Source organism: Triticum dicoccoides, chromosome 1A, assembly GCF_002162155.2.
Source record: "Triticum dicoccoides isolate Atlit2015 ecotype Zavitan chromosome 1A, WEW_v2.0, whole genome shotgun sequence".
NCBI classification, from domain to species: Eukaryota; Viridiplantae; Streptophyta; class Magnoliopsida; order Poales; family Poaceae; genus Triticum; species Triticum dicoccoides.
In genome coordinates this window covers 553712815-553784903 of record NC_041380.1, presented here as the reverse complement: position 1 = coordinate 553784903, position 72089 = coordinate 553712815, and positions in this window count along the sequence as shown.

The window sequence follows — 72089 nt, the reverse complement described above, 5'->3', positions numbered from 1 at the left end:
ACTTCTGTGCCACTTAGTGATTTTCTTGATGAACAACTTGCTAGGGCTAGAGAAATTGAAAATATTGAATCTGATGATACTGATGAAAGTGATGATGAAGAATCACACGTTATTCCTAAGGGTTACGTTTTTTATCTAGAGGCTTCTTTAGCTATTCTAGCTTGCAAAAATAGAAATGAACTCAAAAGGTTATTAGCTAAATGTTGTAAGCAATCTCTAAATGCTAGAATGAAACTTGACCATGCTTTTGCTACTTCACCTATCTTTGTTACCGATAAGGATTACGAATTCTCTGTTGATCCTGATTGTAACATCCCAAATTTTCAATTTGGAATGTTATACATTAGATCATCATTGCATATCATATTTTATTTTGCATTTTGGTTGATCCTAGAAATTCTACGCAACTCAATGACCCACGGAGAGAGTTGGGGATTTCGTTATTTTCATATTTGAGTTTTCTTAAATTTTGAGAATAGGATCATTTGATTTTATTTTATCATCAATTATTTCTATTACAAAAATATGAGAGAGGGAATAAAATGACTTTCCCAAAATAAAGAAATATTGAGGATTTAATAATAAAATCAAATAACATTTTATTTTGGAGTTTTTCAGTGTTTTATTTGAATTTAGGAAAAATGTGTGTTTTTCAAAATTGCATTTAGGTCCCAAATAAATGTTCACCTTGTGCGGCTTGATTTTAGAAGCCCGTGAAAATTTATTTCGGAATTTTTGGAGTCCGTTTACTATTTCCTATTATTTTTCTTTTGCGCATAATTATTTAAAAAAAACATGCACCGACCTACGGGACGTGTCCGACCTAGACACCGGCCCAGTCAGGCTTTATAAGCCGGGGCAGCACACCCGGGCAAACCCTAGCCGCTCCAGCCCCAAGCCACCGCCGCCGCCGACGCCGCCGCCCCGCAGCGCCGCCCGCCGCCGTCGCGCCGCCTCGCCGCCCGCCGCCGCCGCCGGACGCTGCCGCCGCTGGACGCCGCCGCCGCCGCCGCACGCCGCCCGAGGTTCGCCGCCGCCTCGAAATCCGCATAGTTTTTTTTATTATTTTTTTCGAAAAACCGTTCGATTTCTCCATCAGTTTTTTTAATTCGGTTTTTTTAATAGATCGGTTTTCCGGTTTATTTAATTTTAGCGAGCGTTCGCCGTTGTTTTTTCTCGGATTAAATCCGCGATTTTTCTGATCGCGATTCCTGATCCGATTTAGTATAACTTTTCGCTCGTTTATCGGAATCAGGCAATTCAAGTGCCTAGAGTTTCGTCTCGAAACCTTCTATCCGTTTAACCAACTTAAACCAGTTTTTGCTACTGTAAAATTTTGCCCTAGATCCAGATTAGTAGAATGAAGTTGTTTTCTTTCGCCGTTTGACTTTAGTTGCTTCGTTCAATTTGATTCTTTTTGCCAACCAGAGTTCTTAAGTTGACTTTAGATCTCTTATTTGAGTTTTACCCGTGCATTAGATGAGTACTTGTTGTATGCTTGTTTGTTTGTCTGCGATAGAATACCCGGAGTGCGCCGCTTGTTACTTCAAATCGCTAGGTTTCCCGGATCATCAGCAAGGCAAGTAACACTTTGATCATACCTTTCCTACTACCCAGTTTTATTGCATTAGATCAATCCTCACACATTGCATGGTTAGGATCTAATTAAATTGTGGGATGGGAAGTAGATGAGGTAGAAACTATTACCTGTTTATTATCAAACCTTTGGGAGTTACTTCTACGTTTGCTTATTATGCCATGATATGCCAGTAGACGTGGATTGGGTGAGTGATATCCATGACAGATGTGAGTTTTGTTAATTAATGGTTTATCTAAGGTGGCAACTTAAACACACATCTGGGTGGATTGAGGCACCTGGGTATTCCAGGACTTGCCTGTTTTCTTTTGGATCGCCACCCAGGCTCAAAGGGATCATGAGACTATTCATACTAGAAACTTCCATGTGCAGCCACAAGCTATTATTGGCTCTAGCATATTTGACTAAGTCGTGCGAACTCTTACAGTGGTAGACTAGCAGATGTAGGGGATGTAGGTGGTACGGTCTACCCGATCGTAAGGTGCTAGCGCTTCTGAAAGACTATGTCTCGGTCATCCGTTTTCTTAAACACCCTGTGGTGCGAGAAACCCAACGGAGGCGATCGAGTCTTGTGGGGAAAAGTGCGCAAACCTCTGCAGAGTGTAACAAACTAATCATGATTAGCCGTGTCCCCGGTTATGGACATCTTGAGTATCTAGTACCTGGATTATCATGTGAATCTCAACATGTTACTCTAAATTAATTTTGTTGGGTTATGTTTAATGATGATGCTTAATTGGGATTGAGAATGCTGTCAACCATTCTCAATGTTTAACAACTACCATGATAGTTAAACAAATTTATTCCTTTGTAGTAGGGAAAAATTGGCTTTACGCTAAACTGTAACCATAGAGCTTTCCACCAGCCAAATATGCATATAGTATAGCTGTTTCATTCCATTACACTCTATGTGTTACCTTGCCAGCATATTCCATGTGCGGACCCGTTTCGGGCTGCAACGTTAATGTTGCAGACTTTTCAGACGACGATTAAGGAGTTTTAGGTCGTGGTTCTATACTCAGTGATGCCGTTGGAGTTGATGGACTCACTTATCTTCCAAGCCTTCCGATGTTATCGTTATTAGATGGCCATAAGCCATATTTATTGTAATAAGTTCTCTTATGAGACACTCGATGTAATAAGTGTGTGATTGCTACTCTGCTATAAATCCTCCGAGTACTGTGTGGTGTCAGCATTACTGATCCAGGGATGACACCGGAGCACAGAGATCAGACTGTTTGAGGTCTGGTCGCTACAGAGATGGTATCAGAGCACACGATGACTATAGGACACGACCACTAAGCTAAAAGACATAGATCACTATCCACTCTCTTCTCTTCTGACTTCTCATCTTTTCTACTCTTTTAGGATGGTGGATGCAAGGAACAAGTTCACCCAGCCGGATGAAGATACACCCTTTGGACGTCACTTGAAGGAAGTCACTAGATACCTGAATATATGAGTACCAAGCTTCACCGGAACCTACATCGCCACTTTACCTGAAGAAGAGCACTGGATGATTCAAGTTCAAGTTCCAGGAAGGACGTTCATGCCAGTCACTGAGCCCATTGAGTTTTCTTTTGATGCACCAACTTGGAGTCTAGGAAAGAGCATGGCAGCTCACATCGTCATGGGACGCATTGGAGAAGTCTAACGCAAGGATCTCAAGGATACTATCTACTAGATTTGCGGGCGCCGAGATGAACACTGGGAGATGATCAGCACCAGGAAGGATAGATCAATCGCAACTTTTATCCAGGAGCTAAACCAGCACATTCAACGACAGGAGAACCAGATGTGCGCCGACATGATAGATCTGAAGAAGGCTAAGACTAGAATCAAGGAACTAGAGGAAGAACTCAAGGCTACATGTGAAGATTATGAAGAGGAAATTGAAGTATTGGTGGAGAAGAATGACGACCTGATCAAGAAGATTGGAATATTTATGGGAGGCCCTACGCCAGTAGAGGAAGATGAAGAACCTAAGGAGATTAGCCCGGAAGACTACATCATTATCGACGACACCGATTCGGATCCAGATAGTAGCGATGATGACTATGTTGATGAAGCTGGAGCAGATATCATGGAGTCTGCAACCGAAGAATATTTCTAGTAGACCACCTCCTCGGTAGTAGTAGTCCACCATGTAAATATAGTAGTCCGAGCACTTTTGCGATAGATAGATTGATTGTATGCCCTTGTTTGATTGATTGAAGTGAATTGTTTGCTTTTGCCTCATGTGCATATGGGTGGTGTTTTCTCTTTAGACCCCCTCTATTCTTACATCTCATCTTTTCTAAACCCTCAGATGCTTCCGAGACATGACCCCGGATTTTCCTTTCCACCGGAGCTCACCCAGTTGATCCAGCAGCAGAACACATTGATGCGGTTGCTAGTCCAGAATCAGAATCAGGGGAACAACAACAACAACCCACCACCACCACCACCTGTTGATCACTTAGCCCGTTTTCTTAGGCTGAATCCGCCGGTGTTTTCCAGTAGCACCGAGCCGATAGTAGCAGATGATTGGCTCCGCAAGACAGCTAGGTAGTTAACCACAACAGGATGCACAGATGCGGAGAAGGTGAAGTTTGCCGCACATCAGTTAGAAGGACCCGCAGCATCATGGTGGGAGAATTTCACAGCCACTTTCCCTGTCGACACTGTCACATGGGACCAGTTTCAGCAGGCTTTTCGTACTACCCATGTTTCAGCAGGAGCTATGGCCATGAAGAAGCGTGAGTTTCGCAACTTGCGCCAAGGAGGACGGACTGTTGGCCAGTATGTGGAGGACTTTAGTAAGTTAGCACGTTATGCCCCAGATGACGTCGCTACGGATGCAGCTAAGCAGGAGAAGTTTCTGGAAGGACTGAATGATGAGTTAAGCATGCGGTTGATGGTAGCAACCTTCAACAACTACCAGGAGTTGGTAGATCGTGCTCTTATGATTGAAGGGAAGCAGCAGCAAATTGAGAATCGCAAGAGCAAGTATGGACAAGGGAAGTATAATTCAGGAGCTCAGCAAAAGCCACATTTTACCCCTAGACCGGGAGGACATTTTCAACATACCCATGGAGGAGGTAGCTCGCACAATCACAATGGCACCAAGAATGGTAATGGCAATGGAGGAAGCAACGGCCAGAACCGCACCAACCCATCAACCCCAGCCAAGAAGGACCTAAGCCAAGTCACTTGCTTTAAGTGTCAGAAGACCGGACATTATGCTAATGAATGTCCTGAAGGCCAAAATGGCAATGGAAGTTCTGGGAAGAAGCCAAACCCTTTCAACAGGGGACATGTGAACCACGTTAGCGTGGAGGAGGTTGAAGCTCAGCTCGATGCAGTAATAGGTAAGTTTTTGGTTAAGTCATTTACTGCACTCGTTCTTTTTGATACTGGTGCATCGCATTCATACATCTCAAGGGGATTTGTGGATAAGTATAACCTATCAACCCAAGCCCTTAGGTCACCCATGTTAGTAACCTCGCCTGGAGCAGAGTATGTGGTTAGTCTATGGTGTGATCGGTTACCATTAAGGATTGGTAACTATGTTTTTCCCTCAGACCTAATAGTTCTCAAGGATTGGATGTGATATTAGGCATGGATTGGTTATCAAAGTATGAAGGGAATATAGAATGTGCTAGTAAGTCAATTTTGCTTACCACCCTAGAAGGGAGAAGGATCAAGTATGTATCCCGGCATGTGCCAAAGAGGACTCAAGTAAATTTCCTAACAGGAGTTGTGCAGGAGGAAGTACCAGTGGTAAGGGATTTCCCTGAAGTATTTCCAGAGGAGTTGCCAGGCATGCCACCGGATAGAGATATTGAGTTTTTGATTGAGCTATTGCCAGGCACAGGGCCAATATCAAAGAGACCATATAGGATGCCAGCAAAGGATTTGGTGGAAATTAAGAAGCAAATTAAGGAGTTACTGGATAAGGGATATATCCGCCCAAGTTCTTCGCCTTGGGGATCGCCAGTACTACTAGTGGAGAAGAAAGATTGATCGTTAAGGATGGTTGTTGATTATCGAGGATTGAATGAAGTAACGATCAAGAACAAGTACCCACTACCAATGATCAATGATCTGTTTGATCGATTGCAAGGAGCTAAGGTATTTTCCAAGATCGATCTGCGATCAGGGTACCACCAGTTGAAGATTCGAGAACAGGATATACCGAAGAAGCTTTTACCACCAGGTATTTATGAGTATACCGTTATGTCATTTGGTCTGACTAACGCACCTGCCTATTTTATGGACATGATGAACAAAGTATTCATGGAGTTTTTGGATAAGTTCGTCGTGGTGTTCATTGATGATATCCTGGTTTACTCGAAGAATGAAGAGGAGCATAAGGAACATTTGCGACTAGTACTTGGAAAGCTCAGAGAACATCAATTATATGCCAAGTTCAGCAAATGTGAGTTTTGGTTGAAGGAAGTAGGATTCCTCGGACACGTTATATCTGGCGAAGGTATAGCAGTTGATCCCACTAAAGTTGATACCGTGACCAAGTGGTAAGCCCCAACAACAGTTGGAGAGATACGGAGTTTTCTTGGACTCGCAGGATACTACCGGAGATTTATTGAGAATTTCTCAAAGATTGCGAAGCCTATGACTGAGTTGTTGCAGAAATATACCAAGTTCATATGGACGGAGGAATGTGAGGCTAGTTTCCAGGAGTTGAAGAAACGCTTGGTTACCTCACCAGTGTTGATTTTGCCAGACCAGACCAAAGATTATGAGGTGTATTGCGACGCTTCACGTCGAGGACTTGGAGCAGTGCTTATGCAGGAAGGGAGAGTTGTCTCATATGCCTCAACACAACTGAAACCTCATGAGTTGAATTATGCCACACATGATTTGGAGTTAGCAGCCATAGTGCATGCTTTGAAAACATGGAGGCATTTCCTCATTGGAAATCATTGTGAGGTGTACACGGATCATAAGAGTTTGAAGTACATTTTCACACAGAAGGAGTTGAATCTCAGACAAAGGAGATGGTTGGAGCTCATCAAGGATTATGATATGAGATTGCATTATCACCCCAGAAAAGCTAATGTAGTAGCTGGCGCATTAAGCCGTAAGAGCCATGTCAATACATTAATGACGGGAGAAATACCCAAGGCGTTAGCAGAAAATCTTCGAGAGTTATGTTTAGAAATAGTTCCGAGAGGCTATGTAGCCGCATTGGAGATTCAGTCAACTTTGATGGATAGAATCAGAGAAGCTCAAAGGACTGACAAAGAGATTGCCGCTATAAAGGAGAAACTGAGCAAAGGAAAAGCTAAAGGATTCCGTGAGGATCAGCACGACACCCTATGGTTTGAAGACCGCGTTTACGTACCCAATGACCCGGAGATCAGGAAGTTGATTTTGCAAGAGGCACACGATTCACCGTATTCAATTCACCCAGGAAATACCAAGATGTATTTGGATTTGAAGGATATTTTCTGGTGGAGCGGAATGAAGAAGGATATTGCGGAGTATGTAGTAGTTTGTGATGTATGTCAGAGAGTAAAGGCAGAGCATCAGAAGCCAGCCGGATTGTTACAACCATTGCCGATACCCGAATGGAAGTGGGATAAGCTAGGCATGGATTTTATCACGGGATTGCCCAGGACTCGTTCAGGCTATGACTCGATTTGGGTTGTAGTCGATCGATTGACGAAAGTAGCTCATTTCATCCCAGTAAAGACCACTTACACCAGTGCTAAGTTGGCAAAGATATACATGACCAGGATCGTATGTCTGCATGGAGTTCCAAGGAGTATTGTATTAGATAGAGGAACCCAATTTACCTCAAAGTTCTGGAAGCAGTTGCACAAAACTTTGGGTACCAGGCTAGAATTCAGTACAGCTTTTCATCCACAGATAGATGGACAGACCAAGAGAGGTAATCAGTTTTTGGAGGATATGCTGAGAGCTTGTGCGCTAGATTACGGATCTAGTTGGGACGACAATTTGCCATATGCAGAGTTCTCTTATAACAACAGTTACCAAACCAGTTTAAAGATGGCCCCTTTCGAAGCTTTGTACGGAAGGAGATGTAGGACACCGTTGTCGTGGGACAAAGTTGGAGACCGCCAGTTGTTTGGACCTGACTTGATTAAAGAGTCTGAACAGAAGGTGAAATTGATTCGCGATGGGCTCAAGCTAGCCCAGTCCAGAGAGAAAAGTTATGCAGATTCTAAACGTAAGGAGACTGTTTACGAAGTCGGAGATAGAGCTTATCTTCGAGTATCTCCACTTCGGGGAACAAAAGGGAAGTTAGCGCCACGATTTGTAGGACCATATCGAGTTTTGGAGCGTATGGGAGAAGTGGCCTACAAGTTGGAATTGCCCGAAGGATTGTCAGGAGTTCATGATGTGTTCCACGTTTCTCAGTTAAAGAAATGTCACACGGAGATGGCTGACATACCGTTGAGAGACACAGTGCACTTGGAAACTATTCAGTTGGATAACGATTTGACGTACGAGGAGAAACCAATTAAGATTCTTGAGTTTGCCAGTCGAGTCACTCGCAGCAAGGTTATCAAGTTTTGCAAAGTTCAGTGGAGCCACCACACGGAGGATGAAGCCACCTGGGAGCGAGAGGAAGATTTGCTCAAGGACCACCCTCACCTATTTTCTAACCAACCCGAATCTCGAGGGCGAGATTTATCTTAAGGGGGTAGGTTTGTAACATCCCAAATTTTCAATTTGGAATGTTATACATTAGATCATCATTGTATATCATATTTTATTTTGCATTTTGGTTGATCCTAGAAATTCTACGCAACTCAATGACCCACAGAGAGAGTTGGGGATTTCGTTATTTTCATATTTGAGTTTTCTCAAATTTTGAGAATAGGATCATTTGATTTTATTTTATCATCAATTATTTCTATTACAAAAATATGAGAGAGGGAATAAAATGACTTTCCCAAAATGAAGAAATATTGAGGATTTAATAATAAAATCAAATAAGATTTTATTTCGGAGTTTTTCGGTGTTTTATTTGAATTTAGGAAAAATGTGCGTTTTTCAAAATTGCATTTAGGTCCCAAATAAATGTTCACCTTGTGCGGCTTGATTTTAGAAGCCCGTGAAAATTTATTTCAGAATTTTTGGAGTCCATTTAGTATTTCTTTTTATTTTTCTTCTCTACGTAATTATTTAAAAAAAACGCGCACCGACCTACGGGCCGTGTCCGACCTGGACACCGGCCCGGGCAGGCTTTATAAGCCGGGGCAGCCCACCCGGGCAAACCCTAGCCGCCCCAGCCCCAAGCCGCCGCCGCCGACGCGGCCACCCCGCCGCGCCGCCGCCGCCGCCGGACGCCGCCGCACGCCGCACGAGGTTCACCGCCGCCTCGAAATCCGCACAGTTTTTTTATTTTTTTTTGAAAAATCGTTCGGTTTTTCCGTCGTTTTTTTAGATTCGGTTTTTTAAAATAGATCGGTTTTCCGGTTTATTTAATTTTAGCGAGCGTTCGTCATTTTTTTTCCTCGGATTAAATCCGCGATTTTTCTGATCGCGATTCCTGATCCGATTTAGTATAACTTTTCGCTCGTTTATCGGAATCAGGCGATTCAAGCGCCTAGAGTTTCGTCTCGAAACCCTCTATCCGTTTAACCAACTTGAACCAGTTTTTGCTACTGTAAAATTTTGCCCTAGATCCAGATTAGTAGAACGAAGTTGTTTTCTTTCGCCGTTTGACTTTAGTTGCTTCGCTCGATTTAATTCTTTTTGCCAACCGGAGTTCTTAAGTTGAACCTTCTGGTTAGATCTCTTATTTGAGTTTTACCCGTGCATTAGATGAGTACTTATTGTATGCTTGTTTGTTTGTCTGCGATAGAATACCTAGAGTGCGCCGCTTGTTACTTCGAATCGCTAGGTTTCCCGGATCATCAGCAAGGCAAGTAACACTTTGATCATACCTTTCCTACTACCCAGTTTTATTGCATTAGATCAATCCTCACACATTGCATGGTTAGGATCTAATTAAATTGTGGGATGGGAAGTAGATGAGGTAGAACCTATTACCTGTTTATTATCAAACCTTTGGGAGCTACTTCTACGTTTGCTTATTATGCCATGCTATGCTAGTAGACGTGGATTGGGTGAGTGATATCCATGACATATGTGAGTTTTGTTAATTAATGGTTTATCTAAGGTGGCAACTTAAACACACATCTGGGTGGATTGAGGCACCTGGGTATTCCAGGACTTGCCTGTTTTCTTTTGGACCGCCACCCAGGCTCAAAGGGATCATGAGACTATTCATACTAGAAACTTCCGTGTGCAGCCACAAGCTATTATGGGCTCTAGCATAGTTGACTAAGTCATGCGAACTCTTACAGTGGTAGACTAGCTGATGTAGGGGATGTAGGTGGTACGGTCTACCCGATCGTAAGGTGCTAGTGCTTCTGAAAGACTATGTCTCGGTCATCCGTTTTCTCAAACACCCTGTAGTGCGAGAAACCCAACGGAGGCGATCGAGTCTGGTGGGGAAAAGTGCGCAAACCTCTGCAGAGTGTAACAAACTAATCATGATTAGCCGTGTCCCCGGTTATGGACATCTTGAGTATCTAGTACCTGGATTATCATGTGAATCTCAACATGTTACTCTAAATTAATTTTGTTGGGTTATGTTTAATGATGATGCTTAATTGGGATTGAGAATGCTGTCAACCATTCTCAATGTTTAACAACTACCATGATAGTTAAACAAATTTATTCCTTTGTAGTAGGGAAAAATTGGCTTTACGCAAAACTGTAACCATAGAACTTTCCACCAGGCAAATATGCATATAGTATAGCTGTTTCATTCCATTACTCTCTATGTGTTACCTTACCAGCATATTCCATGTGCTAACCCGTTTCGGGCTGCAACGTTAATGTTGCAGACTTTTTAGACGATGATTAAGGAGTTTTAGGTCGTGGTTCTATACTTAGTGATGCCGTTGGAGTTGATGGACTCACTTATCTTCCAAGCCTTCCGCTGTTATCATTATTAGATGGCCTTAAGCCATATTTATTGTAATAGGTTCTCTTATGAGACACTCGATGTAATAAGTGTGTGATTGCTACTCTGCTATAAATCCTCCGAGTACTATGTGGTGTCAGCATTACTGATCCAGGGATGACACTGGAGCACAGAGATCAGACTGTTTGAGGTCTGGTCGCTACACTGATATAATTACTTTGGTTGAATATGATCCTTTTCATGGTTATGAATCTGAAACTGTTGTGGCACATCTTATTAAATTAAATGATATAGCTACCCTGTTTACTAAAGATGAGAGAACTCGCTACTTTTATATTCTTAAAATATTTCTGTTCTCATTAAAGGGTGATGCTAAGATATGGTTTAATTCTCTTGATCCTGGTTGTGTGCGTAGTCCCCAAGATATGATTTATTACTTCTCTGCTAAATATTTTCCTGCTCATAAGAAACAAGCTGCTTTAAGGGATATATATATATATAATTTTGTGCAAATTGAAGAAGAGAGTCTCCCACAAGCTTGGGGGAGGCTTCTCCAATTACTTAATGCTTTGCCTGATCATCCTCTTAAGAAAAATGAAATACTTGGTATCCTTTATAATGGACTAACAGATGCCTCCAGAGATTACCTGGATAGTTGTGCTGGTTCTGTTTTCAGGGAAAGAACACCAGATAAAGCTGAAATTCTCTTGAATAATATGTTGACAAATGAAAATAATTGGACACCTCCGTAGCCAATTCCTGAGCCTATTCCTAAACCAACTCCGAAGAAGAGAGGTATTCTATTTCTCAGTCCTGAAGATATGCAAGAGGCAAAGAAATCTATGAAAGAAAAAGGTATTGAAGCTGAAGATGTTAAGAATTTACCTCCTATTGAAGAAATACATGGTCTTAATTTACCGCCTGTTCAAGAAACATATGATCTTAATCCTTTACATATTGAAGAAACTCATGGTCTTGATAACCCGACATAGGTAGTAAAGGTAAATTCTCTCTATAGATATGATAAAGTTGTAATCCCATTTACTAAATTTGCTAGCCCATGCTTAGATGAGTTTGATAAATTTATGGCTAAGCAAGAAGACTTTAATGCTTATTTTGGTAGACAATTGAAATACAATTCAAATATGCTTGAACACTTGGGTGATTATATGGCTAATGTCAAAGGTGAACTTAAACTTATTAGTAAACATGCTTCTATGGTTGCCACTCAAGTAGAACAAGTACTTAAAGCTCAAAATGATTTGCTCAATGAATTGAATAGTAAAGATAATGATAATGCTGTTAGAGTGGCTACTAGAACTGGTAGAATGACTCAGGAACCTTTGTATCCTGAAGGCCACCCTAAGAGAATTGAGCAAGATTCTCAGAGAAATAATATAGATGTACCTAGTTCTTCTAAACAGAAGAAAAAGAAAAATGATAGGACTTTGCATGCTTCTAGTGATCCTATTGTTGAAACGTCTAAGAATCCAAATGATATTTCTATTTCTAATGCTGAAACTCAATCTGGTAATGAACCTGAAACTAGTGATAATGTAAATAATAATGTTTATGATGATGCTCCACCTAGTAATGATAATGATATAGAAATTGAACCTGTTGTTGATCTTGATAACCCACAATCAAAGAATCAATGTTATGATAAGAAAGATTTTGTTGCTAGGAAACATGGTAAAGAAAGAGAACCTTGGGTTCAGAAACCCATGCCTTTTCCTCCCAAACAATCCAAGAAAAAGGATGATGAGGATTTTGAGCGCTTTGCTGAAATGATTAGACCTATCTTTTTCCGTATGCGATTAACTGATATGCTCAAAACCAACCCTTATGCTAAGTATATGAAAGATATTATTACAAACAAAAGAAAGATACCGGAAGCTGAAATTTCCACCATGCCTGCTAATTATACTTTTAAGGGTGGAATACCAAAGAAACTTGGAGATCCAGGAGTACCCACTATACCATGCTCCATTAAAAGAAACTATGTTAAAACTGCTTTATGTGATGTTGGAGCCGGTGTTAGTGTTATGCCTCTCTCTTTATATCGTAGACTTGATTTGAATAAGTTGACACCTACTGAAATATCTTTGCAAATGGCTGATAAATCAACTGCTATACCTGTCAGTATTTGTGAGGATGTGCCTGTTGTAGTTGCAAACGTTACTATTTTAACGGACTTTGTTATTCTTGATATTGCCGAGGACGATAGTATGTCTATTATTCTTGGAAGACCCTTTTTGAATACTGTAGGGGTTGTTATTGATTGCACTAAAGGCAATGTCACTTTTCATCTTAATGGTAATGAGTATACGGTACACTTTTCGAGGAAACAACCTCAAGTTCACAGTATCAATTCTATTGGAAATATTCCATCGATTATATTTGGAGGTTTTGAATTTCCTCTTCCTACTGTTAAGAAGAAATATGATATTCTTATCATTGGGGATGTGCATATCCCCGTTGAGGTAGCATACTGTTATTTGAAATTTCTCCGGTTCCATGTTATTCGGAATGAGTTCGTTAACAAGACTTGATCAACCTTGTTAGTGGATTCCTTTTGATGATCATGAGATGGATGAAACTAGAAGGCACAACCTTCTGTACCCTCCTTTTACTTTCTCTTATTTATATTAAATAAAATAAAATAAATATTTTTCTGTCTGTTATCTGATTATCCGTGCAATATACAAATACCTCGAAAATAAAAGTTTTCCAAATGCCCTGAAATTTGAATATGATTTTTTTTCTAGAATATTTGAGAATATTTGGCACAAAGAACACAACAGGGGGCCAACCACCTGCCCACGAGGGTGGAGGGCGCGCCCTAACCCCCTGGGCGTGCCCCCTGCCTTGTGGGCCCACGGTGGCCCTCCTCCACTTATTTCTGCACCCACACACTTCATCTTCCTCCCACAAATACGAATATCCAGCTCAAGCACGAGTTCTAGCTCACTTTGCTGTCATTTTCGATCTCCTTGCTCAAAGCACCTCTCACAAAACTGCTTGGGGAGATTGTTCCTTGGTATGTGACTCCTCCATTGGTCCAATTAGTTTTTGTTCTAGTGCTTTATTCATTGCAAATTTTTGCTGCTTAGGTGACCCTGTTCTTGAGCCTGCATGTCAAATTTATATGGTTCCAAGTACTTTTGATGTATGATATAGGCTCTAGGCACTTGTAGGAGTAGTTGCTATCAATATTATTGAGTTTGGTTTACTTTTATTTTGAAGTTACTAAAAATTTCAGAATTTTTCAGAAAATGATGAGGAGACTTTTGAGGGGCTCATCGAGCCAAAGCTCGAAGGAAAAGGCAACAAAGCCTAAGTATAATCTGCCTCGCACCACGGAGATTCGGGCATGTGAATGGCCTTCCGATGATTTCTTGAGAGCAGCCGGGATTTATGAAGATTTTCATGAATTGGCTAAAAATGCAGGCCTCATCGCTTTCCTCCACGACCAATGCGATCAGTATCTCTTACTCACAAATACCTTTGTGCAAAACTTCCATTTCCATTCTAGGAGCTCACCACCTACGGTGGAGTTTCATTTATATGATGAGCATAAGGATATGTCACTTTATGATTTTTGTCGGGTTTGTTTAGTCCCTTTTGAGGGGAAGACAGAAGAAGCACATCACGATGATGTGGAGGGGCTCATTGATACTATCACTGTAGGGGAAACAAGGAAGGTTTCCGATGCACGAATCACTAGCATACATTTTCCTGTTTTACGTTATTTTGCATTATTTGCTAGTCGTTGCTTAATTGGTCGCGGAAACTGTGGAAACCTTAGTATCCCTGATATTATTATTTTGCTCCACGGTTTATATGGTGATAACTCTATTAGTATGGGCGGCATTATTGCCAAATGGTTAAGTCTGAACCGTACAAAGGGCCCCATCTTTGGAGGCATCTATGCTTCACGCCTAGCTACACATTTTAACATACTTGTTAGGCATTATGAGAAGGAAGAAAAGGTGCCGCCTCGTCTTTATCTAGATTATAAAAGTATGGTGGCACATGATTTTATTGTTAAAGAATAGGGAAGGAGAGCTTAAATATCAATTGTTCTTTAATAAACACCATCCCGAGACTATTATCCTGCCTGCTCCTTCTTTGTTTGATTTATCTGTAGGCACGTACCTTGTTCCGTTGAAGGCTATTCACGCCTACCGGAACCCTGCACCAGCTGTGGAGCCAGAGCCGGAACCACAAATTGATCCTTCACGACAGTCTAATTACCAGTGGTATCCGGAGATGATTGTCAGCCAGTGACAATCAGAGTCTTCCTCTTCTTCTTCTTAGTACGACCCCAACTATTATTATGGATATCCGCCAGGCCAGCCGTGGCCATAGACCAACTTAGGCCAAAAGCCTAAGCTTGAGGGAGTACGTATTTCCCACCGACATTACATTTATGTTCACACACTCATTGCTAGATGTCGGTGCTCATACTTTTTCATTGTATCATCCATGCTAGTTTATTTTCCTTTTTTATGCTTTCTTCTTGTGTGTTTAATAAACCTTAAGAAAAACCAAAAAATAGGTGTAGCTTTAATTAATTTACTTTCCATGCTTGTAGTAGTAATTAAAAAGAAAACCCAAAAAGATTTCATGTTCTTCTTTTGCTTGTTGGGAGCTTTCCTGTGTAAATAGTTTTATTTCTTTTCTTTTCTTTGGGGGTCGATAGGATAAGACCATAATTAAATTGTTGAAGTGGCTCTGATATGCATTATTTTTGGTCTGACAAAAGAGCCTATATTGCCTTGTCTTCTCCTGTTTATTGAATGCCTGTAGATTCCAGCTTAGTCCAATGCACGTGCACTATTATTATTATTCACATCGTTCGGTCGTGCAAGTGACAGGCAATTATGATGATGTATGATGGACTAGCTGAGATGAGAAAAGCTGGTATGAACTCGACCTCTTTTGTTTTTGTAAATATGATTAGTTCATCGTTCCTCATTCGGCCTATTATGAATAAACATGTTTGCAATGACAACTAGAGATCATAGTTTCTTATGTCATGCTTGATTAACTATGAGTTATAATGATTTACCTTGCATGCCAACATGCTATTAAAATGGTTATGACGTGGTATGATAGGGTGGTATCCTCCTCTGAATGATTTAAGTGACTTGACTTGGCACATGTTCACGCATGTAGTTGAAATAAAATCAACATAGCCTTCACGATATTTATGTTCATGGTGGATTATATCCTACTCATGCTTGCATTCCGTGTTGATTAATTTTAATGCATGTTCATGACTATTGTCGCTCTCTAGCTGGTCACTTCCCAGTCTTTTGCTAGCCTTCACCTGTACTAAGCGGGAATACTTCTTGTGCATCCAAACTCCTTAAACCCCAAAGTTATTCCACATGAGTCCACTATACCTACCTATATACGGTATCTACCTGCCGTTCCAAGTAAATTTGTATGTGCCAAACTCTAAACCTTCAAATAAATATCCTATTTTGCATGCTCGAATAGCTCATGTATCAACTAGGGCTGCTTGTATCTTCCATGTTAGGCGGGTTATTCTCAAGAGGAGTGGACTTTGCTCCTCACTCACGAGATAAATGGCTGGTCATCGGGATGCTCCCATGCATTATGCAAACTAAATCAAAATAATTGCAAACAAATCTCCCCCTGGGACTCTTGTTAGTTGGAGGCACTCGTTGTTTCGAGTAAGCCATGGATTGATGCTTGTTGGTGGAAGGGGGAGTATAAACTTTACCATTCTGTTTGGGAACCGCCTATAATGTGTGTAGCATGGAAGATATCACCATCTCTTGGTTGTTATGATGACAATGAAAGTATGTCACTCAAAATATTATTCACCTCTGTTTCAAAACCGAGCTCTGGCACCTCTACAAATCCCTGCTTCCCTCTGCGAAGGGCCTATCTATTTACTTTTATGCTGAGTCATCATCCTCTTATTAAAAATCACCAGTTGGAGAGCATCGCTGTCGTTTGCATTCATTACTGTTAGTTTACATTGAGTACGACTTGACTGGATCTCTTTTACCATGAATTACAATGTGTAGTCAGTCATTGGTCTTCAAAGATGCTCTGCATTTATATTTTGCGGTCTCAGAAAGGGCTAGCGAGATACCATCTTGTTATATCATATTATGATTGTTTTGAGAAAGTGTTGTCCTCCGAGATTTACTATTATTACTAGCTAGTTGATTATGCCATTGATATGAGTAAACTTGAGACCTAAGCGTTATTGTGAATGTGGTTAGGTATAATCTTTGCTGAAACTTGAATGCTAGCTTTACATATTTACAACAACAAGAGCAGACAGAGTTTGTAAAACTTTTTCTTTATCACTTTCAGTTTATCAACTGAATTGCTTGAGGACAAGCAAAGGTTTAAGCTAGGGGGAGTTGATACGTCTCCAACGTATCTACTTTTCCAAACACTTTTGCCCTTGTTTTGGACTCTAACTTGCATGATTTGAATGGAACTAACCCGGACTGACGCTGTTTTCAGCAGAATTACCATGGTGTTATTTATGTGCAGGAGCAAACGTTCTCGGAATGACCTGAAATTTCACGGAGCCACTTTTCAGAAAATAAGAAAAATACCTGCAAAAGATGAAGGCCAGGGGGGCCACCACCTCTCCACGAGGGTGGGGGCGCGCCTGCCCCCCTACCTCGTGGCCCCCCTATTGCCTCTCCGACTCCAACTCCAACTTCATATATTGAGTTTCGGGGAGAAAAAAATCAGGGAGAAGAAATCATCGTGTTTTACGATATGGATCCGCCGCCAAGCCCTAAAACCTCTCAGGAGGGCTAATCTAGAGTCTGTTCGGGGCTTCGGAGAGGGGAATTCATCGCCATCGTCATCATCAACCATCCTCCATCACCAATTTCATGATGCTCACCGTCGTGCGTGAGTAATTCCATCGTAGGCTTGCTGGACGGTGATGGGTTGGATGGGATCTATCATGTAATCGAGTTAGTTTTGTTAGGGTTTGATCCCTAGTGTCCACTATGTTCTGAGATTGATGTTGCTATGACTTTGCTATGCCTAATGTTTGTCACTAGGGCCCGAGTGCCATGATTTCAGATCTGAACCTATTATGTTTTCATCAATATATGAGTGTTCTTAATCCTATCTTGCAAGTCTATAGTCATCTATTATGTGTTATGATCCGTTAACCCCGAAGTGACAATAATCGGGATACTTACCGGTGATGACCGTAGTTTGAGGAGTCCATGTATTCACTATGTGCTGATGCTTTGTTCCGGTTCTCTATTAAAATGAGGCCTTAATATCCCTTAGTTTCCGTAAAGACCCCGCTGCCACGGGAGGGTAGGACAAAAGATGTCATGCAAGTTCTTTTTCATAAGCACGTATGACTATATTCGGAATACATGCCTACATTATATCAATGAACTGAAGGTAGTTCTGTGTCACCCTAGGTTATGACTGTTACATGATGAACCGCATCCGGCATAATTCTCCATCACCGATCCATTGCCTACGAGCTTTTCATATATTGTTCTTCGCTTATTTACTTTTCCGTTGCTATTGCTATCATCACTACAAAATACAAAAACATTACTTTTACTACTGTTACCTTTTGCTACCGTTACTACTACTATACATATTACTTTGCTACTAAATACTTTGCTGCAGATATTAAGTTTCCAGGTGTGGTTGAATTGACAACTCAGCTGCTAATACTTGAGAATATTCTTTGGCTCCCCTTGTGTCGAATCAATTAATTTGGATTGAATACTCTACCCTCGAAAACTGTTGTGATCCCCTATACTTGTGGGTTATCAAGCTGTGCGCGGCGCCTGCGCACCTCGTCGTCGTGCGCCCGTTGGGTAAGAGGAACCGCCGGCACCAGGATCCGCTGCGGATTCAAATGCCAATGGTGCGGCAGCGTGACATCGGGGTACGGCAATGGTTGTCTGTACTCCCAGTCCCACCGCGCTTGGTGCACCGGGATGTGCAGGCGCCGGCGACCAGGGCGGAAACGCGTCGGCGCCGGAGGAGGAGGAGGGGGAAGGGGAGCACGGGAGGACGAGGCGCTGGGGGTGCCCTTGCCCTTGCCATTGTTGCTGCCAAAGAGGCCCATGGCTAGGGTTTGCGGTCGCCAGCGAGGAAGCAAAGGGAGTGGTGGGGGGCCAGGTGTGGATGGGAGAAGTGGATTAGGACGACCCCGCCGCACGCGTGGTTAAAAAAGGACGCTTCCAGTGGCTGACGCGTGGGCCCGCTGTCGGTGGTCGTCATAAATAAGACGGCCGATGGCGGTTGGGTGGCCGCTAGGTGGGGACACGGCGGGCGACGAGGAGACGCGCGGCGCGTCCACTTCGCGTCCGCGCCGACGCATTCCAGGAGCCATTTTGAGCCGGAAATGGGTCGGCACGGACGCTAGGCGGATACAATTTGAGTTTGGGTCGGCGCGTTGGGCCGCCACTTTTGTCCGTGCCGACTCAAACGGGCGTGGACGGACGAAATAGGTTGCCTCATTAAAGTTGCTCTAAGTACTTACCTTGGTGGAATAGGAGGAGGAGCGGGTGATGGAGTAGAGGAGACGTGGTAGCCGGTGACGGAGCGCTCTCGCGACCGACATCATTGCTCGTCCCCTGAGTCCTGAATGATCAATATCTTGGCTAAGCATTTACACCCTTACTATTATGTTTGTTTTCATCTATACCAATATAAAAAGATCCAAATGGGCATATCTAACTAATCTCAGCCATCGAACTAAGTTAATCCAACGACCTGGACTGCTCCAATGGCGAGCGTTAAACGTGTTTAACGTGCAATTAATATCATACCAAATATTGCACTAATTACATGCTTAACACACAAATAATAGCATACCTAATATCCGCATGCAATTAATATATTGTCTAAATATTAACGTGTGTTGCACGTGCGCATTTACTAGTAATAGTAATCTATACCAATATAAAAAGACCCAAAGGGGCAGATCCAACTAATCTCGGCCATCTAACTAAGTTAATCCAACGACCTATACTGCTCCAATGGCGAGCGTTAAACATGTTTAACATGTAATTAATATCATACCAAATATTGCACTAATCACATGCTTAACACACAAATAATAGCATACCTAATATCCGCATGCAATTAATATATTGCCTAAATATTAACGTGCATTGCACGTGCGCATTTACTAGTAATAGTAAGGGTGTAACTGTTTGTAAGTGAATAAATGTTGACAGTCGAGAGTTTCCTTTTTTTCCCTATCAACAGTACTCTATCTAGTACCTGAGCGACGCTTGGATGACCAAGGATCGCCTGTAGGGAGCACCTGTTGGCCCGCCCAAGTAACCACACGCCATCTGACGTCACGTTCTTTCTCGTTCTTTCATCGGTTTTTATTCACATTTAAAAAACATATTTATATTTCAATGTACTATAAATATAAATATTCCAAAAATATTTTGCATAAATTTAAAAAATATAAATCATGCATTTGCAAATATTAAAATGTGTATAGAAAAATGCAAATCATGTGTACAAAAAATGTTTATTACATTTGAATAACGTCACAGGTTTAAAACAATGACATGATGTTTTTTAAATGTTTATACAATGTCCCAAAAATGTTCAGATAATTCAAACAAAAATGTTTCTTAAATTTTAAAAAGTTCACAAGTTTCAAAAATGTATTAGTGACACTTCAGAAAAGTGTATGAAATATTTAAAAAAATTCACATAATGCTAAAGAAATTCATACCATTAAAAAATGTATGTGTCATTTTAAAGAACAATTTCAGCATTTCAAACAAATATGTCAAGATATTTGTAAAAAAAGTATGTGACATTATAAAGTAAAATTTCAGTGTTTCAAAAAAATTAAGGCATTTTTAAAAAAATTTATACAATGTAAAAATAAAGTTCCCATAGGTTCAAAAAAATGTATGTTTTCACTAAAAAAGTTAGGTGGCGCTTTAAATAAATATTCACATGTTTACAAAAAATATCTTGGAAATTTTTAAAATGTTTATACAATGTATAAAACGTGTAGTTTAAAATAAATATTTATTGCTATGAAAAAAAGTACAATGTGTATTTTAATATGTTACCATGTATGCGAAAAACTGTTCAAAACATGTATATCATGTGTTTGAAAAAATAGTAAAGTGTATTACAAATATGTTTCACGTTCCATAATTGGAAAAATTAGACATGTGTTAAAATAAAACCAATTAAAAACGACAGAAACAAGAAGAAAAACAAAGAAACCCAGAGAATACAAAGAAAACCATGAGAAAAACCTAAAAGTATAAAAAAGAAAGAAAAAGGCAGCGAAAACCATTGAAAACAAAGAAAACCAATGTATAAAAAAAACGGAAGAAAACCAATGAATAAAAAACAAAAAAACCTAGAAAAAAGAAAAATAAAAAATAGAAGAACACCGAAGCAAAGCGAGCGACACGCGAGTGCTCGCTAGCGACTGCCCCTCATGGTCAGCCTTATTTACCCGTACGTGATTCCTATTAGGAATCAGTACGGGCTAGACATAGCCCCCGCACGGAGCACGCACACACCAGTAGGGTTTCTTTTTAAGGGGTAGTAGCTAGGGTGGGTTGTCCACGGCGGGAGAGCAACTAGTTAACAATCACTTGTTCGAAAGCCTCCCAGCGATTACTTGGGGGAGGGCTGAGAGGGCGTCTCTTGGTGCTCTCAGCTACCGCCACGTGTCGTGCTCTGAATGTTTTCTCTGAATTTTTTATTTTATTTTTCGCACACGTTTTCGGCTTTTTAGAGTTTTTTTGGTTTTTTCGGCTTTGTGGTTTTTCATCGGTCTTCCTTAGCTTTTGGACGAAAAAAATTCAAAAAAAACTACAAGAAAAAACTCGTTTCTTTTTCTTCCGCGAGAGTCATGGTTTCGCTATCATGAGAGGCCCGTGCCTCTTGAAAATAGAAAAAAATGTGTTTTCTTTTTTTTCCGCGAGAGGCACCGTTTTGCTTTCGCGTGGAAACTGTAAGTGCATCTAGTGCCATCCCTAGTTAGTTTTGGAGTATTGACGACAAAACTGGTTAAGGGACTAATGTGTTTGTGAGAATTACAGGATAACACAGGTAGCAGTCCCTCATTGATTCGGTTTTCCTACTAGAGATGACCCCTAAAAATGTATGAAGATATTGAAGTCAAAGGTGGTATGTGAAGACATTCACATTGAAGACTATGACAAGAGAAGACATCGCGTGAAGACTATGGAGCATGAATACTTAGTTGTTTCGTCGTTCTTTTTCGCCTTTGTTGAGTCATAGGAACCACCGTACTGTTAAGTGGGGTCCAAGTGAACCAGTCAGAATGATTGAAGTGATGCTTAACCAAAATCCTATGTCTTCGAGCGAAGACAATGAGAGCGAATCTTATCCAGAGCTGGATAAGTCAGCTTTGCTTGTAGCCCAAGTAAAGTTGCCGTGAGTGTTTGAAATCTGACCGTTGGAATACGTGTCAGTTCCTTAGTGATCCAGGGTCATTTCGGATAAATCAGGTCGGGTTGCCTAGTGGCTATAAATAGCCCACTCCCTACACCATAAATTGGTTGGCTGCTCAGAGTTAGTGTACGGCTTTTGTCGTTTGAGAGCAACCCACCTCGAAGCCTTTGAGAGAGAATTCCTTGTGAGGACAAAGCCCTAAACACCCAGAGCCAAAGAGTGTTAGGCATCACTGAAGTCTTCATGTTTGTGTGATCTGAAGACTTATTGCACTTGAGGACTGTGAATCCTCCAGCCGGTTAGGCGTCGCGTTCTGAGCATCCAAGAGTCATTGTGGATCGCCGGTGAACGAAGTCTGTGAAGGTTTGGAAGTCTACCTTGAAGACTTACCAGAGTGATTGGGCGAGGACTGGGTGTCCTTAGCTCAAGGGGAATAAGGTGAAGACGCAGTCTTCTGAGTTGAATCTCAGCCTCCCTAACCATACGTACAGTTGTCACAGCAACTGGAACTGGTCCAACAAATCATTGTCTTCAACGAGCCACTGGTTCTATTCTTCCCATCTCTTTATTTGCAGATTGGTCCTCGTGAAGTCATTGTATGTTTGCATTATATATTTGTCTTCACTGTGTGACTGCTTGTTCTGTTTGGCTTCGTACTATCTTCCATCCTGATCTATACTGCCTAGCTGCTATTAGTCTTTGTGCTTTCATCTCATTGAATACTTGACTATGGCTTGCTTAGTGTAGTCTACCTTCCGCTGCATGGTAATAGGTTTATTTCTATCGTTTGTCTTCGAAACTTCCATGTTTTGAAGACTTTCATAAAAATCGCCTATTCACCCCCCTCTAGTCGATCACTAGCACTTTCAATTGGTATCAGAGCAAGCTACTCCCTTGTTCTGTGTGATTCGGTTTAACCACCTAGAGTTTTAGCTATGTCGACTGCAGGGATAATCAAAGTCTCCGCTGCGTGCCCAGTCTTCAATAGAACTGAATATCCCTACTGGAAGAATAAGATGCGCATGCATCTGGAAGCCATTGACGTCGACCTCTGGTATGTCGTCAAGAATGGCGTTCCCAAGGCTGGTGAAGGTGTCACCGCTGCTGATGTCAAGAGGTTCGTTCAACTGGATTTCACTGCCAAGAACATCATCTGTGGTCATCTGACTAAAGGACAGTATGGCCGTGTGAGTGCTCTGGAAATACCCAAACTAGTCTGGGACTAGTTCTCCAAGGTCAATGAAGGCGTGTCAACCCAGAGAGATCAAAGAATCAGAGTCCTTCGCAACCTCTTCAACCGCTTCAAGAGAAACGACAATGAGAATGTTCAGCTCACGTTTGATCGACTCACTGACATCACAAATGAGCTTCAAGCCCTCGGCGCTACTGAGATCACCAAGCATGAAGTCGTCAAGACACTCCTGAGATCACTTGACAGCTCATTTGACACCCTAGCCCTGATGATTCAAGAACGCCCTGACTTCAAGACACTCGATCCGTCTGACATACTTGAAAGGCTCAACACACATGAGTTTCAGCTTTGTGAGAAAAGAGACATCAACGGTCCCAACTATGGGCGAACTCGTGCTTTGAAGGCAAAAGCTATTTTCTCATCTAAAGAAGAATCTGATTGCAGTTTTGATGATCCTGAAGACATTGGAAAGGAGCTTGCTATGCTTGTGAAGAAGTTCCAGAAATTCACCAAGAAGAAAGGCTTCAGAAAGTCCTCACGATCTAGCTCAAGGAATGATGAAGCTTCTGCTCATGACTACAAGAAGAGAACATGCCACAATGGCAAGAAACCTGGCCACTACATCTCTGAGTGTCCGCAATGGGACAATGAGAACAACAAGAAGAAGAAGAGCAAGGAATATGATTCTGACGACAAGAAGAAGAAGAAGAAGAAGAAATACTCAATGTCTTCTTCCAAGTCTTCATCACACAAGAAGAGCTCATTTGGCAAGGCTCGTGCGTTTGTTGGCAAGGAAATGGATTCAGAGAAGGAGTCTGCTTCTGAGGAGGCGAAGGAGGAGTCTGAGGAGGAGTTGATTCTGGCATTGCAAGTCTGGCTACAGCCTACATTGCCAAGTCCATCTTCAACACTGAAGACAATGACTTCATCACCGACGCCGATGCTAATGACCAGGACACCTCCGTTCCCACCTACTGCTTCATGGCACGCGGTGCCAAGGTAAACTCACGCACTACTCACTATCAAACATCCAGTGAAGATGACTCTGATTGTGGTTCCAAACCCAGCTACAAAACACTTGCTAAAATTGCAACTGAACAACAGAAAGCTATGGAACATATTCAAAAACTGTTAGACAAAAGCGATGACGTGTTAGACGCTAAAATGACTCGATCTCAGTCCTTAATTGAAGACATAAAAAATCTTCATGTTAAGTATGAGGAACTTGAAAGTCGTCATGAAACGCTCTCAACAACTCATGAAAATCTTTCCTATGATTATCTCCAAAGGAAGCAAGATCTTGAGAAATTGAGAGAGGCTCATGAAGATCTTCAAAAGGAAAACGAGTCACTTCGCGCCAAACAGATCAGTCCCGCTCAGGAAGGATTTGAACCACCATGTCTTAAATGCATTGAGCGTGATAACGCTACTTCTGTTGCTGGATGTTCTACTACTGCTACTGTTGCAATATCTTCAACTGTTGATGTGGTAACTAACCCCTCTGCCGAGGATGCCACTGCTATTGCTGATGAAAATGCTAGGTTGAATACATTGCTTGAAACGGGGATGTACAAAAGTCTCAAAGGGCATCAGACACTATGTGATGTCCTCAAAAGGCAGATCCTGAACCGAAACCCTAGGAAAGAGGGTGTTGGGCTCGAAAGGAAAATGAATGCTGATGGCTCTTACTGGAAATCTGAGCACTACCCCAAAACCACATGGGTTGTTGGAAAGGAACCTTCAGTGGATCCATCCACCCTATCTGGCTTCACTTGTGCTAATCCCATTATTATTGATGAATCCTTTGATGCAAACTATAAACTGTTTAAGAATCAGAATGGTGAAGTGTTTGCCAGGTATATTGGTACTAACTGCAGGTATGGGCCACCTATGAAGAAAGTCTAGGTGCCGAAAAAGTGTCTAGAAAATCTTCCTGTGTATGTCGTCATGACACCACAAGTGAAGAAGACAAACCCCAGACCGCGGGCTTCATATGGTCCAAAGGCTTCATACAGACAGAGGACTCACCTGAGTCGCACTAACGCAAATGTTTTGCAGGGAAACCATACTCAGGCCTATGAATATGAGCGCGTTTCATCAAACCGCCATGTTCATAAGACCAAGAACTACTCTGCTTATTCTTATTTGCCCTCCTGCAAGACTATTTGCTAGGGCTTCAAAGCAAAAGTTCTCAGATGCTGCACTTAGACTCATTGCTTCGAAGCCACCCTTGAAGATGTGGGTGGCTAAGAAAGCTTAACTCTCTTTTGCAGGGAAGGGTCTCCGGCCGAAAATCAAATTCGTCTGAAGCTATTGCTGGGGACCTCAAACATCTTGTAGGGCGCAAGATCAAATGCCCAAATGGTCTTATTATGTATTTTGTTCCTGAGTCACTTGCTACTTGCCCTATCAGTCCTAACCTTGATCTAAGCTTTCATAATCCACTTGCTCGTCAAATGTTTATGCTTCACAATTCTCTTCGTGAAGCCTATCCCCCTAACTGCACTGTAGGGTATGACACCAGCTGCTTCAAAATGGATTATTGATAGTGGATGTACTAATCACATGACTCGCAAGCGAAGTCTTCTCATGGACTCAACTTTATGTCCATCTGACAAGAGTCACATCACATTTGCTGATACTGGTAAAAGCAAGGTATTGGGTCTAGGTAGAGTCGCAATCTCAAGGGATCAACACATGGATAAAGTGATGCTTGTTGAATCCCTTAGTTTCAACTTAATGTCTGTCTCAATGCTTTGCGATTTAAACATGATTGTGATATTTGGAAAATCTCGTTGCCTTGTTCTAATGGAATCTAACAAGTCTCTAGTCTTTGAAGGGTATCGGAAAGATGATTTGTACGTGGTAGATTTCTCAGCAGGACCACAACTTCCCGTATGTCGTCTAGCAAAAGCTTCAGAATGCTGGCTCTAGCATCGGAGGCTAGGGCATGCTGGTATGAGGAACTTGCACACTCTTGCAAAGAAGAAGCATGTCATAGGCATCGAGGGCATCAAGTTCAAGAAGGATCACTTATGCGGTGCCTGTGAAGCTGGAAAGATGACGAGGGCCAAGCATCCCTCGAAGAAAATCATGACAATGACTCAACCCTTCGAACTGCTACACATGGACCTCTTCGGTCCCACTCACTACTCAACTCTTGTTGGGGAACGTTGCAGAAAACAAAAAAAATTCTACGGTTTCACCAAGATCCATCTATGAGTTCATCTAGCAACGAGTGATCGGATTGCATCTACATACCTTTGTAGATCACGCGCGGAAGCTTTCAAAAATGGGGATGAGGAAGTCGTACTCGACGTGATCCAAATCACCGGAGATCCTAGCGCCGAACGGACGGCACCTCCGCGTTCAACACATGTACGGTCAGCGTGACGTCTCCTCCTTCTTGATCCAGCAAGGGGGAAGGAGAGGTTGATGAAGATCCAGCAGCACGACGGCGTGGTGGTGGACGCAGGGGTCACCACAGCAGGGCTTCGCCGTTCTACTACGAGAGGGAGAGGTGTTGCAGGGGAGAGGGAGGCGCCAAGACTCAAGGGTGCGGTTGCCCCCTCCCTCCCCCCCTTTATATAGGCCCCCTAGGGGGTGCGCCGGCCCTAGGAGATGGTATCTCCTAGGGGGGCGGCGGCCAAGGGGTGGAGTGCCCCCCAAGCCAGGTGGGGCGCCCCCCCCCCCACCCTAGGGTTCCCAACCCTAGGCGCATGGGGTGGGCCAAGGGGGGCGCACCATCCCACTATGGGCTGGTTCCCCTCCCCACTTTGGCCCATGGGGCCCTCTGGGATGGGTGGCCCCACCCGGTGGACCCCCGGGACCCTTTCGGTGGTCCCGGTACAATACCGGTGACCCCCTAAACTCTCCTGATGGCCGAAACTGCACTTCCTATATATAATTCTTCACCTGTGGACCATTCCGGAACTCCTCGTGACGTCCAGGATCTCATCCGGGACTCCGAACAACTTTCGGGTTACTGCATATTCATATCTCTACAACCCCTTCTTAGACTGATCCATATTGAACTTCTTCAATATCTTATCAAGGTATGTGCTTTGTGAAAGACCTATGAGGCGTCTTGATCTATCTCTATAGATCTTGATGCCTAATATATAAGCAGCTTCTCCAAGGTCCTTCATTGAAAAACTCTTATTCAAGTAGGCCTTAATGCTGTCCAAAAGTTCTATATCATTTCCCATCAAAAGTATGTCATCTACATATAATATGAGAAATGCTACAGAGCTCCCACTCACTTTCTTGTAAACGCAGGCTTCTCCATAAGTCTGCATAAACCCAAACGCTTTGATCATCTCATCAAAGCGAATGTTCCAACTCCGAGATGCTTGCACCAGCCCATAAATCAAGCGTTGGAGCTTGCACACCTTGTCAGCATTCTTAGGATCGACAAAACCTTCCGGCTGCATCATATACAGTTCTTCCTTAAGATAACCGTTAAGGAATGCCGTTTTGACGTCCATTTGCCATATCTCATAATCATAGTATGCGGCAATTACTAACATGATTCTGACGGACTTCAGCTTTGCCACGGGAGAGAATGTCTCATCGTAGTCAACCCCTTGAACTTGTCGATAACCCTTAGCGACAAGCCTAGCTTTATAGATGGTCACATTACCATCCGCGTCTGTCTTCTTCTTAAAGATCCATTTATTTTCTATGGCTCGCCGATCATCGGGCAAGTCAGTCAAAGTCCATACTTTGTTTTCATACATGGATCCTGTCTCGGATTTCATAGCTTCCAGCCATTTGTCAGAATCCGGGCCCGCCATCACTTCTTCATAGTTCGAAGGTTCACCGTTGTCTTACAACATGATTTCCAAGACAGGGTTGCCGTACCACTCTGGTGCGGAACGTGTCCTTGTGGACCTTCGAAGTTCAGTAGGAGCTTGATCAGAAATATCTTGATCATCATCATTAACTTCCTCTCTAATTGGTGCAGGCACCACAGGAACATTTTCCTGAGCTGTGCTACTCTCTGCTTCAAGAGGCAGTACTTCATCAAGCTCTACTTTCCTCCCACTTACTTCTTTCGAGAGAAACTCTTTCTCTAGAAAGGATCCATTCTTGGCAACAAAGATCTTGCCTTCGGATCTGAGGTAGAAGGTATACCTAATAGTTTCTTTAGGGTATCCTATGAAGACACATTTTTCCGACTTGGGTTCGAGCTTTTTAGGTTGAAGTTTCTTGACATAAGCATCGCATCCCCAAACTTTTAGAAACGACAGCTTAGGCTTCTTCCCAAACCATAATTCATACGGTGTCGTCTCAACGGATTTCCATGGAGCCCTATTTAAAGTGAATGCGGCAGTCTCTAAAGCATAGCCCCAAAATGACAGCAGTAAATCGGTAAGAGACATCATAGATCGCACCATATCCAATAGAGTGTGATTACGACGTTCGGACACACCATTATGCTGAGGTGTTCCAGGCAGCGTGAGTTGTGAAACTATTCCACATTTTCTTAAGTGTGTGCCAAATTCGTGACTCAAGTATTCTCCTCCATGATCTGATCGCAAAAACTTGATTTTTCTATCACGTTGATTTTCAACCTCACTCTGAAATTCCTTGAACTTTTCAAAGGTTTCAGACTTGTGTTTCATTAAGTAGACATACCCATATCTACTCAAGTCATCAGTGAGGGTCAGAACATAACGATAGCCACCACGAGCCTCAACACTCATTGGACCACACACATCAGTATGTATGATTTCCAATAGGTTGGTTGCTCGCTCCATTGTTCCTGAGAACGGAGTCTTGGTCATCTTACCCATGAGGCATGGTTCGCACGTGTCAAATGATTCGTAATCAAGAGACTCTAAAAGTCCATCTGCATGGAGCTTCTTCATGCGTTTGACACCTATGTGACCAAGGCGGCAGTGCCACAAGTATGTGGGACTATCATTATCAACCTTACATCTTTTGGTATTCACACTATGAATATGTGTAGCATTACGCTCGAGATTCATTAAGAATAAACCATTCACCATAGGAGCGTGACCATAAAACATATCTCTCATATAAATAGAACAACCATTATTCTCGGATTTAAATGAGTAGTTAAACGAGATCCTGATACAATGTTCATGCTCAAAGCTGGTACTAAATAACAATTATTAAGGTTTAAAACTAATCCCGTGGGTAAATGTAGAGGTAGCGTGCCGATGGCGATCACATCGACCTTGGAACCATTCCCGACGCGCATCGTCACCTCGTTCTTCGCCAGCCTCCGTTTATTCCGCAGCTCCTGCTTTGAGTTACAAATGTGAGCAACCACGCCGGTATCAAATACCCAGGAGCTACTACGAATACTGGTAAGGTACACATCAATTACATGTATATCACATATACCTTTTGTGTTGCCGGCCTTCTTGTCCGCTAAGTATTTGGGGCAGTTCCGCTTCTACTGACCACTTCCCTTGCAATAAAAGCACTCAGTCTCGGGCTTGGGTCCATTCTTTCGCTTCTTCCCGGCAGCTTGCTTACCGGGCGCGGAAACTGCCTTGCCGTCCTTCTTGAAGTTCTTTTTACCCTTGCCTTTCTTGAACTTGGTGGTTTTATTGACCATCAACACTTGATGTTCCTTTTTGACTTCTACTTCTACCTCTGCTGATTTCAGCATTGAAAATACCTCAGGAATGGTCTTTTCCATCCCCTGCATATTGAAGTTCATCACAAAGCTCTTGTAGCTCGATGGAAGCGACTGAAGGATTCTGTCAATGACCGCGTCATCCGGGAGATTAACTCCCAGCTGAGTTAAGCGGTTATGTAATCCAGACATAGTGAGTATGTGCTCACTGACAGAACTATTTTCCTCCATCTTACAGCTGAAGAACTTGTCGGAGACTTCATATCTCTCGACCCGGGCATGAGCTTGAAAAACCATTTTCAGCTCTTCGAACATCTCATATGCTCCGTGTCTCTCAAAACGCTTTTGGAGCCCCGGTTCTAAGCTGTAAAGCATGCCGCACTGAACGAGGGAGTAGTCATCAGCACGTGTCTGCCAAGCGTTCATAACGTCTTGTTTCTGTGGGATGGGTGCGTCATCTAGCGGTGCTTCTAGGACATAATCTTTCTTGGCAGCTATGAGGATGATCCTCAGGTTCCGGACCCAGTCTGTATAATTGCTGCCATCGTCTTTCAGCTTGGTTTTCTCTAGGAACGCGTTGAAGTTGAGGACAACGTGGGCCATTTGATCTACAAGACATATTGTAAAGATTTTAGACTAAGTTCATGATAATTAAGTTCATCTAATCAAATTATATAATGAACTCCCACTCAGATAGACATCCCTCCCGTCATCTAAGTATAACATGATCCGAGTTAACTAGGCCGTGTCCGATCATCACGTGAGACGGACTAGTCAACATCGGTGAACATCTTCATGTTGATCGTATCTTCTATACGACTCATGCTCGACCTTTCGGTCTTCTGTGTTCCGAGGCCATGTCTGTACATGCTAGGCTCGTCAAGTCAACCTAAGTGTTTGCATGTGTAAATCTGTCTTACACCCGTTGTATGTGAACGTTGGAATCTATCACACCCGATCATCACGTGGTGCTTCGAAACAACGAACTGTCGCAACGGTGCACAGTTAGGGGAAACACTTTCTTGAAATTATTATGAGGGATCATCTTATTTACTACCGTCGTTCTAAGTAAATAAGATGCAAAAACATGATAAACATCACATGCAATCAAATAATAATAGTGACATGATATGGCCAATATCACATAGCTCCTTTGATCTCCATCTTGGGGCTCCATGATCATCTTGTCACCGGCATGACACCATGATCTCCATCATCATGATCTCCATCATCGTGCCTCCATGAAGTTGCTCGCCAACTATTACTTCTACTACTATGGCTAACACGTTTAGCAATAAAGTAAAGTAATTTACATGGCGTTTCTCAATGACACGCAGGTCATACAAAAAATAAAGACAACTCCTATGGCTCCTGCCAGTTGTCATACTCATCGACATGCAAGTCGTGATTCCTATTACAAGAACATGATCTCGTACATCACATATATATCATTCATCATTCATCACAACTTTGGCCATATCACATCAAAAATCACTTGCTGCAAAAACAAGTTAGACGTCCTCTAATTGTTGTTGCAAGTTTTACGTGGCTACAAAAGGGTTCTAGCAAGAACGTTTTCTTACCTACGTGAAAGCCACAACGTGATTTGTCAACTTCTATTTACCCTTCATAAGGACCCTTTTCATCGAATCCGCTCCAACTAAAGTGGGAGAGACAGACACCCGCTAGCCACCTTATGCAACTAGTGCATGTTAGTCGATGGAACCAGTCTCACGTAAGCGTATGTGTAAGGTCGGTCCGGGCCTCTTCATCCCACAATACCGCTGAAGCAAAATAAGACTAGTAGTGGCAAGAAAGTTGACAACATCTACGCCCACAACAAATTGTGTTCTACTCGTGCAAAGAGAACTACGCATAGACCTAGCTCATGATGCCACTATTGGGGAACGTTGCAGAAAACAAAAAAATTCTACGGTTTCACCAATATCCATCTATGAGTTCATCTAGCAACGAGTGATCGGATTGCATCTACATACCTTTGTAGATCACGCGTGGAAGCGTTCAAAGAACGGGGATGAGGAAGTCGTACTCGACGTGATCCAAATCACCGGAGATCCTAGCGCCGAACGGACGGCACCTCCGCGTTCAACACACGTACGGTCAGCGTGACGTCTCCTCCTTCTTGATCCAGCAAGGGGGAAGGAGAGGTTGATGAAGATCCAGCAGCACGACGGCGTGGTGGTGGATGCAGGGGTCACCGCAGCAGGGCTTCGCCGTTCTACTACAAGAGGGAGAGGTGTTGCAGGGGAGAGGGAGGCGCCAAGACTCAAGGGTGCGGCTGCCCCCTCCCCCCCCTTTATATAGGCCCCCTAGGGGGTGCGTCGGCCCTAGGAGATGGGATCTCCTAGGGGGGGCGGCGGCCAAGGGGTGGAGTGCCGCCCAAGCCAGGTGGGGCCCCCCCCCACCCTAGGGTTCCCAACCCTAGGCGTATGGGGTGGGCCAAGGGGGGCGCACCAGCCCACTATGGGCTGGTTCCCCTCCCCACTTTGGCCCATGGGGCCCTCCAGGATGGGTGGCCCCACCCGGTGGACCCCCGGGACCCTTCCGGTGGTCCCGGTACAATACCGGTGACCCCCGAAACTCTCCCGATGGCCGAAACTGCACTTCCTATATATAATTCTTCACCTCCGGACCATTCCGGAACTCCTCGTGATGTCCAGGATCTCATCCGGGACTCCGAAAAACTTTCGGGTTACTGCATGTTCATATCTCTGCAACCCTAGCGTCACCGAACCTTAAGTGTGTAGACCCTACGGGTTCGGGAGACATGTAGACATGACCGAGATGGCTCTCCGGTCAATAACCAACAGCGGGATCTGGATACCCATGTTGGCTCCCACATGCTCCTCGATGATCTCATCAGATGAACCACGATGTCGAGGATTCAAGCAACCCCGTATACAATTCCCTTTGTCAATCGGTACATTACTTGCCCGAGATTCGATCGTCGGTATCCCAATACCTCGTTCAATCTCGTTACCGGCAAGTCACTTTACTCATACCGTAATGCATGATCCCGTGACCAGACACTTGGTCACTTTGAGCTCATTGTGATGATGCATTACCGAGTGGGCCCAGAGATACCTCTCCGTCATACGGAGTGACAAATCCCAGTCTTGATCCGTGTCAACCCAACAGACACTTTCGGAGATACCCACAGTATACCTTTATAGTCACCCAGTTACGTTGTGACGTTTGGTACACCCAAAGCACTCCTACGGTATCCGGGAGTTACACGATCTCATGGTCTAAGGAAAAGATACTTGACATTGGAAAAACTCTAGCAACCGAACTATACGATCTTGTGCTATGTTTAGGATTGGGTCTTGTCCATCACATCATTCTCCTAATGATGTGATCCCGTTATCAATGACATCCCCATGTCCATAGCCAGGAAACCATGACTATCTGTTGATCAACGAGCTAGTCAACTAGAGGCTCACTAGGGACACATTGTGGTCTATGTATTCACACATGTATTACGATTTCCGGATAATAAAATTATAGCATGAATAATAGACAATTATCATGAACAAGGAAATATAATAATAATCCTTTTATTATTGCCTCTAGGGCATATTTCCAACAACTCTTACTACTACTGCTTGTCTCTATGGCTTCGTCATTGTTGATGATTATTCAAGATATTGTGCATATAATTCTCTACAAAACTGAAGTGCGGGATGTCTTCAGACGCTTCGCCAATCGAGCCATGAACAACTATGGTGTCAAGATCAAGCACATGAAGTGAAAATGGCACTGAATTCAAGAACACTGGCATCGACACTTATCTTGATACTTTGGGCATCACTCACGAGTTCTCAGCTCCGTACATGCCAGAGGAGAATGGCGTCATGGAACGCAAGAACAGAACACTTATTGAGATGGCCCGGACGATGCTCGATGAATACAAGACTCCAAGAAAGTTCTGGCATGAAGCCATTGATACTGCATGCCATATCATCAACCATGTTTATCTTCACAAGCTTCTGAAGAAAACATCATATGAGCTCCTCACTGGTAAGAAGCCAAATGTCAGTTACTTCAGAGTATTTGGTGCCAGGTGCTGGATCAAGGATCCACATCACACTTCAAAATTTGCACCGAAAGCACATGAAGGTTTTATGCTTGGATACGGAAAGGATTCGCACTCCTATAGAGTCTTCAACCTCTTTCACTATAAAGTGGTTGAAACTGTGGATGTGCGGTTCGATGAGACTAACGGCTCGCAAAGAGAGCACCTGCCAAATGTGCTAGATGAAGTTCCATCCAGTGAATCCATCAAGCTTATGGGAACTGGAGAAATCATACCGTCTAAAGCTCATCCTGAAGAGGAACTCATCATCTCTGCACCTGATCAACCTGAAGACAATGCTCAGCCTGAAGACAATCCTTCTAACGATGACAATGACCAGCAAGAGCAAAATCTTCGTCCTGTTCATCCTCGTGTTGCAAATGAAGTACAGATTGAGAAAATAATTGATAGCATCAATGCACCTGGTCCACTCACTCGTTCAAGGGCAACACAACTAGCAAATTTCTATGGACACTTCGCATTCGTCTCAATATCTGAACCCAAGAAAGTTAATGAAGCCTTCATGGAGCCTGAATGGATTCAAGCAATGCAAGAAGAGCTTCAACAATTTGAGCTGAATAATGTATGGGAACTGGTCAAGCGTCCTGATCCTCGTAAGCACAATATCATAGGCACTAAATGGATATATCGCAACAAGCAAGATGAGCATGGTCAAGTTGTCAGAAACAAAGCTCGTCTCATTGCTAAAGGATACACTCAAGTTGAAGGAATTGACTTCGATGAAACATTTGCTCCTGTGGCTAGGCTTGAAGCTATACACATACTGATGGCCTATGCAAATCATCATAACATTCTTCTGTATCAAATGGATGTGAAGAGCGCTTTTCTCAATGGCAAGATTGAAGAAGAATTGTATGTTGCACAACCGCCTGGCTTTGAAGATCCAAAACATCCTGACATGGTTTATAAGCTCAACAAGGCACTGTATGGCCTCAAACAAGCCCCTCGTGCTTGGTATGACACACTCAAGGACTTCCTGAAGAGCAAAGGCTTAAAACCTAGTTCTTTGGATCCCACACTCTTCACGAAGACATATGATGGTGAACTGTTTGTGTGCCAAATATATGTGGATGACATTATCTTCGGCTGCACCAACCAGAAATACAATGATGAGTTTGGATATATGATGCAAGAGCAATATCAGATGTCCATGATGGGTGAGCTGAAGTTCTTCCTTGGTCTTCAAATACAACAGCAACGCAACGGCATCTTCATATCTCAAGAGAAATACCTCAAAGATTGCCTGAAGAAGTTTGGAATGCAAGACTGCAAAGGTTACACAACGCCAATGCTAGCTAAACACCATCTGGGTCCCGACGACAATGGTAAAGAGTTCGATCAAAAGGTATACCGCTCCATGATTGGTTCTTTGCTTTCTTTGTGTGCATCTAGGCCAGATATCATGCTTAGTGTTTGTATGTGTGCCTGATTCCAAGGGGCACCAAAGGAATCACATGACTTAGCTGTGAAGCGAATTCTTCGATATTTGGCTCACACCCCAGCACTAGGATTATGGTATCCAAAGGGCTCGGAGTTTGATCTAGTTGGATTCTCGGATGCTGATTATGCTGGTGACAAGGTGGATCGCAAGTCTACATCAGGCACATGCCACTTTCTGGGACGATCACTTGTATGTTGGTCTTTAAAGAAGCAGAACTGTGTATCTCTCTCCACTGCTGAATCTGAATACATTGCTGCTGGATCTTGATGCGCTCAGCTTCTATGGATGAAGCAAACACTCAAAGACTATGGCATTCATCTGAAGCAAGTGCCACTCTACTGCGACAATGAAGGCCCCATCAAGATTGCTAACAACCCAGTTCAACACTCGAAGACAAAGCACATTGAAATTCGTCATCACTTTCTCAGAGATCATGTCATGAAGGAAGATATTGATATCATACACGTCAACACTGAAGAGCAACTGGCAGATATCTTCACAAAGCCCTTGGATGAGAAAAGGTTTTGCAAGTTACGGTGTGAGCTAAATATCTTGGAATCCTCAAATGTCCTGTGATCAGGCACACATCCTAACACTTATGCATTTTGATGACTTAGATGTGCAACACACGAAGTAAAGTATGTCTTCAATCAATGAAGACTTACATTCTGAGTATGAATACATTAACATGGAATTTGACTTCGGAGCACAACGATAATTGTGCGCCGTGTCCGGGTCTAATATTTCCTATACGGTGGGTAACGCCACCACCAAACTTTTGTTTGGAATACTTTCTATTGGCGTTGCATTTGCAAAGTCTTCGCTTTTGGTTTGTCTTCATTGTTGCCATGGCTTCATGTTTATCTTCAATGTACTGTTTTGGTTTCTGTCCTCTACAGCATTCACTTATAGCTATGTCTTCACGTTGAATCTTTTGAACTAAGTGAATGTGATCGGATCCTAACCTTTCTATGCTTCCGTCTTAAGTCTATCTATCCAAATCATATGCATTGTATTGAAACTGTCAAAACGACTTCTCTGCGTCCTTATCAGCAGAAGACACAGAGACAAACATTAATCTGTTTTCAATGCCCAATCCTTTTTGCCTGAAACCCGGAGAAGTGGGAACAACCACCCAACAATCCAGGCGTGCGTGGGAACATGGAACAACCTCCAATGTGTTGCATGATCGCCACGTGTCCTTCAGATGTGAACCGTCAGGGGCACCTGCGTAATAACAATGTGTCGTCCCTGTCTCTATAAATACACGCCTCACCCCAGTCATTATCTCTTCTTCCACTCTCGCACAAACCCTAGTGCCACCGCTAGCACTCGCCGACACCAGCGATGAAGCGCTTAGCTACCGTGACCTCACCGACGTCGTCCTCACGCCGGCCGCGGACATCGTCTTCTCCACCGTCACCGTAGGTGTCCTCCGTCGCCAAGTTAGGGCACGGAAGATTGAACTGCTCGGCCTCCTCTCCCACTCCGTCTAGCAGTTCCTCGTGTGGTAACTAAAACCTCATTTTTACAGTCTTTTTGATCCGATAGATTCATCCTTTTCAACCACAAGTGGTTTCTATCCCCACAAGTTGGATCTATCTCATTCTGCATCTCATAGCATGCCTAGTATGTTCACTTATGCTTCACAAAGTAGTTAGATTCCTCACTTGTACTTATTCGTGGATTCGTACAAATCTGGAACCAACTCTCTACATATGAGTGAATGTCTGCGCACTATGAGGTCAATGTCTTCTAAACTGATTTATCTTCAAAATCTTCTGAGAATGCATATGACCTCTTCCCCTTCCCTCGCACCTTTAATGCTATCACAGGTACATGTCCGTGGGAGAATCCCTTGGTTCTCATAGTTTGCATTCATTTGCAGAGTTCTTACAACATCATATAAATTCTCCTGAAGCCAGTTCTTGTCTAACCAGTAGACGAAAGACTTTGACAGTATTGAAGCCTTTCAGTCTAAAATTCATGGCAACAGAGAAATCAGTCAGGAAGGGTGGCAGACAGCGCCGTGGGGGGACATCAATGGACCTACCCGAAGATCTCTATGAACTATACAAAGCTGACCCCGAAGAAAGCTATGGTCAGCGCAAGACATGAATCCAATGGATTCGAAGATATTGGGCAGAACAATGGTACAAGTACAGGTTCATGACCCAGGAATATGCTGAGAAGAATGCCATCAAGCGACCCTGGGGAGATATCTTGTACAAAAACCTACCACCCAGGTCCAGAGCTGAAGCCATTGAACAAGGCTTCTATCCTTGCATGGTTCGTGGACCGCAGCCTGCAGATGCAGACCCATCTTCATTGCTATGGTGTCGTGACGACAATCTATTCAAGCACAACTTCCAGTTTGCCAAAAACTCAGCCAAAGAAAACAAGAAGTCGCGGGGATTAGACTTCAATCCAGGCCCCTCTGCTCCTCGGGCCGATGGCACACGCGAAGCTGAACCCAATCTTGTTGGGCCCTTCTACAACCTAGAAGGTCTCATCACTCATATTATGGTTCAAGGGACAGTCGTGGATGAACCTGCAGATGATGCTGATTCTGATGAAGCGCTTGCACCACCGAAGCCAAAGAAGCTGAAGAAACCTAAAGCTTCAAAGCCTTCCCCTGCACCAAAGGTTTCACGGGCGAAGCCTCTGGCCAATTCACCTCCTGAAGCCAGTGTGTAGTCTGAAGATCTTTCACGCATCTCCAAGCCCGCCAAAGTGAAGAAGCCCATGCAACCCACTGGTCAAGCACTGTCCCCTGCTATTGTTTTGCGAAACGAAAATGACGCCATTGATCTGTCCAGTGACGACGATCTTGGCGATGACGCTCTTGAGCAATTGATCAAGAGCAAGCAAGAGGCGGAAATCTTCAATGATCTTCCTCTCTTTGATGTGGAAATCTTAAACAAGTTCATTGATGAGTGGTTCGATAGCCCAAATGTCAGCTTTGATGATCTTCAGCTTCCAATTGGCCTCAGTGTCGCCTTCCACGGAGCCATTGCTCCTGAGGTGGCTCTAGCTCAGAAAATTGTTGAGCTGAAGCATAAGATCGATTATGAAAAGGCTCAGTTAAAGAAGCACATGGCCAAGCTCGGTGTTGAAGACATTCAAAACTTCAAGGTCATGATGCATGAGCTCAAGGAAGCATTCCACAAGAAACGTGAAGAAGCCAAAGGTTCTCATGAGTGCATGAAGGATCTTACTGCCAAATGTGTTCAAGGATACAATGAAGCTGAAAAGAGCAAGGCTTTGGGGCGACCAGGCATCGACCCCCGAATGGCTGCCAAGAAGGAGAAGAAGCCAGCTGTGGCAGAACCCGAAGCATTAAGGTAGGAAGAACCTCGCATTGTCTTCCCAGCCAGTCTGACAGGCTCGAAGCCTAAGGTCCCCACAGTGGCTTCAGAACTCAAGAAAACAAGGGCAGTTGAAGCCAAAGCCAGAAAATGCAATACCAAAGCCACCACTGATGATGCTCCCCCAACCAAGAAACGGAAAACAAAGAAGAGAGACCGGGCTGCTCCCACAGAGCCCCTTGATGTCGAGCCAATCTCAGTGGCTCGTCCTGCGTCCGAATGATACGTCTCCAACGTATCTATAATTTTTGATTGCTCCATGCTATATTATCTACTGTTTTGGGCAATATTGGGCTTTATTTTCCACTTTTATATTATTTTCGGGACTAACCTATTAACCGGAGGCCCAGCCCACATTTGTTGTTTTATGCCTATTTCAGTGTTTCGAAGAAAAGGAATATCAAAAGGAGTCAAAACGGAACGAGGTCAACTGGAGAAGTTATTTTTGGAACGAACGCCACCAGATATACTTGGACTCCACGGCAGGAGATACAGGAGGTGCTCACGAGGGTGGGGGTGCCCCCTAGGGCGCGCCCCCTACCTCGTGGGGCCCCCGTAGCTCCTCCGACGTACTTCCTGCACCCATATATATCGTCGTACCCTAAAACTTCCAGAACGCACAATAGATCGGGAGTTCCACCGCCAGAAGCCTCCGTAGCCACCGAAAACCAATCTACACCCGTTATGGCACCCTGCCGGAGGGGGCAATCCTTCTCCGGTGGCCATCTTCATCATCCCGGTGCTCTCCATGACGAGGAGGGAGTAGTTCTCCCTCGGGGCTGAGGGTATGTACCAGTAGCTATGTGTTTGATCTCTCTCTCTCTCTCTCTCGTGTTCTTGATTTGGCACTATCTTGATGTATCGTGAGCTTTGCTATTACAGTTGGATCTTATGTTTCTCCTCCCCCTCTTCTCTCTTGTAATGAATTGAGTTTCCCCTTTGAAGTAATCTTATTGGATTGAGTCTTTAAAGATTTAAGAACACTTGATGTATGTCTTGTCGTGCGTATCTGTGGTGACAATGGGATATCACGTGATTCACTTGATGTATGTTTTGGTGATCAACTTGCGGGTTCCGCCCATGAACCTATGCATAGGGATTGGCACACATTTTCGTCGTGATTCTCCTGTAGAACTTTGGGGCACTCTTTGAGGTCCTTTGTGTTGGTTGAATAGATGAATCTGAGATTGTGTGATGCATATCGTATAATCATACCCACGGATACTTGAGGTGACATTGGAGTATCTAGGTGACATTAGGGTTTTGATTGATTTGTGTCTTAAGGTTTTATTCTAGTATGAACTCTAGGGCTGTTTGCGACACTTATAGGAATATCCCAACGGATTGATTGGAAAGAATAACTTTGAGGTGGTTTCGTACCCTACCATAATCTCTTCGTTCATTCTCCGCTATTAGTGACTTTGGAGTGACTCTTTGTTGCACGTTGAGGGATAGTTTTATGATCCAATTATGTTAGTATTGTTGAGAGGACTTACACTAGTGAAAGTATGAACCCTAGGCCTTGTTTCCTAGCATTGCAATACCGTTTACGCTCACTTTTATCATTAGTTACCTTGCTGTTTTTATATTTTCAGATTACAAATACCTTTATCTACCATCCATATTGCACTTGTATCACAATCTCTTCGCCGAACTAGTGCACCTATACAATTTACCATTGTATTGGGTGTGTTGGGGACACAAGAGACTCTTTGTTATTTGGTTGCAGGGTTGCTTGAGAGAGACCATCTTCATCCTACGCCTCCTACGGATTGATAAACCTTAGGTCATCCACTTGAGGGAAATTTGCTACTGTCCTACAAACCTCTGCACTTGGAGGCCCAACAACGTCTACAAGAAGGTTGTGTAGTAGACATCAAGCTCTTTTCTGGCGCCGTTGCCGGGGAGGTTAGCGCTTGAAGGTATATCTTTAGATCTTGCAATCGAATCTTTTTGTTTCTAGTTTTAGCACTAGTTAGTCTATAAAAGAAAACTACCAAAAAATGGAATTGAGTTTGTCTCATACGCTTCATCTTTTTAATATCTTTCGTGAGTATGATGGAAAGGAAAATTGTGCCAAAGTGTTATAAGAAGAATGCATTAAAATGTTTTGCACTAAATCTTTGAATGATGAGCATGATTGCAATGTTGTTAGTACGAATTCTTTGAATATCCATGATGCTAATGATGATTGCACTAGTTATGATAAAAATGCCTCCTATAAACATGTCAATTTTTGTGGAGTAGACTGGGTTTGCAAGTACACACCAAATTGGGATGATAGATATTGCAAGAGGCATAAGTACTTAGAAACCAAATTGTTGCAAGAAGAGCTAGATGAATGTGCTGAAAGATTCAATATTTTTCGTGCCCCTTGTGAACTTTGCAATGAGCATGGTCATTTAAAGCTCCAATGCTATTTGTTTCATGATCAAGTACTGTCCCAACATTGTGATAATTTGATTACCCTTGAGCATCATAAAGAGATTAGCCTTCTTTTGGGTTATGAAGAAATGAAAGGTATAACTGAGAGTATTCCAAAGTTTAATCTTGATAGAGTTCTTGATTTTGATCTAGAGAATATTTATATGTATTGTGCGGTAAATTGCATTGAAAATCCTTATATTTCCAATTACATAAAGAAAAGAAAACAAATAGAGGATGAAGAGAATACTAATGAAAGGGAAGAGACTTCCCAATACCCTCCTATTATTTCTTATGATGAATCAGGTAACGAGGAAGAGCCTCTTATTCAACCAATCTCATTAATAAGGAGCTCCAAAAAGAGGATTGAACCCACACATGATGTGGTGAAGAAGAAGAAAAGAAAAAGGAAGAGAGGTAAAAAGATATCTCTTCCAAATAATGATGCTCCTATTACTATTGTGCCACATGAAAATATAATTGTGGAAGATAATGATACTTCTTATGATCTTGATAATCTTTTTGGCACTTGCTTGGAAGAATATGATAATTGCTATACTATTGGTGCTATTCATACAATTAATGATGAGAGTGATTATGCTTATGATATGAAAAGGCCCAAGCTTGGGGTTGCTATCTTTGATGAAGATGATGTTTTTGAGAATATATTTGCTGCAATTAATGTTTGTCCCAAGCTTGGGGATGATGTGTTTATTAATGATGATATTTTTACTCTTCCAAGTTTTGATATGCAAAGTTGTTATGATAACAACAAAGTTGCTACTTATGATGATTCTTGCGATGAAACTTATGCTATAAAGAGTAGTGATGATTATATTTATAAAACTTGTCATGATTATGAGTACCCTTTCTCTAAACATTACTCTTTTAATGTGGAAACAATTTATAGTATTCATGTCTCTTATGATACTCCCACTATTCCGACTGAGAAGAAATTTGCTTATGTGGAGAGTAATAAAATTTCTATGCTTGTAGATCATGAAAATAATGCTTTAGGTGCTGGTTATATTGTTGAATTCATTCATGATTATACTGAAAATTATTATGAGGGAGGAATATATGCATGTAGGAATTGCAATAATATCAAGTTTCCTCTCTATGTGCTTAAAATTGAAGTTATGCTTGTTTTACCTTCCTATGCAAGTTGATGATTGTTCCCACAAGTTGTTTGCTCACAAAATCCCTATGCATAGTAAGTATGTTAGACTTAAATGTGCTAGTCATATTCTTCATGATGCTCTCTTTATGTTTCAATTCTTATCCTTTATGTGAGCATCATTGAAATCATCATGCCTAGCTAGGGGCATTAAACGATAGCGCTTGTTGGGAGGCAACCCAACTTTATTTTTGTTCCTTGCTTTTTTCTCCTGTTTAGTAATAAATAATTCATATAGCCTCTGTATATATGTGTTTTTATGTTTTAATTAGTGCTTGTGCCAAGTAGAACCTTTGGGAAGACTTGGGGAAAGTCTTGTTGATCATGCTGTCAAAAACAGAAACTTTAGCGCTCACGGGAATTGCTGCCATTTTTATTTGGAGAGTGCTATTTAGTTAATTCTTTTCTCAGATGATTACCAGATAAATTCCTCAGGTCCAGCAATTTATTTGAGAATTTTATGAGTTCCATAAGTATACGTTTGATCCAGATTACTACAGACTGTTCTGTTTTTGACAGATTCTGTTTTTCATGTGTTGTTTACTTATTTTGATGAATCTATGGCTAGTAAAATAGTTTAAAAACCATATAGAAGTTGGAATACAGTAGGTTTAACACCAATATAAATAAAGAATGAGTTCATTACAGTACCTTGAAGTAGTGATTTATTTTCTTATACTAACGGAGCTTACGAGTTTTCTGTTAAGTTTTGTGTTGTGAAGTTTTCAAGTTTTGGGTAAGGATTCGATGGACTATGGAATAAGGAGTGGCAAGAGCCTAAGCTTGGGGATGCCCGAGGCACCCCAAGGTAATATTCAAGGATAGCCAAGAGCCTAAGCTTGGGGATGCCCCGGAAGGCATCCCCTCTTTCGTCTTCGTTCATCGGTAACTTTACTTGGAGCTATATTTTTATTCACCACATGATATGTGTTTTGCTTGGAGCGTCAATTTATTTTGTTAGGATTTGCTTGCTGTTATATAGAACAATGTTTTTCATCTTTTATTTCAATAAAAGTGGCATTGATAGTAGCCTTTACTATGCCTATGTTACAAGTATACATGTTGCTGTTTGAAAACAGAAAGTTTACCGCTGTTGCAATAATTCCCTAGAAAAGTCAGAATGTGATAAAATGTTGAAACCTTTCGCATATTAAGCTCTGATAAATTTACTACAGTGGGAATTTTCTTTCATAATTTTTGGAGCTAGGGAAGTATGGATGTTGCTGCATTCTTTACAGACTATCCTGTTTAGGCAGATTGCTGTTATGTTTGCATATGTTTGCTTCTTTAATGATTCTATTTGAGGATAGGACTATTAAATATGCAGAGGCATTTAGTATGCAATGTTGAATAATAATTTTAGTGATTTGCTACAATAGAGTATGATATGGTTTTTGCAATGGTTTATACTAACTTATCACACGAGTCCTTGTTGAGTTTTGTGTGGATGAAGCTTTTGAGATTTAGGGAGACCGTGATATGAGAGGAATTAAGGAGACACAAAAGCTCAAGCTTGGGGATGCCCAAGGCACCCCAAGATAATATTTCAAGAAGTCTCAAGCATCTAAGCTTGGGGATGCCCCGGTTGGCATCCCACCTTTCTTCTTCAACAACTATCGGTTAGTTTCGGTTGATCCTAAGTTTTTCCTTCTTCACATGATATTTGCTATTCTTAGATGTCATTTTATTTTTCTTTGCTTGGTGTTATAATAAATTACCAAGATCTGAAATTATTAAATGTTAGAGAGTCTTCACATAGCTAAATAATTATTTAACTACTCATTGATCTTCACTTAAATCTTTCAGAGTAGTTTGTCATTTGCTCTGGTGCTTCACTTATATCCTTTTAGAGCACGGTGGTGGTTTTATTTTATAGAAATAGATGGACTCTCATGCTTCACTTAGATTATTTTGAGAGTCTTAAATAGCATGGTAATTTGCTTAAAATCCTAATATGCTAGGTATTCAAGAATAATAAAATTCTCTTATGAGTGTGTTGAATACTATGAGAAGTTTGATACTTGATAATTGTTTTGAGATATGGAGATGGTGATATTAGAGTCATGCTAGTTGAGTAGTTGTGAATTTGAGAAATACTTGTGTTGAAGTTTGTGATTCCCGTAGCATGCACGTATGGTGAACCGTTATGTGATGAAGTCGGAGCATGATTTATTTATTGATTGCCTTCCTTATGAGTGGCGGTCGGGGACGAGCGATGGTCTTTTCCTACCAATGTATCCCCCTAGGAGCATGCGCGTAATACTTTGCTTTGATAACTTATAGATTTTTGCAATAAGTATGTGAGTTCTTTATGACTAATGTTGAGTCCATGGATTATACGCATTCTCACCCTTCCACCATATCTAGCCTCTCTAGTACCGCGCAACTTTCGCCGGTACCATAAACCCACCATATACCTTCCTCAAAACAGCCACCATACCTACCTATTATGGCATTTCCATAGCCATTCCGAGATATATTGCCATGCAACTTTCCACCGTATCGTTTATTATGACACGCTTCACCATTGTCATACTGCTTTGCATGATCATGTAGTTGGCATCGTATTTGTGGCAAAGCCACCGTTCATAATTCTTTCATACATGTCACTCATGCATCATTGCATATCCCGGTACACCGCCGGAGGCATTCATATAGAGTCATAGCTTGTCCTAAGTATCGAGTTGTAATTCTTGAGTTGTAAGAAAATAAAAGTGTGATGATCATCATTATTAGAGCATTGTCCCAGTGAGGAAAGGATGATGGAGACCATGATTCCCCCACAAGTTGGGATGAGACTCCGGACGAAAAAAAAGAAAGGCCATAAAAAAAGAGAAGGCCCAAAAAAAGAGAAAGGCCATTTAAAAAAAGAGAAGGCCCAAAAAAACAAAAAAAATGAGAGAAAAAGAGAGAAGGGACAATGCTACTATCCTTTTACCACACTTGTGCTTCAAAGTAGCACCATGATCTTCATGATAGAGAGTCTCCTATGTTGTCACTTGCATATACTAGTGGGAATCTTTCATTATTGAACTTGGCTTGTATATTCCAATGATGGGCTTCCTCAAAATGCCCTAGGTGTTCGTGAGCAAGCGAGTTGGATGCACACCCACTAGTTTTTTTTTGTTGAGCTTTCATATACTTATAGCTCTAGTGCATCCGTTGCATGGCAATCCCTACTCACTCACATTGATATCTATTGATGGGCATCTCCATAGCCCATTGATACGCCTAGTTGATGTGAGACTATCTTCTCCTTTTTTGTCTTATCCACAACCACCATTCTATTCCACCTATAGTGCTATGTCCATGGCTCACGCTCATGTATTGCGTGAAGATTAAAAAAGTTCGAGAACATTAAAAGTATGAAACAATTGCTTGGCTTGTCATCGGGGTTGTGCATGATTTAAATATTTTGTGTGGTGAAGATAGAGCATAGCCAGACTATATGATTTTGTAGGGATAACTTTCTTTGGCCATGTTATATTGAGAAGAGAGAAGTGCATATTTCAACCCTGAAATCTTGCCCTGGTCTAATATACAACCCCGAACTCCAATACCGTCTAAATTACAACCCCCAACTCTCAAAACCGGCTAGGATTCAACCCTCCCCTCTCTGTTGACCGGTTTTGACCAGTCAACGGGTCCAGTCAGCATGCCACATCAGCATTATTTTGAAAAAGCTGTAAAATAAAAAAATCCAGGAAAAGAAATAAAAAATCAAATTTCCGGGAAAAAATCAGGGAAATAAATAAAATCGAATTTCTGAAAAACAAAATTAACAATATTTCCATGAAAACCAAAAAATAGTTAAAATAAAAAATCCAAGGGAAAAAATCAAATTCCCAAGAAAATTATATTAAAACTCTAAAATAGGAAAAAAAATCTAAAAAAGTAATTTCCAAACAAGTTCAACTTTTTTTCCCAAAAATTACAGAAAAAGTTTCCAAATTTTTTTCACAATTGTTTTTCAGAAATTTGTTTTTTTATTTTTTTCCCTGATTTTTTCTCGATCTTACAGATTTTTATTTATATTTTTCTTGAATTTTTGATTTTTTTCCGACATGGCATGCTGATTGGACCTGTTGGACAAAACTGGTCACCCTTGGTCAAAACAGGTCAACGAGGAGGGGAGGGTTGAATCCTGACCGGTTTTGAGAGTTGAGGGTTGTAATTTAGATGGTATTGAAGTTAGGGGTTGTAAATTAGACTAGGGCAAGAGTTTAGGGTTGAAAAATGCACTTCCCTCTTTTGAGAAGACATAATTGCTTAGTTAGTATGCCTGAAGTATTATTATTTTTATGTCAATATTAAACTTTTGTCTTGAATCTTATGGATCTGAATATTCATACCACAATTAAGAAGAATTACATTGAAATTATGCCAACTAGCATTCCACATCAAAAATTATCTTTTTTATCATTTACCTACTCGAGGACGAGCAGGAATTAAGCTTGGGGATGCTTGATACGTCTCCAACGTATCTATAATTTTTGATTGCTCCATGCTATATTATCTACTGTTTTGGGCAATATTGGGCTTTATTTTCCACTTTTATATTATTTTTGGGACTAACCTATTAACCGAAGGCCCAGCCCAGATTTGATGTTTTATGCCTATTTGAGTGTTTCGAAGAAAAGGAATATCAAACGGAGTCGAAACGGAACGAAATCAACTGGAGAAGTTATTTTTAGATAGAAAGCCACCAGATAGACTTGGACTCCACGTCAGGAGATACGGGAGGTGCTCATGAGGGTGGGGGCGCCCCCCCTAGAGCGTGCCCCCTGCCTCGTGGGGCCCCCGTAGCTCCTCCGACGTACTTCCTGCACCCATATATATCGTCGTACCCTAAAACTTCCAGAACGCACATAGATCGGGAGTTCCGCCGCCAGAAGCCTCTGTAGCCACCGAAAACCAATCTAGACTCGTTCTGGCACCCTGCCGGAGGGGGCAATCCTTCTCCGGTGGCCATCTTCATCATCCCGGTGCTCTCCATGATGAGGAGGGAGTAGTTCTCCCTCGGGGCTGAGGGTATGTACCAGTAGCTATGTGTTTGATCTCTCTCTCTCTCGTGTTCTTGATTTGGCACGACCTTGATGTATCGCGAGCTTTGCTATTATAGTTGGATCTTATGTTTCTCCTCCCCCTATTCTCTCTTGTAATGAGTTGAGTTTCCCCTTTGAAGTAATCTTATCGAATTGAGTCTTTAAAGATTTGAGAACACTTGATGTATGTCTTGTCGTGCGTATCTATGGTGACAATGGGATATCACGTGATTCACTTGATGTATGTTTTGGTGATCAACTTGCGGGTTCCGCCCATGAACCTATGCATAGGGGTTGGCACACGTTTTCGTCGTGATTCTCTGGTAGAACTTTGGGGCACTCTTTGAGGTCCTTTGTGTTGGTTGAATAGATGAATCTGAGATTGTGTGATGCATATCGTATAATCATACCCACGGATACTTGAGGTGACATTGGAGTATCTAGGTGACATTAGGGTTTTGATTGATTTGTGTCTTAAGGTGGTATTCTAGTACGAACTCTAGGGCTGTTTGTGACACTTATAGGAATAGCCCAACGGATTGATTGGAAAGAATAACTTTGAGGTGGTTTTGTACCCTACCATAATCTCTTTGTTCATTCTCCGCTATTAGTGACTTTGGAGGGACTCTTTGTTGCATGTTGAGGGATAGTTTTATGATCCGATTATGTTAGTATTGTTGAGAGGACTTACACTAGTGAAAGTATGAACCCTAGGCCTTGTTTCCTAGCATGGCAATATCGTTTACGCTCACATTTATCATTAGTTACCTTGCTTTTTTATATTTTCAGATTACAAATACCTTTATCTACCATCCATATTGCACTTGTATCACCATCTCTTCGCTGAACTAGTGCACCTATACAATTTACCATTGTATTGGGTGTGTTGGGGACACAAGAGACTCTTTGTTATTTGGTTGCAGGGTTGCTTGAGAGAGACCATCTTCATCCTACGCCTCCTACGGATTGATAAACCTTAGGTCATCCACTTGAGGGAAATTTGGTACTGTCCTACAAACCTCTGCACTGGGAGGCCCAACAATGTCTACAAGAAGAAGGTTGTGTAGTAGACATCACCAAACATCGAGAGCGCCAGTTGATAGTTCATGAGCCTGCTTCCATAGAGGCTCGTGAAGCTGAAGACAATCCAGCTGTTGACCCCACCGCAGCTGAAGACTTTAGTCCTCACGACAATGTTGAAGATGATGAAGTCCTTCCTCAGATCGAGCGCAATTTGGTATCATCACCTGTGCTCACGCACAACGAGCTCATCAGCATTGGTCGTCCTCTGACGCCAAATGCTTAGGATGCATCGTGGGCTGATCACCCACAACAACAAGACACCCCAAGTGCTCCCCAACCACAAGATGACGATGACTTTGAGGCCCAGTCAACTCCATCTCCACAGGCGTCGCCAGCGTTCTGCAGGCTTCGCAAAGGATCAAGGCCCCAAGTCACTCCAAATGTGAATGTCTCTGAGTCTGAAGCTGTAAGTGCATCTAGTGCCACCCCTAGTTGGTTTTGGAGTATTGACGACAAACCTGGTTGAGGGACTAATGTGTTTGTGAGAATTGCAGGATAACACAGGTAGAAGTCCCTCGTTGATTCGGTTTTCCTACCAGAGATGACCCCTAAAAATGTATGAAGACATTGAAGTCAAAGGTGGTATGTGAAGACATTCACATTGAAGACTGTGACAAGAGAAGACATCGCGTGAAGACATAGGTGCGCGAAGACTTAGCAGTTTCGTCGTTCTTTTTCTTCTTTGTTGAGTCATAGGAACCACCGTACTGTTAAGTGGGGTCCAAGAGAACCAGTCAGAATGACTGAAGTGATGCTTAACCAAAACCCTATGTCTTCGAGTGAAGACTATGAGAGCAAATCTTATTCAGAGTTGGATAAGTCAGCTTTGCTTGTAGCCCAAGTAAAGTTGTCGTGTGTGTTTGAAATCTGACCGTTGGAACACGTGTTAGTTCCTTAGTGACCCAGGGTCATTTCAGACAAATCAGGTCAGGTTGCCTAGCGGCTGTAAATAGCCCACCCCCTACAACCATAAACGGTTGGCTGCTCAGAGTTAGTGCATGGCTTTTGTCATTTGAGAGCAACCCACCTCAAAGTCTTTGAGAGAGAATTCCTTGCGAGGATAAAGCCCTAAACACCTAATGACCCACACGTATAGGGGATCTATCGTAGTCCTTTCGATAAGTAAGAGTGTCGAACCCAACGAGGAGCAGAAGGAAATGATAAGCGGTTTTCAGCAAGGTATTCTCTGCAAGTACTGAAATAAGTGGCAACAGATAGTTTTGTAATAAGATAAATTGTAACAAGCAACAAGTAACAAAAGTAAATAAGGTGCAGCAAGGTGGCCCAATCCTTTTTGTAGAAATGGACAAACCGGAACAAACTCTTATAATAGGGAAAGCGCTCCCGAGGACACATGGGAATATCGTCAAGCTAGTTTTCATCACGTTCATATGATTCGCGTTCGATACTTTGATAATTTGATATGTGGGTGGACCGGTGCTTGGGTGCTGTTCTTACTTGAACAAGCATCCCACTTATGATTAACCTCTATTGCAAGCATCCGCAACTACAACAAAAGTATTAAGGTAAACCTAACCATAGCATGAAACATATGGATCCAAATCAGCCCCTTACGAAGCAAACGCATAAACTAGGGTTTAAGCTTCTGTCACTCTAGCAACCCATCATCTACTTATTAATTCCCAATGCCTTCCTCTAGGCCCAAATAATGGTGAAGTGTTATGTAGTCGACGTTCACATAACACCACTAGAGGCTAGACAACATACATCTTATCAAAATATCAAACGAATACCAAATTCACATGACTACTAATAGCAAGACTTCTCCCTTGTCCTCAGGAACAAACGTAATTACTCACAAAGCATATTCATGTTCATAATCAGAGGGGTAATAATATGCATAAAGGATCTGAACATATGATCTTCCACCAAGTAAACCAACTAGCATCAACTACAAGGAGTAATCAACACTACTAGCAACCTACTAGCACCAATCCCGGACTTTGAGACAAGAATTGGATACAAGAGATGAACTAGGGTTTGGAGATGAGATGGTGCTGGTGAAGATGTTGATGGAGATTTCCCTCTCCCGATGAGAGGAGCGTTGGTTATGACGATGGTGATGATTTCCCCCTCCCGGAGGGAAGTTTCCCCGGCAGAACAGCTCTGCGGGAGCTCTAGATTGGTTTCGCCTCGGTTCCGCCTCGTGGCGGCGGAGTCTCGTCTCGAAAGGTTGTTTCCTGGTTTTTTCTCATCGAAAGACTTCATATAGGAGAAGATAGACATCGGAGACCCACCAGGGGGCCCACGAGGTAGGGGGCACGCCCTGGTAGGGGGGCGCGCCCCCCACCCTCGTGAGCAGGGTGTGGGCCCCCTGGACTTCATCTTTGGTGAGGATTTTCCTTTATTTATTTTAAGATATTCCGTGGAGTTTCAGGACTTTTGGAGTTGCACAGAATAGGTCTCTAATATTTGCTCCTTTTCCAGCCCCAGAATTCCAGCTGCCAGCGTTCTCCCTCTTTATGTAAACCTTGTAAAATAAGAGAGAATAGCCATAAGTAATGTGACATAACGTGTAATAACAGCCCATAATGCAATGAATATCGATATAAAAGCATGATGCAAAATGGACGTATCAACTCCCCCAAGCTTAGACCTCGCTTGTCCTCAAGTGAAAAGCCGATAACAATAAATATGTCCCCATGTTTAGAGGTAGAGGCGTCGATAAAAATAAAATACGGACATGAAGGCATCATGATTATTCTCATAACAGCAACATATATAGATTTTGTCATATGATTACTTATGTTCAAGCGATGATCTATTCACAATGCAAAAGTATGAATCATAAACCTTATTGGGCTCCAACAAACTATAATCTTAGTCATCGAAACAATTGCAATTTATCATAACATCGGAAAGAGTCTATGTCAGAGCTTAAAAGCAAGTCCACATACTCAACTATCATCTAGTCCTTCATAATTGCTAACACTCACGCGATACTTGTGTTTATGGAGTTTTAATCGGACACAGAGAAGGATAGGGGCTTATAGTTTTGCCCCACAACCTTTTACCTCAAGGGTAATGTCAACAATAATGGTTCATGCTCCCCTACATCCAATTAGATATATATATCATGTTCTTTCCAACATGCTAAGCTTGCCAAAGGATAAAGTGAAAAAGGAAAGGTGAAGATCACCTTGACTCTTGCATAAGGTGGAAGATAATAATAAAGGATAGGCCCTTCACAGAGGGAAGCAGAGGTTGCCATGCGCTTTTATGGTTGGATGCACAAAATCTCAATGCGAAAGAACGTCACTTTATTTTGCCCCTTGTGATGTGAACCTTTATTATCCAGTCTGTCGCTTTTATTACTTCCACATCACAAGATCGTATAAAGCTTATTTCTCCCACACTAATCAATCATACATGTTTAGAGCAATTTTTATTGCTTTGCACCGATGACAACTTACTTGAAGGATCTTACTCAATCCATAGGTAGATATGGTGGACTCTCATGGCAAAACTGGTTTAAGGGTATTTGGAAGCACAAGTAGTATCTCTACTTAGTGCTGAGAATTTGGCTAGCATGAGGGGGAAAGGCAAGCTCAACAAGTTAGAGGATCCATGACAACATACTTTATCTCAGATATAAGAAAGACATAACTCATTACGTTGTCTTCCTTGTCCAACATCAACTCTTTAGCATGTCATATTATAATGAGTGCTTCCAATCATAAAAGATGTCAATGATAATATATCTATATGTGAAACCTCTCTTTCCTTATTACTTCCTATTAATTGCAACAATGACCAAAGCTATGTCTGCCAACTCCCAACAACTTTTAATCATCATACTCTTTCTATGTGAAGTCATTACTCTCAATAAGATCAATATGAACTTGTTGTTTCTTTTTATTCTTTTTCTCTTTTCTTTTATTCACCCAAGATCATGGCAAAATAATCAGGCCCTTAACTCAACACTAATCTTTATTATATATAGCTCATGGACTCGATTACAAAGAGAGATCATAAAGCAAAACTCAAAACTAGATCATGCCATAAACTTTATTCTACTAGATCAAGATACTACTAATAGGATCGAACTAAGAAAAAGGGTAAAGATAGGAGATGTGATTGTGATACGATACCGGGGCACCTCCCCCAAGCTTGGCAGTTGCCAAGGGGAGTGCCCATACCCATGTGATTATATCTCCTTGGTCGGTGAAGAAGGTGGTGGTGATGGATAATCGCACATCGAGCGTAAGAGGTCCTCCAGCTTGCGGATAATGCCCTTGAGTGCGACAATATGCTCCTTCAACAAAATATTTTCTTGTGTGAGATACTTATTCTGTATACGAGCTAACTCAATCATCTTGAAAGCTTCGATCTCAGTTGGGGTAAGAAGATTATGATCAAGTTGAAGGATGTCTTTTACTGCCGGAGCTTGATCCTCCGTGGCCTTCTTGATCCTTTCATCCTTGTTGACCTTCGTGGGTTCTCCCCCCTTCAGATCTATCCTCATTAGCCAAGCATCGTCGTCACCTTTGTTGGAGGAGGGGGACGACATGATGCCTGGCCTTGAAAACCCTGACAGAAAACAGCTTGAAACAAGAAAAGAGGAGATTTGCGTGATACGGGAGTCAAAGCCTTCAGGAGAATATATAATGAATTTTTACCGACCAAAATACGTATCGTACAAGAAAACAGAGTCGGGAAGGCACACGAGGTGCTCAGGAGCTAGGAGAGCGCGCCCACCACCCTCGTGGGGCCCTCGTGTCCTTCCCGGACTGCTACTTATTTTTTTTCTATTTTTCTAAATATTCCAAAATGGAGAAATATTGCCTTAGAAATTGTTTTGGAGTCGGTTTACTTACCGTACCACATACCTATTCCCTTTCGGAGTTTGAAACATTTCGGAAAGTGTCCCTTATGTATTCCTCCGGGGTTACGGTTTCAATAATATTGGTTTCAACATTTATGGGATTACCTAAGATATAATGTTTGATTCTTTGACCGTTTACCACCTTCGGATTTGTGCCTTCGAAGTTGTTGATTTTTATTGCACCGGAACGATAGACCTCCTCGATAACATAGGGGCCTTCCCATTTAGAGAGAAGTTTTCCTGCAAAAAATCTTAAACAAGAGTTGCATAGCAATACATAATCACCTACATTAAACTCACGCTTTTGTATCCTTTTTTCATGCCATCTTTTAACTTTTTCTTTAAATAACTTGGCATTTTCATATGCTTGGGTTCTCCATTCATCAAGTGAGCTAATATCAAATAACCGCTTCTCACCGGCAAGTTTGAAATCATAGTTGAGCTCTTTAATAGCCCAATATGCCTTATGTTCTAGTTCGAGAGGTAAGTGACATGCTTTTCCATATAGCATTTTATATGGAGACATACCCATAGGATTTTTGTATGCAGTTCTATATGCCCATAATGCATCATCAAGTTTCTTGGACCAATTCTTTCTAGACCTATTAACAGTCTTTTGCAAAATTAATTTGAGCTCTCTATTGCTCAATTCTACTTGACCACTAGACTGTGGATGATAAGGAGATGCAATTCTATGATTAACATCATATTTAGCAAGCATTTTACGGAAAGCACCATGAATAAAGTGTGAACCACCATCAGTCATTAAATATCTAGGGACTCCAAACCTCGGAAAAATAACTTCCTTAAGCATTTTGATAGAAGTGTTATGATCAGCACTACTAGTTGGAATAGCTTCTACCCACTTAGTAACGTAATCAACAGCAACTAAAATATGTGTATATCCATTAGAGGCAGGAAAAGGTCCCATATAATCAAAGCCCCAGACATCAAACGGTTCAATAACAAGAGAATAATTCATAGGCATTTCTTGATGTCTACTAATATTACCAATTCTTTGACATTCATCACAAGACAAGACAAACTTACGGGCATCCTTAAAAGAGTAGGCCAATAAAAACCGGATTGCAATACCTTATGGGCAGTTCTGTCTCCAGCGTGGTGTCCTCCATAAGCTTCGGAGTGACACTTGAGTAGGATCTATTCCTGTTCATGCTCAGGTACACAACATCTAATAACACCATCTACTCCTTCTTTATAAAGATGTGGGTCATCCCAAAAGTAATGTCTCAAATCATAGAAGAACTTTTTCTTTTGCTGGTATGTGAAGCTAGGTGGTATAAACTTAGCAACAATATAATTAGCATAATCAGCATACCAAGGAGTACTATGAGAAGTACTTATAACATTTAATTGTTCATCAGGAAAGCTATCATTAATAGGTAGTGGGTCATCAAGAACATTCTCTAACCTAGACAAGTTGTCTGCCACGGGGTTCTCGGCTCCTTTTCTATCAACAATATGCAAATCAAATTCTCGCAGGAAGAGAACCCATCTAATAAGTCTAGGTTTAGCATCTTTCTTTTCCATAAGGTATTTAATAGCAGCATGATCAGTGTGAATAGTTACTTTAGAATCAACAATATAAGGTCTGAACTTATCACAAGCAAATACAACTGCTAAAAGTTCTTTTTCAGTAGTAGCATAATTTCTTTGAGCATTGTCTAGAGTCTTACTAGCATAATGGATAACATTTAATTTCTTATCAACTCTTTACACTAGAACAGCACCTACAGCATAATCACTAGCATCACACATAATTTCAAAGGGTAAATTCCAATCAGGTGGCTGAACAACAGGTGCAGAGACTAATGCTTTCTTAAGTATTTCAAAAGCTTCTACACAATCATCATCAAAGACAAATGGTATATCTTTTTGCATAAATTAGTCAGAGGCCGAGAAATTTTTGAGAAGTCCTTAATGAACCTCCTGTAAAATCCGGCGTGACCAAGGAAACTTCTTATACCTTTGATGTCCTTGGGACATGGCATCTTTTCAATAGCATCAAATTTGGCTTTATCAACTTCAATACCTTTTTCGGAAACTTTGTGCCCCAAAACAATACCTTCATTAACCATAAAGTGGCACTTTTCCCAATTCAAGACAAGATTAGTTTCTTCACATCTCTGCAACACTCGATCAAGATTGCTCAAGCAATCATCAAAAGAGGAACCATAGACGGAAAAGTCGTCCATGAAAACCTCGCTAATCTTTTCACAAAAGTCAGAGAATATAGCTATCATGCATCTTTGAAAGGTAGCAGGTGCATTACATAGACCAAAAGGCATATGTCTATAAGCAAAAGTACCAAAAGGGCATGTAAAAGTAGTCTTTGATTGATCTCTAGCCGACACAGGTATTTGAGAGAAACTAGAATAACCATCTAGAAAGCAATAGTGTGTATGTTTGCATAATCTTTCTAGCATTTGATCAATAAAAGGTAAAGGGTAATGATCTTTCTTAGTAGCTTTATTTAATTTGTGGAAATCAATTACCATCCTATAACCTGTGATAATTCTTTGTGGAATCAATTCATCTTTATCATTAGGGACAATAGTAATACCTCCCTTCTTAGGGACACAATGGACAGGACTTACCCACTGACTATCAGCAACGGGATAAATTATACCTGCCTCCAGAAGCTTGAGTATTTCTTTTCTTACCACTTCTTTCATTTTTAGGATTTAGACGTCGTTGAGGATCACGAACTAGTTTGGCATCTGCTTCCAAATTTATTTTATGTTGACATAGAGTGGGACTAATGCCCTTAAGATCATCAAGAGTCTATCCAATAGCAGCACGATGCTTCTTCAGAGTTTTCAATAATCTTTCGTCTTCATGCTCTGAAAGGTTAGCACTAATAATAACAGGATATATTTTCTTTTCATTAAGATAAGCATATTTAAGATTATCAGGTAAAGGTTTAAGCTCAAACACGGGATCACCCTTGGGTGGAGGGGGATCCCCTAAAATTTCAACAGGCAAATTGTGTTGCAGAATAGGTTCCTGTTTAAAGAATACATCATCTATTTCCCTTCGTTCGTTCATGAATGTATCATTTTCATGGTCTAGCAAATAGTGTTCTAAAGGATCACTAGGAGGTACGGCAATAGAAGCAAGACCAATAATTTCATCATTACTAGGTAATTCTTCCTCACGATGTTGTTTACTAAATTTAGAGAAGTTAAACTCATGAACCATATCATCCAAGCCAATAGTAACAACATTCTTTTCACAATCTATCCTAGCATTAACAGTGTTCAAGAAGGGTCTACCAAATATAATGGGACAAAAGCTATCTTGTGGAGAAGTAAGAACAAGAAAATCAGCGGGATATTTAGTTTTCCCACACAAGACTTCAACATCTCTAACAATCCCAATTGGTGAAATAGTATCTCTATTGGCAAGTTTAATTGTGACATCGATATCTTCTATCTCAGCAGGTGCAATTTCATTTTTAATTTCTTCGTACAAGTCATAAGGTATAACACTAGCACTAGCACCCATATCACATAAGCCATGATAACAATGATCTCCTATTTTAACAGAAATAACAGGCACGCCTACCACAGGTCTATGTTTATCTTTATCACACGGTTTAGGAATTCTAGCAGTTTCACCATCGAACTGAATAACATGCCCATCAATATTATCAGACAAGAGATCTTTAACAATAGCAATATTAGGTTCTACTTTAATTTGCTCAGGGGGTACATAAGTTCTGATATTGCTTTTACGAACAACAGTTGAAGCTTTAGCATGATCCTTTACTCTAACAGGGAAAGGTGGTTTCTCAACATAAGAAGTAGGAACAATAGGATCATTATAGGTGACAGTCTTTTCTTCAATTTTAATAGGTGTAGCTACTTTTACTTCTATGGGAGGATGATATTTAAACCACTTCTCCTTAGGGAGATCAACATAAGTAGCAAATGATTCACAGAAAGAAGCTACTATCTCAGAGTCAAGTCCATATTTAGTGCTAAACTTACGGAAAATATCAGTATCCACAAAAGATTTAAAACAATCAAACTTAGGTGTCATATCTGACTCCTTACCTTCGTCGAGGTCCCAATCTTCAAAGTTGCGTTTAACTCTATCCAATAAATTCCATCTGAATTCAATAGTCTTCATCATAAAAGAGCCAGCACAAGAAGTATCGAGCATGGTGCGATTGTTTTCAGAAAGCCGAGCATAAAAACTTTGCATAATTATTTCTCTCGAGAGCTCATGATTGGGGCATGAATATAACATTGATTTAAGCCTCCCCCAAGCTTGAGCGATGCTTTCTCCTTTGCGAGGCCAGAAATTATATATATATAATTGCAATCACGATGAACAAGATGCATAGGGTAATACTTTTGATGAAATTCCAATTTCAATCTTTTATAGTCCCACGATCTTGTATCACATAGCCTATACCATATCAATGCGTCTTCCTTCAAAGATAAAGGAAATACCTTCTTCTTAGCAACATCACCGGATACACCTGCAAGCTTAAATAATCCACAAACTTCATCCACATATAATAAGTGCTCATGAGGATGCTTTGTTCCATCTCTTGTAAAAGGATTAGAGAGTAGTTTTTCCATTATACCCGAAGGAAATATAAAAGGAGTTTCAATTTCAATAGGTTCAGTAGGTTGAGGAGCAACTCTTTTCTCTACTGGACGGGGTGAAGATACCCCGAACAAGCCCCTCAGAGAATTACTTTCCATACTAACAAGTGACAGTAAATTTCAGCACACTATATAAATTTCCTTACCAAATTCCACATACCATAAGCGCTACACTCCCCGGCAACGGTGCCAGAAAAGAGTCTTGATGACCCACAAGTATAGGGGATATATCATAGTCCTTTCGATAAGTAAGAGCGTCGAACCCAACGAGGAGCAGAAGGAAATGATAAGCGGTTTTCAGCAAGGTATTCTCTGCAAGTACTGAAATAAGTGGAAACAGATAGTGTTGTAATAAGGTAAATTGTAATAAGCAACAAGTAACAAAAGTAAATAAGGTGCAGCAAGGTGGCCCAATCATTTTTGTAGCAAAGGACAAGCCGGAACAAACTCTTATAATAGGAAAAGCGCTCCCGAGGACACATGGGAATATCATCAAGCTAGTTTTCATCACGTTCATATGATTCGCGTCCGATACTTTGATAATTTGATATGTGGGTGGACCGGTGCTTGGGTGCTGTTCTTACTTGAAAAAGCATCCCACTTATGATTGACCTCTATTGCAAGAATCCGCCACTACAACAAAAGTATTAAGGTAAACCTAACCATAGCATGAAACATATGGATCCAAATCAGCCCCTTACGAAGCAACACATAAACTAGGGTTTAAGCTTCTGTCACTCTAGCAACCCATCATCTACTTATTACTTCCCAATGCCTTCCTCTAGGCCCAAATAATGGTGAAGTGTTATGTAGTCGACGTTCACATAACACCACTAGAGGCTAGACAACATACATCTCATCAAAATATCAAACGAATACCAAATTCACATGACTACTGATACGTCTCCAACATATCTATAATTTTTGATTGCTCCATGCTATATTATCTACTGTTTTGGACTATATTGGGCTTTATTTTCCACTTTTATATTATTTTTTGGGACTAACCTATTAACCGGAGGCCCCGCCTAGAATTGTTGTTTTTTTGCCTATTTCAGTGTTTCGAAGAAACAGAATATCAAACAGAGTCCAAACAGAAAAATCCTTTTTGGAACGTGATTTTCTTCTCGGATAAGACCCAGGAGACTTGGACCCTACTCCAAGAAGTACCGGAGGCGGTCACGAGGGTAGGGGCGCACCCCCCCCTACAGGGCGCGCCCCCCTGCCACGTGGGCCCCTCGGTGCTCCACCGACGTACTCCTTCCTCCTATATATACCCACGTACCCCAAACGATCAGAACAGGAGCCAAAAACCTAATTCCACTGCCGCAACTTTCTGTATCCACGAGATCCCATCTTGGGGCCTGTTCCGGAGCTCCGCCGGAGAGGGCCGTCATCACGGAGGGCTTCTACATCATCATAGCCCCTCCGATGAAGTGTGAGTAGTTTACCTCAGACCTTCGGGTCCATAGTTATTAGCTAGATGGCTTCTTCTCTCTTTTTGGATCTCAATACAATGTTCTTCCCTCTCTTGTGGAGATCTATTTGATGTAATCTTCTTCTTTTGCGGTGTGTTTGTTGAGACCGATGAATTGTGGGTTTATGATCAAGTCTATCTATGAACAATATATGAATCTTCTCTGAAATCTTTTATGAATGATTGGCTAACTTTGCAAGTCTCTTCGAATTATCCGTTTGGTTTGGCCAACTAGATTGGTAGTTCTTGCCATGGGAGAAGTGCTTAGCTTTGGGTTCGATCTTGCGGTGTTCTTTCCCAGTGACAGAAGGGGCAGCAAGACACGTATTGTATCGTTGCCATCGAGGATAACAAGATGGGGTTTATTTCATATTGCATGAATTTATCTCTCTACGTCATGTCATCTTGCTTAAAGCGTTACTCTGTTTTTAACTTAATACTCTAGATGCAGGCTGGATAGCGGTCGATGAGTGGAGTAATAGTAGTAGATGCAGAATCATTTCGATCTACTTGTCACGGACGTGATGCCTATATACATGATCATGCCTAGATATTCTCATAACTATGCTCAATTCTGTCAATTGCTCAACAGTAATTTGTTCACCCACCGTAGAAAACTTATGCTCTCGAGAGAAGGCACTAGTGAAACCTATGGCCCCCGGGTCTATTCTCATCATATCAATCTCCATCACTTTAATCTTGCTTTGCTTTTTTTACTTTGCTTTTAGTTTTTACTTTGCATCTTTATATCAAAAATACCAAAATATTCTATCTATCAGATCTCACTCTCGTAAGTGACCGTGAAGGGCTTGACAACCCATAATCGCGTTGGTTGCGGGTAGCTATCGCTTTGTGCAGGTACGAGGGACTTGAGCATGGGCTCCTACTGGATTGATACCTTGGTTCTCAAAAACTGAGGGAAATACTTACGCTACTCTGCTGCATCATCCCTTCCTCTTTGGGGAAAACCAACGCAAGCTCAAGATGTAGCAAGAAGGATTTCTGGCGCCGCTGCCGGGGAGTCTACGCAAAAAGTCAACATACCAAGTACCCATCACAATCCCTATCTCCCGCATTACATTAGTTGCCATTTGCCTCTCATTTTCCTCTCCCCCACTTCACCCTTGCCGTTTTATTCGCCCTCTCTTGCTCCTCCTCCCTCTCGTTCTCTATTTGCCTCTTTTGCCCGTTTCTTGTTTGCTCGTATGGTTGGAATACTTGTTTATTTATTACTAAATAGAGAACCTAAGATCAGTGGATCCTCATCCGCTTGCTAATCTTTTTAAGAGATTCAATTATGATGAACCAATTCCTAGTGATTTGGATGCACTAGATTATCTTTATAAGCTTTTGCCTGAAATCCGTAAATCTAAAAATTGTGATGAAGTGCTTCATGATAGATCTTTGAATAAAAAGCATGATTGCAATGATTTTATTATAAATTCTCTTGATGTCAATTGTGCTAATAATATGCAAAACCCTAAGCTTGGGGATGCTAGTTTTGCTATGTCTACTACTTGTTGCAGTGGTCATGATTGGGGTGATTCTTCTTATGACCTTGAAAATTTATTTAAACCCCATGATGAATATGAGATTGATTATAATGTTTGCAATAATATTGAAAGTGGGTTTGGAAGAATGTCAACTTTAGATCCCACATATTTGGAGAATGTTCAATCTTATGAAGTTTTTGATAAAAGTGGGTTTGGAAAGGTCATGACTTTAGTTAATGTTAATCCCACTATTTTGGAAGAGTGTCAACTTTGCATGCATGTGGAGTGTGTTGAAAATATTTTATGTGATAGATATTTTGTTGAATTTGCTTATGATCCTACATATAATTATTATGAAAGAGGAAAATATGGTGGTATAAATTTTCATGTTATTAAATTACCTCTCGTTATGTTGAGATTGCTATTGTTTCTTTCTGCTTCCTTGCATATGCTAGTTTTCGCTTGCCTTGATAATTTGTTTGCCTATAAAATGCCTATGCATAGGAAGTATGTTAGACTTAGATGTGTTTGTCATGTGTTTTATGATGCTCTGTTTGTGCTTCAATTCTTGTCTTTCATGTGAGCATCATTAAAATTATCAATGCCTAGCTTTAAGGATTTAAAGAAAAGCGCTTGTTGGGAGACAACCCAATATTTTTCCTTGATGTTACTTAATAAATAAATTATCTAGACCCTGTTTTGGTTGTGTTTTTTGTGTTTAATTAGTGTTTGTGCCAAGTAGAACCGTTGGGAAGACTTGGGGAAAGTCTTGTTGAACTTGCTGTAAAAACAGAAACTTTAGCGCTCACGAGAACTGCTGTCATTTTTATTTGAAGAGTGTTATTTAGTTAATTATTTTTGAAGATGATTAATAGATAAATTCCTCACGTCCAGCAATTTATTTTAGAATTTTTAGGGTTCCAGATCTTGCTCTATCTACAGATTACTACAGACTGTTCTGTTTTTGACAGATTCTGTTTTTCGTGTGTTGTTTGCTTATTTGGTTGAATCTATGGCTAGTAAAATAGTTTATAATCCATAGAGAAATTGGAATACAGTAGGTTTAACACCAATATAAATAAAGAATGATTTCATTACAGTACCTTGAAGAGGTCTTTTGTTTTCTTTCGCTAACGGAGCTCACGATATTTCTATTGAGTTTTGTGTTGTGAAGTTTTCAAGTTTTGGGTGAGTTCTTTTGATGGATTATGGAACAAGGAGTGGCAAGAGCCTAAGCTTGGGGATTCCCATGGCACCCCCAAGATAATACAAGTACACCAAAAAGTCAAAGCTTGGGTATGCCCCGGAAGGCATCCCCTCTTTCGTCCACTTCCATCGGTAATTTACTTGGAGCTATATTTTTATTCACCAACATGATATGTGTTTTGCTTGGAGCGTCTTGTATTATTTGTGTCTTTGTTTGTTAGTATGCCACAATCATCTTTGCTGTACACACCTTTTGAGAGGGCCATCTATGAATTAAAACTTGATAGAATACTCTATGTGCTTCACTTATATCTTTTGAGCTATGTAGTTTTGCTCTACGTGCTTCACTTATATCTTTTGAGCGTTATGATTTTGCTCTATGTGCTTCACTTAGATCTTTTAGAGCACGGTGGTGGTTTGTTTTAAAGAAACTATTGATCTCTCATGCTTCACTTAAATTATTTTGGGAGTCTTAATAGCATGGTAATTTTCTTAATATAAATATGCTTGGTGTTCAAGATATGTGAAATTTTCTTTTGAGTGCGTTGAATACTAAGAGAAGATTGAAGCATGATAATTGTTTTGAGATATGGAGGTGATAATATTAGAGTTATGCTAGTTTAGTAGTTGTGAATTTAAAGAATACTTGTGTTAAAGTTTGTGATTCCCGTAGCATGCACGTATGGTGAACCGTTATGTGATGAAGTTGGAGCATAATTTATTTATTGATTGTCTTCCTTATGAGTGGCGGTTGGGGACGAGCGATGGTCTTTTCCTACCAATCTATCCCCCTAGGAGCATGCACGTAATACTTTGCTTTGATAACTTCTAGATTTTTGCAATAAGTATATGAGTTCTTTATGACTAATGTTGAGTCCATGGATTATATGCATTTTTTTCATCCTTCCACCATTGCTAGCCTCTCTAATACCGCGCACCTTTCGCCGGTATCATACACCCACCATATGCCTTCCTCAAAACAGCCACCATACCTACCTATCATGGCATTTCCATAGCCATTCCGAGATATATTGCCATGCAACTTTCCACCGTTCTGTTTATTATGACATGCTCCATCATTGTCATATTGCTAGCAAGGTCATGTAGTTGACATCGTATTTGCGGCAAAGCCACCATTCATAATTCTTTCATACATGTCACTCTTGATTCATTGCATATCCCGGTACACCCCCGGAGGCATTCATATAGAGTCATATTTGTTCTAAGTATCGAGTTGTAATTGTTGAGTTGTAAGAAAAATAAAAGTGTGATGATCATCATTTTCTAGAGCATTGTCCCAAGTGAGGAAAGGATGATGGAGACTATGATTCCCCCATAAGTCGGGATGAGACTCCGGACAAAAATAAAAAAATAAAAGAGGCCAAAGAAGCCCAAATTAAAAAAAAAGAGGCCATAAAAAATGGGAAGGCCCAAATAAAGAGAGAGAGAGAGAGAAAGAGAGAAGGGACAATGTTACTATCCTTTTACCACACTTGTGCTTCAAAGTAGCACCATAATCTTCATAGTAGAGAGTCTCTCATGTTATCAGTTTCATATACTAGTGGGAATCTTTCATTATAGAACTTGGCTTGTATATTCCAATTACGGGCTTCCTCAAATTGCCCTAGGTCTTCATGAGCAAGCAAGTTGGATGCACACCCACTTCGTTTCTTTTTGAGCTTTCATATACTTATAGCTCTAGTGCATCCGTTGCATGGCAATCCCTACTCACTCACATTGATATCTATTGATGGGCATCTCCATAGCCCGTTGATACGCCTAGTTGATGTGAGACTATCTTCTCCTTTTTGTCTTCTCCACAACCACCCTCCTATTCCACATAGTGCTATATCCATGGCTCACGCTAATGTATTGCGTGAAGGTTGAAAAAGTTTTGAAAAAGTTAGAGTATGAAACAATTGCTTGGCTTGTCATCGGGGTTGTGCATGATATAAATACTTTGTGTGGTGAAGATAGAGCATAACCAGACTATATGATTTTGTAGGGATAACTTTCTTTGGCCATGTTATTTTGAGAAGACATAATTACTTTATTAGTATGCTTGAAGTGTTATTATTCTTTATGTCAATATGAACTTTTGTCTTGAATCTTTCTAATCTGAATATCCATACCACAATTAAGAAATTTTGCATTGAAATTATGCCAAGTAGCACTCTGCATCAAAAATTATCTTTTTATCATTTACCTACTCGAGGACGAGCATGAATTAAGCTTGGGGATGCCTGATACGTCTCCAACGTATCTATAATTTTTGATTGCTCCATGCTATATTATCTACTGTTTTGGACTATATTGGGCTTTATTTTCCACTTTTATATTATTTTTGGGACTAACCTATTAACCAGAGGCCCAGCCCAGAATTGCTGTTTTTTGCCTATTTCAGTGTTTCGAAGAAACAGAATATCAAACAGAGTCCAAAAAGAAAAATCCTTTTTGGAACATGATTTTCTTCTCGGATAAGACCCAGGAGACTTGGACCCTACTCCAAGAAGTACCGGAGGCGGTCACGAGGGTAGGGGGCATGCCCCCCTAAAGGGCGCCCCCCCCCCCCTACAGGGTGCGCCCCCTGCCTCGTGGGCCCCTTGGTGATCCACCGACGTACTCCTTCCTCCTATATATACCCACGTACCCCCAAACGATCAGAACAGGAGCCAAAAACCTAATTCCACCACCGCAACTTTCTGTATCCACGAGATCCCATCTTGGGGCCTATTCCGGAGCTCCGCCGGAGAGGGCTGTCATCACGGAGGGCTTCTACATCATCATAGCCTCTCCGATGAAGTGTGAGTAGTTTACCTCAGACCTTCGGGTCCATAGTTAGTAGCTAGATGGCTTCTTCTCTCTTTTTGGATCTCAATACAATGTTCTCCCCCTCTCTTGTGGAGATCTATTCGATGTAATCTTCTTCTTTTGCGGTGTGTTTGTTGAGACCGATGAATTGTGGGTTTATGATCAAGTCTATCTATGAACAATATATGAATCTTCTCTGAATTCTTTTATGTATGATTGGTTATATTTGCAAGTCTCTTTGAATTATCCGTTTGGTTTGGCCAACTAGATTGGTAGTTCTTGTCATGGGAGAAGTGCTTAGCTTTGGGTTCGATCTTGCGGTGTTCTTTCCCAGTGACAGAAGGGGCAGCAAGACACGTATTGTATCGTTGCCATCGAGGATAACAAGATGGGGTTTATTTCATATTGCATGAATTTATCTCTCTACGTCATGTCATCTTGCTTAAAGCGTTACTCTGTTTTTAACTTAATACTCTAGATGCAGGCTGGATAGCGGTCGATGAGTGGAGTAATAGTAGTAGATGCAGAATCATTTCGATCTACTTGTCACGGACGTGATGCCTATATACATGATCATGCCTAGATATTCTCATAACTATGCTCAATTCTGTCAATTGCTCAACAGTAATTTGTTCACCCACCGTAGAAAACTTATGCTCTCGAGAGAAGGCACTAGTGAAACCTATGGCCCCCGGGTCTATTCTCATCATATCAATCTCCATCACTTTAATCTTGCTTTGCTTTTTTTACTTTGCTTTTACTTTTTACTTTGCATCTTTATATCAAAAATACCAAAAATATTCTATCTATCAGATCTCACTCTCGTAAGTGACCGTGAAGGGCTTGACAACCCATAATCGCGTTGGTTGCGGGTAGCTATCGCTTTGTGTAGGTACGAGGGACTTGAGCATGGGCTCCTACTGGATTGATACCTTGGTTCTCAAAAACTGAGGGAAATACTTACGCTACTCTGCTGCATCATCCCTTCCTCTTCGGGGAAAACCAACGCAAGCTCAAGATGTAGCAACTACTAATAGCAAGACTTCTCCCTTGTCCTCAGGAACAAACGTAATTACTCGCAAAGCATATTCATGTTCATAATCAGAGGGGTAATAATATGCATAAAGGATCTGAACATATGATCTTCCACCAAGTAAACCAACTAGCATCAACTACAAGGAGTAATCAACACTACTAGCAACCTACTAGCACCAATCCCGGACTTTGAGACAAGAATTGGATACAAGAGATGAACTAGGGTTTTGAGATGAGATGGTGCTGGTGAAGATGTTGATGGAGATTGCCCTCTCCCGATGGGAGGAGCGTTGGTGATGACGATGGTGATGATTTCCCCCTCCTGGAGGGAAGTTTCCCCGGCAGAACAGCTCTGCCGGAGCTCTAGATTGGTTCCGCCTCGTGGCGGCGGAGTCTCATCCCGAAAGGTTGCTTCCTGGTTTTTTCTCATCGAAAGACTTCATATAGGAGAAGATGGACATCAGAGACCCACCAGGGGGCCCACGAGGTAGGGGGCGTGCCCTGGTAGGGGGGCGCGCCCCCCACCCTTGTGAGCAGGGTGTGGGCCCCCTGGACTTCATCTTTGGCGAGGATTTTTCTTTATTTATTTTAAGATATTCCATGGAGTTTCAGGACTTTTGGAGTTGCACAGAATAGGTCTCTAATATTTGCTCCTTTTTCAGCCCCAGAATTCCAGCTGCCGGCATTCTCCCTCTTTATGTAAACCTTGTAAAATAAGATAGAATGGCCATAAGTATTGTGACATAACGTGTAATAACAGCCCATAATGCAATGAATATCGATATAAAAGCATGATGCAAAATGGAAGTATCAACTCCCAGAGCCAAAGAGTGTTAGGCATCACTTAAGTCTTCCTGTCTGTGTGATCTGAAGACTTATTACACTTGAGGACTGTGAATCCTCCAGCCGGTTAGGCGTCGCGTTCTGAGCATCCAAGAGTCATTGTGGATCGCCAGTGAACGAAGTCTGTGAAGGTTTGGAAGTCTACCTTGAAGACTTACCAGAGTGATTGGGCGAGGACTGGGTGTCCTTACCTCAAGGGGAATAAGGTGAAGACACGGTCTTCTGAGTTGAATCTCAGCCTCCCTAACCAGACGTACAGTTGTCACAGCAACTAGAACTGGTCCAACAAATCATTGTCTTCAACAAGTCACTGGTTTCATCCTTCCCATTCCTTTACTTACTGTTGGCCCTGGTGAAGTCATTGTATGATTGCATTATCTTTTGTCTTCACTGAGTGACCGCTTGTTCTGATTGGCTTCACACTATCTTCCTACCTGATCTATACTGCCTAGCTGCTATTAGTCGTTGTGCTTTCACTTCATTGAATACTTGACTATGGCTTGCTTAGTGTAGTCTACCTTCTGCTACATGGTAATAGGTTTATTTCTATCATTTGTCTTTGAAACTTCCATGCTTTGAAGACTTTCATAAAAATCACATATTCACCCCCCTCTAGTCGATCACTAGCACTTTCAATTGGTATCAGAGCAAGGTACTCCCTTGTTCTGTGTGATTCGGTTTAACCACGTGGAGTTTTAGCTATGTCGACTGCAGGGATAATCAAAGTCTCCGCTGCGTGCCCAGTCTTCGATGGAACTGAATATCCCTACTGGAGGAATAAGATGCGCATGCATGTTGAAGCCATTGATGTCGACCTATGGTATGTCGTCAAGAATGGCATTCCCAAGGCTGGTGAAGGTGTCACCGCTGCTGATGTCAAGAAGTTCATTCAACTGGACTCCACTGCCAAGAACATCATCTGTGGTCATCTAACCAAAGGACAATATGGCCGTGTGAGTGCTTTGGAAACATCTAAGCTAGTCTGGGACTGGCTCTCCAAGGTCAACGAAGGCGTCTCAACCTAGAGAGATCAGAGAATTAGTGTCCTTCGCAACCTCTTCAACCCCTTCAAGAGAAATGACAATGAGAATGTCCAGCTCACGTTTGATCGACTCACTGACATCACAAATGAGCTTCAAGCCCTCGGCGCTACTGAGATCACCAAGCATGAAGTCGTCAAGACACTCCTGAGATCACTTGACAGCTCGTTTGACACCCTAGCCCTGATGATTCAAGAATGTCCTGACTTCAAGACACTCGATCCATCTGACATACTTGAGATTCTCAACACACATGAGTTTCAGCTTTATGAGAAAAGAGACATCTACGGTCCCAACTATGGGTGAACTCGTGCCTTGAAGGCAAAAGTTGTCTCCTCATCTGAAGAAGAATCTGACAGCAGTTCTGATGATCCTGATGACATTGGAAAGGAGCTTGTTATGCTTGTGAAGAAGTTCCAAAAATTCACCAAGAAGAAAGGCTTCAGAAAGTCTTCATGATCAAGCTCAAGGAATGATGAAGCTTCTGCTCATGACAGAAGAGAACATGTCACAAGTGCAAGAAACCTGGCCACTACATCTCTGAGTGTCCGCAGTGGGACAATGAGAACAAGAAAAAGAAGAAGAGCAAGGAGTATGACTCTGACGACAAGAAGAAGAAGAAATACTCAAAGTCTTCTTCCAAGTCTTCCTCAAAGTCTTCATCACACAAGAAGAGCTCATCTGGAAAGGCACGTGCGTTTGTTGGCAAGGAAATGGATTCAGAAGAGGAGTCCGCTTCTGAGGAGGCGGAGGTGGAGTCTGAGGAGGAGTCCGATTCTGGCGTTGCAAGTCTGGCTACAGCATACGTTGCCAAGTCCATCTTCAACACTGAAGACAATGACTTCATCACCAACACCGATGCAAATGACAAGGACTACTCTGCTCCTACCTACTGCTTCATGGCACGTGGTGCCAAGGTAAACACACGCACTACTCACTATCAAACATCTAGTGACGATGACTCCGATTGTGGTTCAAAACCCAGCTACAAAACACTTGCTAAAATTGCAACTGAATAACAGAAAGCCATGGAACATATTCAAAAACTGTTAGACAAAAGTGATGATCTGTTAGGCGCTGAAATGACTCGATCTGAGTCCTTAATTGAAGACATAAAAAATCTTCACGTTAAGTATGAGGAGCTTGATAGTCGTCATGAAACGCTCTCAACAACTCATGAAAAGCTTTCCTATGATTATCTTCAAAGGAAGCAAGATCTTGAGAAACTGAGAGCGGCTCATGAAGATGTTCAAAAGGAAAACGAGTCACTTCGCGCCAAACAGATCAGTTCCGCTCAGGAAGGATTTGAACCACCATGTCTTAAATGCATTGAGCGTGACAACGCTACTTCTGTTGCTGGGTGTTCTACTGCTGCTACTATTGCAATATCTTCAACTGTTGATGTGGTAACTAACCCCTCTGCTGAGGATACCACTGCTATTCCTGATGAAAATGCAAGGTTGAAGACATTGCTTGAAATAGGGATGTACAAAAGTCTCAAAGGGCATCAGACACTACGTGATGTTCTCAAAAGGCAGATCCTGAACCGAAACCCTAGGAAAGAGGGTCTTGGGTTCGAAAGGAAAATGAATGCTGATGGCTGTTACTGGAAACCTGAGTAGTACCCCAAAACCACATGGGTTGCTGCAAAGGAACCCTCAGTGGATCCATCCACCCTGTCAGGCTTCAATTGTGCTAATCCCATTGTTATTGATGAATCCTTTGATCCAAACTATAAACTGTTTAAGAATCAGAATGGTGAAGTGTTTGCCAGGTATATTGGTACTAACTTCAGGAATGGGCCACCTATGAAGAAAGTCTGGGTGTCAAAAAGGTTGTTGGAGAATCTTCCTGTGAATGTCGTCATGACACCACAAGTGAAGAAGACAAACCCTAGACCACAGACTTCATATGGTCCAAAGGCTTCATACAGACAAAGGACTCACCTGAGTCGCACTAATGCAAATTTTTTGCAGGGAAGCCATACTCAAGCCTATGAATATGAGCGCGTTTCATCAAACCGCCATGTTCATAAGATCAAGAACTACTCTTCTTATTCTTATGAGTACTATTGTCCACCAGCAAGACTTTTTGCAAGGGCTCCAAAGCCAAAGTTCTCGGATGCTGCACTTAGACTCATTGCTTCGAAGACACCCTTGAAGATGTGGGTGGCTAAGAAAGCTTAACTCTCTTTTGCAGGGAAGGGTCTCCAGCCGAGAATCAAATTCGTCTGAAGCTATTGCTGGGGACCTTAAACATCTTGTAGGGCGCAAGGTCAAATTCCCAAATGGTCTTATTATGTATTTTGTTCATGAGTCGCTTGCTACTTGCCCTATCAGTCCTAACCTCGATCTAAGCTTTCATAATCCACTTGCTCGTCAAATGTTTATGCTTCACAATTCTCTTCGTGAATCCTATCCCCCTAACTGCACTGTAGGGTACGACACCAGCTGCTTCAGAATGGATTATTAATAGCGGGTGTACTAATCACATGACTGGCAAGTGAAGTCTTCTCATGGACACAACTTTACGTCCATTTGACAAAAGTCACATCACATTTGCTGACACTGGTAAAAGCAAGGTATTGGGTCTAGGTAGAGTTGCAATCTCAAGGGATCAACACATGGATAAAGTGATGCTTGTTGAATCCCTTGGTTTCAACTTAATATCTGTCTCAATGCTTTGCGATTTAAACATGATTGTGATATTTGGAAAATATTGTTGCCTTGTTCTAATGGAATCTGACAAGTCTCTAGTCTTTGAAGGGTATCGGAAAGATGATTTCTACGTGGTAGATTTCTCAGCAGGACCACACCTTGCCGTATGTTGATACGTCTCCAACATATCTATAATTTTTGATTACTCCATGCTATAATATCTACTGTTTTGGGCAATATTGGGCTTTATTTTCCACTTTTATATTATTTTTGGGACTAACCTATTAAGCGGAGGCCCAGCCCAGATTTGCTGTTTTATGCCTATTTTAGTCTTTCGAAGAAAAGGAATATCAAACGGAGTCGAAATGTAACGAAATCAACTGGAGAAGTTATTTTTGGAAGGAAACCTACCGGATAGACTTGGACCCTACGTCAGAAGATGAAGGAGGAGCTCACGAGGGTAGGGCGCGCCCCTGCCTCGTGCCCCCCCTTCGGTCCACCGACGTACTCCTTTCACCCATATATACCCACGTATCCTAGAACTTCCAGAACGGAGAATAGATCGGCAGTTCCGTCGCCAGAAGCCTCTGTAGCCACCGAAAGCCAATCTAGACCCGTTCTGGCATCCTGCCGAAGGGGGCAATCCCTCTCCGGTGGCCATCTTCATCATCCCGGTGCTCTCCATGACGAGGAGGGAGTAGTTCTCACTCGGGGCTGAGGGTATGTACCAGTAGCTATGTGTTTGATCTCTCTCTCTCTCTCGTGTTCTTGAGATGATACGATCTTGATGTATCGCGAGCTTTGCTATTATATTTGGATCCTATGATGTTTCTTCCCCCCTCTACTCTCTTGTAATGAATTGAGTTTTCCCCTTGAAGTAATCTTATCAGATTGAGTCTTTAAAGATTTGAGAACACTTGATGTATGTCTTGCCGTGTGTATCTGTGGTGACAATGGGATACCACGTGATTCACTTGATGTATGTTTTGGTGATCAACTTGCGGGTTTCGCCCATGAACCTATGCATAGGGGTTGGCTTCGTCGTGATTCTCCGGTAGGAACTTTGGGGCACTCTTTGAGGTCCTTTGTGTTGGTTGAATAGATGAATCTGAGATTGTGTGATGCATATCATATAATCATACCCACGGATACTTGAGGTGACATTGGAGTATCTAGGTGACATTAGGGTTTTGATTGATTTGTGTCTTAAGGTGTTATTCTAGTACGAACTCTAGGGTTGTTTGTGACACTTATAGGAATAGCCCAACGGATTGATTGGAAAGAATAACTTTGAGGTGGTTTCGTACCCTACCATAATCTCTTCGTTCGTTCTCCGCTATTAGTGACTTGGGAGTGGCTCTTTGTTGCATGTTGAGGGAGAGTGATGTGATCCAATTATGATATTATTGTTGAGGGAACTTGCACTAGCGAAAGTATGAACCCTAGGCCTTGTTTCAACACATTGCATTACCGTTTATGCTCACTTTTATCATTCGGTACCTTGCTGTTTTTGTAATTTCAGATTACAAATACCTTTATCTACCATC